The sequence below is a fragment of the Pan paniscus genome, chromosome 1 (assembly GCF_029289425.2).
Source record: "Pan paniscus chromosome 1, NHGRI_mPanPan1-v2.0_pri, whole genome shotgun sequence".
Taxonomy (NCBI): Eukaryota; Metazoa; Chordata; class Mammalia; order Primates; family Hominidae; genus Pan; species Pan paniscus.
The window spans coordinates 39,833,590-39,905,678 of NC_073249.2; the positions used below are offsets into that span (position 1 = coordinate 39,833,590).

The 72,089-nt window shown below is 43.3% G+C and overlaps 2 long non-coding RNA genes across 3 annotated transcripts; both read left to right on the plus strand.

Moving 5' to 3' along the window:
- Window positions 1-1,339: 1,339 nt before the first annotated feature.
- On the plus strand, window positions 1,340-33,130 carry LOC100979811 (uncharacterized). Its single transcript, XR_004667944.3, has 4 exons — window positions 1,340-1,671; window positions 27,367-27,488; window positions 28,008-28,098; window positions 33,033-33,130. It is a non-coding gene; the product is annotated as an uncharacterized LOC100979811 (long non-coding RNA).
- Window positions 33,131-35,615: 2,485 nt separating this feature from the next.
- Window positions 35,616-52,843, plus strand: LOC129394902 (uncharacterized). 2 transcript variants are annotated; one of them, XR_008622287.2, is made up of 3 exons: window positions 35,616-35,858; window positions 43,427-43,658; window positions 51,495-52,843. It is a non-coding gene; the product is annotated as an uncharacterized LOC129394902 (long non-coding RNA). The 2 variants fall into 2 exon arrangements; XR_008622286.2 differs by lacking the exon at window positions 35,616-35,858 and adding an exon at window positions 42,278-42,545.
- Window positions 52,844-72,089: the final 19,246 nt, after the last annotated feature.

Sequence of the window (72,089 nt, forward strand, 5' to 3'; positions counted from 1 at the left end):
GGGGATGTTTAAGAGATGCAAACCCCCAGGCTTCACCCCACGCAAGCTGAATCAGAGGCTGAGGATGGGGCCAGAGTCTGGGTTTTAACAACTCCCCCAGGTAATTCTGATCTAGCTCAGGATTCAGAACCACAGCTGTAACCGATCTTGAATGAAACAGGTGCCAGAAGCCTGAGGTGAGATCTCACTCTGTCAGCTTCCAGTTACACAGGGAGCTTGCCCCAGAGGCCACCAATGTTTGGGATGATCCATTCGGCTTTACTTCTTTCCTTTGGTAGAGATATTTAAACACTAAACACCTGAGAATATTTAACTACAAATATACTGATGTGGTTTGGCTGTGTCCGCACCCAAATCTCATTGTGAATTGTAGCTCCCATGATTCCATGTGTTGTGGGAGGGACCTGGTGGGAGATAATTGAATCATCAGGATAGTGTCCCCCATACTGTTCTCATGGTAGTGAATAAGTCTCATTAGAGCTGACGGTTTTATAAGGGGAAACCCCTTTTGCTTGACTCTCATTTTTTCTTTCTTAGCCACCACGTAAGACGTTCCTTTGCTCTTCCTTCATCTTCCACCATGATTGTGAGGCCTCCCCAGCCATGCTGAACTGTGAGTCAATTAAACCTCTTTCTTTTGTAAATTCCCCAGTCTTGAGTATGTCTTTATCAGCAGCGTGAAAACGGACTAATACATATACTAAGGCCCAAGCTACTTACCTGAAGTTAAGAAATCACCTGGAAATAGGTTCAGTTGTAGCCTTAAGAAGGTGAATGCTTTCTAGATCTTCCCAGTTATGTCTGAAACCATCAAGTTCATTGCGCTCTTTCTCATTCTTTGCTTGACAGCCCCTCTCTGAAGCAGAGAAGAAAGAGTCTGATGATCCCTATTTCACAGAGGAGGGAAGTGAGGCTCCAGGCGGTCAAGTTATTTATCCACAGCCTGGAGACATAGCTTTGCCCTGCATACAGCCCTAGTGCTGCACCTCACACAAGCAGTACTCAGTGAAGAGTTGTAGAAAAATGAAGATAAAAGACATTTGCTGGCCTCACACATTGCTTAATTGTCTGAGCTTGTCTGAGTCTCAGTCGGGTGCTCATTGCTGTGCCTGGGCGGGTGCCCCAAGAACTAAAGTTGAGGGTGGAGGCAAAGCTAAGGGTAGACACGGGAGGGACAAAGCAAAGGGCTGGGAAGGAACAATCTGATCCAGCCCTCTCTTAGCCCTTTGCAAGGCAGAGCCGTCCCAGAGAAGTGAGAGCCTGTAGTCAGCAGGGGGCAGTGTTGTTCTAACAAATACCTTAATAATGGCTGGTGAGAAGGCTGCCCGCGCATCTAAGCTTGGGCAACACTGATGGGATTGAATTGATCGAGGCCAGAGGATCTGGTCCCTTTGAAAAACAAAAGCAGCGAAAAAGATGGGCACCTATATACCCACTATCTATATTGGGCATTTTCTGTAAAATTCTTTCAATTTTTCTGTCTGGAAAATGTTATAATAAAATTTTGGAAGAAAAAAGAGGATGGAGCCCTCCTAGGCTGTGCCTGTCTCAGCCCTGCTGCTGCGGTTGGTGCACCCATCTGGGTCCAGACCCATAGCCACTGGGGGCAGTGGCATGAGTCTTCACGGAGCGTCTTATTCTTGATACTCATCGTATTCTCCCTGCCCAGAGGTATGCTCTGCCAGCTCTCTTCTTTGCTTGCTCCTTTTTCTCCTCTGCTATTTCTCCTTCTTCCCGTCCCCCTCATACTCTCTCCTCTACCTCCATATCTGACTGTGAGTCAGGTGGATGGCTCATGAGTCAGCAGGGCCAGTACTGGGGATGTGAGGGGTTAGGTGTGAAAGACACAGCAGATCCCGTCCCTTCGGAGTTTATAGTCGTGGAAAGACAGACCCACAGAGGCAGAACTTAGAGAAAGAAGACAGGAAAGCACTGAAATCATGTTCTCTGGGACATAGGATACATGCAGGTTTCAACCTTGATTCAACCTTGGCAAAGGCTCTCTAGTTGTTCAGGACTTCCCCATCATGAGCTTTCTGGAAGGCACCTCTTCCATGTCCAAACATGCTGCGGGGTTTCGCGAGATAGAGCCCATCCCTATACCCAAGAGACAAGCAGTGGATTTCTTGATTTGGCTGTGAGGGGGCAGCTCAGCTCAGCTCATCCAAGAGGTCTCACATAAGCCTTCTTGAGGTATTCTATAATCCATTCTTCCACCTACCTGAACCATTCCAAGGCTCTGTGACCCAAGGATGACCCAGATTTGAGTACAGCCTCCTAGTACCACCCCATCCAGAGGCGGAACTCAGCCAGGTTCTAAATCAGCCAGGCTCCATGACCCCAGATACTAGCTTAGCCTTCTGAGAAGGAAGCCATTTCCTGCTGCTCTGCTGCCAGGAGCCAGGATGCCCCCATCCGGAACTGGGTGTGGGGAGATGAGAGGCGCCATTAGCAGCCGTGGCTACACTGGCATTAGGAGATTAATGAGGCTTTTTGAATAACAAATGTAGCTTCAGCCAACTGTTGGCAATTAGTTAGAGCAAAGCCATGCTGTGCTCTGACTCTGTCAGCTGGGACCTCCAAAGGAGCATTACAGCAGGAAGGACTAGACCGGGAGGGAAAGAGTTGAAATTCCACCTTCCACATTCCAGGCCGGCCCTGTAGGTGTACAGTGACCCTGGGCTAAGTCTTCTCATAACCGTCTTTATCTGAGATCATGTTGAGAGACATGTAAGGCAATGAGGGGCCTTGAGAGATCATTTTGTCTACCAGCCTGCCTCCACTCAGGACCACACAGCAGTGCTTCTCGAGGTTTAATTTGTATATAGGTCTCCTTGGAACCTTGCTCCCAGGTGACTGCTGATGTTGCTGGTCCAGGAACTACTTTGAATAGCAAGACCCACGAGAGAGAGAGAGAGAGAGAGAGAGAGAGAGAGAGAGAGGACAGAGAGACAGAGAGAGGAGAGAGATAGAGATGTGGGCAGGGGAGCATGCTTTGGAGCCCAGAGCACATTTATTTCATTAAGTTGAGATTTTAGTCTTTATAATTCATTCATCATTTACTTCATCATTCATTCAACAGCATCTACTCTGCTAGGCAACTGAATTCACGTGTATTGGTACAGAGAGAAGGGTGAAAATAGTTTGGAGTAACCAGAGAGTCTCCTGGGACAGGAGGAGAAGCCTGGGGAAAGCAGAGTGCGTGCAGGACTGGGCCCCCAGGGTGGGCCTAGCTGCAGGCTAGCAGATGCTGCTGTACTCCTCCCTTCCAGGAAGGCCCTACCAAAGCTGCAGTGACTACAGGCCCAAAGCCAAGGCACGCAGGGGGCAGGGAGAAGTAATGCTCACATCATCTTCTCTTTAAGAAAGAAAATGCATCTTAAAAGCAGTAGGAGCTAATTTGCTCTTCTGTAATCAATCACCCAGTACAGGAAACAAAAACACAGGGAGATTCTAGGCAGGCAGGCAGGCAGGCAGGCAGGCAGGCAGGCAGGCAGGCAGGCGGACTCTGTAGAGAGGATGGTCTTCACTTCATGGGTTTAACAAAATAAATCTTAAGGACATGTGGCATGAACATGTGTATGTTTGGGTGTGAGGAGGTGTGTATGTGGAGGGCCATGTTTAAAGTGGTGCCAATCTTCTCCAGGCTTCCAAATAGTCTCGCCTCATCTTGCCTGTCTTTTGATCTATATGTGGGTAGCGGGGAATTATTTCAATTAAGGCTTCTCTGAGCTTTTACCTCTAGAAAAGGAAAATGGTCATGTGCGGTGGCTTACACCTGTAATCCCAGCACTTTGGGGGGCTGAGGCCGGTGGATCACTTAAGGTCAGGAGTTCAAGACCAGCCTGGCCAACATGGTGAAACCCCATTTCTACTAAAAACATAAAAATTAGATGGGTGTGCTGGTGCATGCTGTAGTCCCAGCTACTCGGGAGGCTGAGGCAGGAGAATTGCTTGAACCTGGGAGGTAGGGGCTGCAGTGAGCTGAGATTGTGCCACTGCACTCCAGCTTGGGCGACAGAGGGAGACTCTGTCTCAAAAAAAAAAAAAAAGGGAAAAACATCCAGATGTCACCCTGGAAACAAGGAGCTTAGATTTACCTCCACCTTTCAGCTCATCGCTGGCTACCTTCTGTTCCCTCCCGAGCCTTGGCTTCCCTGTCTGTAGAATGGGGAGATTCTCACTCTTCCCTCTGTCCCACACCACTGAGGTGAGGAAAACGACAGTGTTACTAAACCTGGTGAAAGGTAAGCTCCAGGGGAACCTAGTGCTTGGGCTATTTCCATCTGAGCCTTGGGGTTGGGATGAGAACAGCCCACGACAGTGTTAGACGGTGGCTGTGGAAACAGCACCCCTTGGGAATGCCATACGGTGTGGCACGCGTTTTCTAACTGTTCCATCCCCACTGCTCAAAGAAGTGCCCCAGCCAGGTCCCTTTCTCATTTGCTGTCTTTCCTTCCCTGTCTTTTCTTCCTTTTTTTCTCCCTCTCCCTCATACTGTTTCTTTTATCCCTGTATCTATTGTGACTATAGTTTCCAAATTAAAAATTGGGACATAGCCTGACAATACGTCAGAGTATTTGAGATATGGACATCCACAGGCATTCTGGGATGGGTGAGCTAAACACCCCTCTCCATGTGCTGCCTCCTCTGCCTGTGTCTGCTCTGGGCTCCAACTCCACGGTCACATGACAACATGTTGGGGTCAAGGTGATGCCAAATGCCCAGATGTTTAGAAATGTCCGGATGGTAGATTTAATATTTGCTGTTTTGTATATTCTGAGTGCCCTGTGCACACAATTCAGTAAAAACAAATACATGAATAAATTTTAAAAACCTCTGCAACCCAAGCAGTGAGTTGTTAAGCATCTTGTCTTCAAAACAAGTGATAGAGATTGGGTTTTTTTCCTTCCTCCTGGCATTATTTTGGTGGTATGCAATGCAGACTTCATATAAGCCATCTCTGACCAAACTCTCTGAATACCTTCCTAGGAAGAGACTCTTCTATGCAAAGAACCCCATTGTTTGGTTTCCTGAAGCCAAATGGTCTGTATAACAGTGAATGTGGTCCCTGGTTCAAATCCCTACCACATCATCCATCCGTCCATCCACCCACCCACCTGCTTTTTCTTCATTCCTTCCCTCCCTCCCTTTTTCCCTTGCTCCCTTTTTCCCTCCTTCTCTCCTTCCAAACTTATGTGTCCCCTACACACCCTGCACTGTGCTAGATACTGATCCTTGTCTGCTAGGACTCGGGGTTTATTGGGTAAGACAGACATGCACACAGCAGTTGTAGAACAGGTTCAAGTGCAATTCTTCCCCAGACCTGTCTCTGGATATTTTCACCTTCTCTTCCTGACTTCATGTCCCATGCCCCCACCAGCTTCCCTGCACCCCCTGTGTTTCCAGGGTGGGAGCTCAAAAAATATTAGAGAAGAGCCACTCCTTTGTAGCAGGGAGATTTCCTTCCCAAACACGTGTGGGTGTCTAGAAGAAAGAGAGATTTATACCCACAAGTTTGAATGGTGTCCTTTTCTCTCCTCTCTCTCTGGAACACCTAGTTCATGTTTCCCCACAGAACAGCAGGCCTCCTGCCATGGAAGGCAGCACCTCTCATCTAGGGTGGGGGATATTTCTTCCTGCAGAATGTCCTCCCCTTGCATCCCCACCCCCACGTGGGAGCAGATGGACAGGGGGACGGAGCCAGTTGTTTGTTTCAGTTCTGGCTGGTGTCGGCCTGGTGGGAGAGCGTAACCAAGAAGAGAGAAGGCTTGTGGCTTTGGGAGCTTAATTAAACATATTTACAAAGTCCAGGCCTGGTTAGCTAGTGAGGAACAATGAGACAGAGGATGGTATTGCATTATAAGATTAATAAACCAATTAAAGAAAGACTGCAGCGGCCTGGTGGCCCCACTGGGGCAGGAGGCGAATTTGACAGCTGCTCTTTTTTGATGATTGCCACAAATTTCGGAAGAAAAGACTGCCTGGGCTTCCCCCAGTCCAAGAGAGAATACCCCAGGCTGTTGTCCTGTCTAATTGCTCAGACTGCTAGTCAAGTTGTTTTCCAAGCCTGTAGGTTGGATGTCATGTTTAGCCAACTGGGGGAAAACAACAACAACAACAACAACAACAACAACAAAAACCCAGCAAAACAAAAGCTACTTCTTCTTCTCTAATCCTAAAAAAAAAAAAAAAAAGCCCACATATGAGACCATTTATTTTTTCTTGGAACGCACCATTCCCAGGAAGAGTGGGATAGGATAGGCAGGGGAATTTGGGGAGCTCCTGCAGGCAGTTCACAGAAGAGCCTCGCTGGGGAGGGCCTGCCTCCCGTTGGTCTGTCTCTTGCCCGTTCTATCAACGTTAGCATGCTGCTCCACAGCTCTGGTTCTCTTGTAATCAGATTACTGTTAGAATTTTTGCACATGTTACATTATGTTTAAATGACTGCCCCTTGCCATTGCCTGGGACATAATTAGTAAAAACAGGCCCTTATGCAAAGTCCAGTGAAGACCCTGACTTTATGAAGCAACAAAACAAGCGCCTCGACTCATTAACCATAGGCCATAGGCCTCTCTTTTCGTACGACCTCCCCTCCTCATTAACATTATTTTCTCAAGACCCCTAAAGGCATGCGCCTTTCCTAAACACTCCTGGGCCAGGGCCCAAAAGCTCCTGCTCAAAACCAGGAGAGAGGCTGTGAACACAGTTTCCCTACATGATGGGAAGTGTGAGTTAGAAGCCCGCACCTTCAGTGATAGCCAAAAGCATAAGACAGTGTGTCGGGGCTCCTTTCCCTTGCTTAGCTGTACCAGCCCTGGGAGCTCAGGGGCCCCAGTGTTCGTGGCATCAGCTGCCTAGGCTTGGTTTTCACAGCTGTCAGACTGCTCCTATCAAGAGCTGAAAGGATGCTAAGATGGCCATGCAAGTTTCGAAAAGGTTCTGGGTATTTCAGTTCCTTCATTTGAAAAAAAAGAAAAAGAAAAAAAAGGGGGATAGTAACACAGTAAAATCAATTCTGCCCACTTTATAACATTGGCAGAGAAACAAGGCGAATAATGTACTTGGAGAGTTCTAGGTAAACATGACTGTTGTTATCAGGCAGTGCCTTAATTCCTTCCTATCTGGAATAAAATAAGGAATGAATGACTCAGACTGACTTGGGTCTTACCAATTGTGATCGTGGCAACTTGTTGGGACTCTCAGACCCTCATTTTTAAATGGGAATGACAATGCTTGAGGTCGAAATGTGGCTTTTGGCATCATGATGAGGTTTTTGTCCCTTCCTAGCTGCTTAGTCTTGCAAGATTTATATTCTTATCTGAAAAATGAGATAATTCCCACCTCATAGGATTATTCTAGAAATTGATTAAATCACTTATGTAAAGTTTCTAGCTCTGTGTCTGGTACATAGTAAATGCTTAGTGTAATAATAACCACATGTAAAAATAATCTTTTTTTTTTTTTTTCTTTATTGAGACAGGGTCTTTCTCTGTTGCCCAGGCTGGAGTGCAGTGACAGGATCACAGCTCACTGCAGCCTCAACCTCCCGGGTTCAAGCAATCCTCCCACCTCAGCCTCCTGAGTAGCTGGGACTACAGTCACACACCACCACACCCAGCTAATTTTTGTATTGTTTGTAGAGATGGGGTTTCCTCATGTTGCCCAGGAGGGTCTTGAATTCTTGAGCTCAAATGATCTGCTTGCCTCTTCCTCCCAAAGTGCTGGGATTATAGGCGTGAGCCACCTGGCCCAGACAATAATCTCGATTTTTCTTGTTAATAAATGAGATTATCTAGACAGCATCCTGCACAGTATCTAGCACATGGCAGATATTCAATAAATAAAGTTTTCCACCTTCTCTCCTTCCTAAATAAATGAAACCAGTCCATATAATAAAAAACCTGGCCCAACTCAGTTTTCTTTTGAACAGAAAGGCTATTGCAGCATAGAATGGTTAGAGCCTGAGAAGGTCATATACCTTTAAAAACTGCTCCACAGGGTCACTGCTTTCTCCAGGAGAAAAGAAATGGACGTAAGAGGCCGGGCACCATGGCTCACGCCTGTAATCCCAACACTTTGGGAGGCTGAGGCGGGTGGATCATGAGGTCAGGAGATCGAGACCATCCTGGCCAACATGGTGAAACCCCATCTTTACTAAAAATACAAAAATTAGCCAGGCGTGGTGGCATGCGTCTGTAATCCCAGCTACTCAGGAGGCTGAGGAAGGAGAATCGCTTGAACCTGAGAGCCAGAGGTTGCAGTGAGCCGAGATCATGCCACTGCACTCCAGCCTGGGCAACAGAGTGAGACTCTGTCTGCAAAAGAAAAAAAAAAGAAATGGCCATAAGGAATGAAGTGGGAGGAACAAGGACAGAAAAATCACAACTCCACAGGAAGCACGGGGCTGGCCTCTCCTGGGCCTTCTCCCCATGTTCAAAGACAGTGCCTTTCAGTTTTCCTCACATGCCTCTGAAAGTACTCTGAAAGTCTATGTAGCTCCTCAAACATCTTTAAGCTAACATCTACACTTTTCTCCATTAAGTTTGGAATCATTCCAAAAGGTATAATTTCAGGGTATTATAAGTACTGACTCTTTAAAATGAAACCATTACTACTTGTTCAATGTATTCAATGGAATTGGAATATTATAGTGATCTATCATCGTCCTTTAAAAACTATGTGAACAAACTGTTCTCTATTATTTCAATTTGTTTTTTTTTTTTTTGAAGTTTTGTACAGGCAGGGTCTCCCAGTGTTGCTCAGGCTGGTCTTGAACTCCTGGTTTCAAGAAATCCTCCCACCTTGGCCTCCCAAAGTGCTGGGATTACAGGTGTGAGCTACCATGCCCAGCCTCAAACTGCTATTTAACATTGAGAAATTTTATTTCATTCTCTAATCTTCTTAAACTCACCTTTGTATTCTAACTCCCACAGAATTTTATTCTAATGTGATATGTTTTTATGCTTGACAGTCTTTTTGAAGTGTACAGTTCAGTAATGTTAAGTTCATTCATATTGTTATGTGTAATCAGAAATTTTACTATTAGTATGTTTCCATAAGTTTCCAAATGTCAAAATTACTTCTTCAATGAGTAATCATTATAATTCAGTGTACACATTGCCAAAAAACATAAATATAACATAAATTTTGTCACTGCTAACTTAAACATAGTAGAAATTTATTGGGACTACATCTCTTAATGAGATTAGTGAGATTCTCCAATTAGATAATAAATATTCCTTTTTGCTAGAATGATAAAGGATATAAATCCATTCTATTCTTTATTGAAAACTGGTTTCACTTTTATAAATGTGCACATTGATTAATTTTGCTTACACGTATAAGTTGATGGGAACAGATGTTTTATTATGGTAACTACATCAATTATTTGAAATCTTTTTGGGTTCAAATGCTCCAAATCACACAGTGACCTATCATCAAAAATTATTTTCTTTTTCAATTCTGTCAAAAGAGAAAAAGACTTCCTAAGGTATTTGTTGCCCATAATTAGAACCATTCCCTTTCTCAATTTCTGGGAATATCCAAAAATCCTTTTCCAAAATTTATTTAATGACTATTAATTACATCTTTTATTCATTTTTTTTTTAACTTAGCAGCAACTTGTCTCATTCAACTTATTAAGAAAAGACTGAGGCCAGGCACGGTGGCTCACAACCTGTAATCCCAGCACTTTGCGAGGCCGAGATGGGTGGATCACGAGGTCAGGAGACCGAGACCATCCTGGCCAACGTGGTGAAACCCCATCTCTACTAAAAATACAAAAAAAATTAGTGGGGTGTGGTGGCGCATGCCTGTAATCCCAGCTACTTGGGAGGCTGAGGCATGAGAATCACTTGAACCCAGAAGGCGGAAGTTGCAGTGAGCTGAGATCCACTGCACTCCAGCCTGGCAACAGAGCAAGACTCCGTCTCAAAAAAAAAAAAAAAAAAAAGAAAAGAAAAGATTGAAAAATTAAAATATTGTAAATTTCAATATACTTTTTTCAATGCATTTTAAGAAGCCAGATGCATTGTTTTATTGCATGCTTCAAGTGTCTTTTTGTCAAAACCATATAGCTCAGATTTAGCTCATTCAATTTATGAAAAATGCCTTATGCATAATCTCTTTAGCAAAGCCAGTCTTTCTTGTCAAACCAGTCTGCAAATCAGACTTACTTTCTGTAAAAAAAGTCTGACTTAAATTTTTAATTCAAATCAACATCATATATTTGAAGGAATATTATAAAAACTACTATAAGAGGGATTACTTATAATCTTGTAAAAAGATTACTAAAAAGCAGTTAAGATTAAAATCATGAAGGATATAATATAATTAATCTATTTTATGGTAAATTATAAAAGCAAGAATAAATCTCTATGCTGTTTCTCATTACTTAGTCACAATTAAATGTTATGTGAAGCCAAAAATGCAAGTTATTTATGAAACAAAAGAAAATACATAATGAAAGTGTCGCAAATATGCATGCATATGTGAACTGAGTTTTAGAGTTGGCTTTTGGGAATAATTAAATTAAAATCTTGTATAAAAAACAGAAATAACTCCTTTAATTTCATTAGACATCGAGATAAACTCTCCAACTGATTTAATGAAAAAGCAATGTATATGTTACTAAAGATGAATTGGTCCAGTAGCTAGCATTTAATTTTATTTTTTGATTAATAGAAGGTGTAGGAGAAACAAATTTTAAACATTTTATAAGATGAAATAGTCTCAGGATTGATTGTAACTGGAATACATATTACATTATTTGATAAAATAGATTTTAAGTACCTATTGAATAATGCACACTGCATTCAAAAGAAAGCGCATACAATTTCTCTCTGTGGTTTTATCTGGCTTAACTTGTGTTAGTAGCCCTGAATACATTTTATTTGTGTTTAAAAGAATTAACATTACAAACCTGTGCTGCTTTGGCTATTCAAAGAGCCTTTGCTCCCTTCCCTTTTCCTTCCCCTTTTCCTTCCCCTTTTCCTTCCCTTTTCCTTCCCTCCTTCCTTCTTTCCTTCTTCTTTTCTTTTTGGTCATCCTAGGGTTGGTACTGAGAATATTTGAAAAGAGTTGCTTATGTTTAATATGCGAGGAAAAAAGGACTTTTTTTAGCCTTTGTTATTCTTTATGATGTCTTTTCTTTGCTCTCCTGGGACCCTGTCAAAAGCAATGCATTCTTGGACAAGCCTTGAGGAATGCAGAGAAGAGGTCCTTACCCCAAATTGCCAACATTCCACTGCCGCTACTCTATAGGATGACTGATTAAAGACCACTTCTACAAGGGCCCATTACTGAGCTTGTAGCTTGCTCTTGACTAAAGCAGGGAAGGACTGAAGGCCCTAAGATGAGCTTTGTGCCTTAATTTATCAATAAGGAAACACACCCCTGAAAAATGTTTTTAATTGTCCTTTTTGTTTGGTGCCCTGAAAACTTTTCCATTCTGGAGAGTAAAGCACAGTAAAGTTGCGAATGGGTGAGGGAAACTCCTTTCTTTTGTAAAGTGAGAGAAAGGCAATTAAAAAGTGCAGGGATGGGGAGAGCAAAGGGTACTGATAGGACACTAGGAAATAGTAAATGCGGTTTGAGTATCTTAGTATCTCCTAGCAGTGGATCAAAATAGCCATATCTGAATACACCTCAGAAGGTCCTCATGGATGGAATTATTTCCACACACTCACACTTACAAGCTCACATGCACCAAACATTCCCAAACACACACCTTCACACCTACAAACACTGTTGTACACACGGATGTATACTCACAGGCTCACCTACGTACACACCGTCATCCATATACACTCACAAACTCTTTCATACACTTTCACACTCACACACCAAAACACACACATCCACACATGTATGCACACTCACCTTTTCTTCACTCACACACACCTACACTTATCCACATTGCAGAAGTTGGTAGAAGGCTCAGAGAGGTCTTTCATTTGCTCCAGGTCACACAGCACAACTGTGTACCCCAGTTTTAAGACTACTGCTCTAGGATATCATGTACAGCTCCCCTCACCCAGGCCAAAAGTCTTGCTTTCCTTCTAGGAGACTGGGAGAGATGTGATTTTTTTAATGGAGATGGTTCAGCCCCTTCTTTGTCGAGGAGGAGAAGGTGCCAGGTCCTGGCAGGTCAGCATGAAACCCTGGCTGCCCACTGCTGTGTCAGCAAAACTCTGCCTGCCCTGGGGATCAGCAGGGTTTTTCTCTGAGGCACCTCAGCCAGGGCAACTTGTCTGAATAGCACAAAAACCTAGAAATATACTTCATTGACGATCAGGTATGGCATTAGTCACTGGTTGGTGGCAAACAGAAATCACTGTTAATGTGCCCAGACACACTTTTACACCTTGTGATCCTGTTAGTCCAGTGGGGGGCAGTGTGGTCACCTAAGCAGTCACCTTGGGATATAGTGCCAGGCCTGCCCCAGTTGTGCTGTGTGACCTGGAGCAAATGAAGACCTCTCTGGGCCTCCCACTAACCTCTGCAATGTGTGTGAGTGTACCTATGGATGTGTGAGTGTGTGTGTAAATACGTGTGAGTGTGTGTGTAAATACGTGTGAGTGTGTGTGCAGAGGTGTGTACACATGAGCATGTTTCAGTGAGTGTGAGGCAGTGTGAGAGGGTTCGAGAGTGTATGGCATATGTGCGTGATGCTACTGTGCAAGTGTGTGAGTGTGAGAGTGTGTAATGAGCGTGAGCATTTGTGTGCAATGAGTGCAAGCGTGTGTGCATGTACACATAGATGGTGGAGAAAGAGAGGGTCAAGTAGAAGGGAATCTTTAAGGGAATATCCAAAGTATATTAGTATCTCCCAGTGACAGGTGAGGACACAGGAGACTATTTTTCTTCTTTCAACAGATACTGATTTGTTCTATACAACATATATAGTTTGCTGCTAGGCTCAGTGTTGAAGTTGAATGATAAAAAAGACAAATACAGTCCTTGCCCTCATGGAGCTGACAGTCTCAGATTCAGATAAGAACACAGGCTTTTGCAATTCAGTGTGAGAGTTGCAAGAGGGGCTGTAGGGAGTGCTATGGTCTGGATGTTTGTGTCCCCACAACATTCATATGCTGAAGCCCAAGGTGATGGTATTAGGGTAAAGGGCCTTTGGGGGAAGTAGCAGGTCATAAGGGTGGGGCCTCAGAAGGACACTCATAAGAGAGACCCTCACCGGTTCCACCAAGTGAGGATACACTGAGAAGTTTGCAGTCCACAGCTGGAAGAGAGTCCTCACCAGAACCTGACCATGCTGGCACCCCAGTCTTGAACTTGCCTCCAGAACAGTGGGAAATACATTTCTATTGCTTACAGGCTGCCCAGTCCTATGGTAATTTGTTATTGTGGCTTGAATGGACTAAGACAGAGAGCTACGGGAGCACAGAGGAGGAGCACCAGGACAGACAGGACGAGAGGCCGGGCCTTGCTGCTGAGACCTAAACCACAGGGTAGAGAGCTGGGTGGGGTAGAAGCAGCGGGGCTCTAGGCCTGTGTTTCCACTATGGTAGCCATTAGCCACATGCGACTGTCGAGCACTTGAAAACATGGCAAGTCCACACTGAGATGTGCTGTAAGTGTGGAATACACACCAGATTTCCTGGTGGAAAAAATGTAAACTATCTCATTAATCATTTTTATACTGATTCCATGTTGAAGTGATAACATTCTGGGTAGACTGAATTATAAAATATGGTTATTCATGATACCATCACTCCTTTCTTTCACTTTTTTTCACTGTGGCTACTAGAAAACTCACGATTGCCTATGTGGCTCCCATTCTATTTTTATTGGCTGGCACTGCTCTAAGCAACAAGAACGGTCTGCGCAGAGCTCAGAGGCAGGTGGGAGTTCGATGGATTTGGGGAATTGGAAGGGAGTTTTAATTGCTGAGCTTGGGGTTTAGGGAGGTCATGGGGCAGCCTTATGAAGAGTCCCAGTGAGCCCTTCACAGGAGCCTGACTGTATCCTGAAGGCAGCAGGAAGGATTTCAGGCAGGGTTGTGATCAGATCAGACTGATGTGCTTCAGAAACCCTATTCTTACTTTATTCATGGAAAAAGGGATGAGGAACGAGAGCAACACTGAAAATAGGGAAGATGAGTCAGAGGCTGCAGCAGGCAGGGGCCTGGTGGTGAGAGATGACCGTGGCCAGGGCTTGGTGTTCTCAGTGTGGATCGAGAGAAGTGAACCATCAAAATGAGTACTTTCATTACAGACACCTGGGATTTATTTCAGCAGGGAACTCTAGGAGAGTTAAAGTTTCCAGTGTCTGCATCTTATACTCATGGAATCCTCAAGCCACAGATGAATAGGGCAGGAAGGGAGTTTTCAAAGTGATTTGGACATTCCTCTTTAGGGGCTCTGATAGAGCAGGGCCCTTTAATCCCCAACCTGAAGAACTACCTAACAGGCAGGTGCTTTTCTTCCTGGGATGAAGAGAAGAGATTTTCTTCCCAAGAGAAGCTTGTCAAAGCAGCAGTAGCTTGAGGGTACCCCAGGATGTGGGCCACAACACCCATGGAGACTGTTTTGCATGTCATTTCTAACAATTGTCTCTGCAGGCTGCCATCCCAGAGAACATCTGAGCCAGTGATTTTAGGTTTTCTTTCTGCGGAAGCCAGCACTTTGGCAGATGCTTGTGGAATGATAGGGTGCCTGTCTGGGCTGGCTTCCTGGTGCTGTCCACTTTTCCAGCCCACAGCATAACAGCCTCTGGCATTTGATGCACCTGACTTAGAAAATCAGCCGTTACTTGCCAGCTGTTGTTAAAATGGTCTCCCAATTGCTTTTCCCATTGCTGATCTCGTCCACTTCCCCCAACATCTGATTCTTTATTTGTGATGCTAAATCTGATTACCTTCCTCCTCTGCCTCAAAATCTTCCAAGATGCACCGTGTACCATAGATCAAAGCCCAGCACTCCTCCACAGGGTATTCAAGGCTCTCTAAAATCTGGTCTTCTTCCTCTGTGACCTCATCTCCCATCATTCTTTCCAAGTCTCTCACCCTCTAATGATGCCCAGCCATCTGCTAGCCTCAGAACACACCACACCTTGACTCATGCTGTTTTCTGCCTGCTATCAGCTTTCTGTTTTCTCTCCCTAGTTCCAAGTCCCAGGTAAACCTACTACAGGTTGCACATCCCTAATCTGAAAATCCAAAATCCAAAATATTTCAAAATCTGAAATGTTTTGAGCACCGATATGGTGCCACATGTGGAAAATTCCACGCCTGACCTCGTGTGATGGGTCACAGTCAAAACACAACCAAAACTTTGTTTCATGAACAAAATTACTTAAGAATACTGTATAAAATTACCTTCAGGCTATGTGTATAAGATATATGTGAAATATAAATGAATTTCATGTTTAGACTTGAGTCCTATCCCCGAGATATCTCATTATGTATATGCAAATATTCCCAAATCTGAATAAATACAAAATCCAAAACACTTCTGGTCCCAAGCATTTTGGATAAGGGATAGTCAACTTGTACCTTCTCCTTGAAGCCTTCTGTACCATCTCTCTTTGTAAGGAATCCCAACCTCCACTGCCTTCCACATGTTACTCTGTTATAGGACTTGGTCTGGCCAGTCTTGTGTTATTTCTTGCTTATAGGTTTTCCTTCCCCATTATGCTGTGAGTTCCTGACAGCCAGGAACTCTGTCTGCTTTGCGTTTATAACCTAGAGATACACAATAAATACTGGCTGAGTGACAGAATAACTTCATGGAGCCCTTGGGGTTGACAGTGTCCTACTTTAGTCTTTCATAGGGACCTGCAATATTTATGGCAACCTGGGGCAGGAGGCAGCACTGGGACAAGGATGAGGTGAGTGAGGGGACCAGGGTGCAAAATATAAGAAGGCACCCCCTCTCTGGGTGCTGATCTGGGCTTGCCCGACCCTGAGGGTGGGCACCTCCTAGGTGTTCCTCCTGTTTTCCCCTCATCCCAGCCCTGGCAGGAGGGAGGGATGAGAGAAGTCTTGGGATCTGAAATGAGTCTTGCCACAGGGCATCTATAGGGACAGGCTAGGCTGTCAGTTGCTCCTCTTATTCTGACACATGGAGCTCTCTGAACAAGTGAGCTCAACCCATGTCTAAGGGGCCCAAAAGTTCCAGCATGAATCCAGAGCCTACTGGCATGAGGAGAGTGGCCACAGAGATGTGGCCCCACAGATGGGATGGCCTGGGGAATGGCCGACATTTGGAACACTCTGGAGACAGGCAGAAGGGTAGCCCTCACAGGCAGTCTCTCTAAGGGAACAAGGTACCAGCCTGTGGGCCGGAACGCAAAGCCAGAGAACACGAAGCCAGAGGACATCCCCAGAGGATAGTTACATTCTGGGGTTCAGTGTAGACATATGTATCTTAGGTTACTCATAGAATATAAGACATATGAATATAATATAAGACATAGAATATAAGAGAATATGTATCTTAGGTTACTCATAGAATATAAGACATATGTAGACATATGTATCTTAGGTTACTCATAGAATATAAGAGACAAATAAAAAGTTATAGCAGGAGGAAATGCTAAATATTGTCTACCTTGGTGGCTCTCAACCCTGGTTGCACAGTGGCTGTCAGCCTTGGTTCCCCACAATCACTGGGGAAATTAGAAAAATATCTATGCCTGAACCCTACCAAATTTAATAATCATCTTTGGAGATAATGCCCAGATAGTCATCTTTTTTTTCTTTTTTTTTTTTCTAAAAGCCCCTAGTTGGTCCTAATCTATAGCCAGAGTTGAAAGCCCCTGATCTAGACCAACTTCATCATCTTATAGGGCAATTATCTGTGAAATTATTGCTTGCATGTTTATTTCTCATATTAGATTGAAAACTTTATATGAACAGGAAAGGTATCTGTTAATCACTATATTCATCCCCAGGGCATGGCACAAGGCTGGCACAAAGTTGAATGAATAACTGAGTCAATGGATGAGTAAACCAAGGCCCAGAGAGGGGAAGGAACTTAGGCAATGTCATGCAGCAAATACACATGTGACAGAACCAGCATTAGAATCTTCGTCTTTTGACTCCTTGCTTGGTGTTCTTTCAGTTATCCCATGACTTCCATGGTTGGATGGTCACACCTTGGAACGCTTTACTCCAGAACTGGTAGATGTGCTTTTGTCTTCCTACAGGCCACATTGCCTGCTGTTGTAATTATTTGGGAGTCACAGGTTTGGAACTAGATCTTATTTTTTTTGAGCATCACCAGCTGACCCACCACAAGCGACTGATTTTAATAACTAAGGTGGGGAAGGGGTGGCTGGAAGGGAAGATGGGGAAATAAGCCCCACGCCGACTCAGGCTTTTGAAGTACCATACCTTCATTTTAGGGCTTCACTTGCCAGAGGCCACTTTGCTGTTCTTCAGCCTTCCCCTACTGTGCCCTATGTAAACTTGAATTTTCCATCTTCTCTAGCCAATTGCTCAATTTTAATTACCTGTCTGGTTGAAAAGTCCTGAAAACTAATTCACAGCAAGGTGTTAATGATTGATAAGCTTTGATGGAATACATCTTCCTGGGATCTTTGCATATCAACCAGGGACAGTGTCCTGACTCAAAATAAGGGACGTCTAATTGCAACATTTTGAGTAGAAGGGAACAGAACTGTGAGGGGCAAGTCAGGGTGTAAACAGGGTGGCCTTTCTGGAGAGACTATCCTCAAATCGATCAGAGGAAGGCAGCCAGGAGTTTATCTTTGAGTAAGGCATCTGAAAGGCACTATTGGGGGTCAAAGTCTCAAGTCTACCTGGGTTAGAGGTGTACTTTGAACACAGAATTCTCACCTATTACCAGTAGTGGTATGAGACCAGCAGCTTCCCTGGGATTCTGTAGGGGGCTTGGCCAATGGGCTCAGACCCCTAGTGGTCAAGGAGGAAGAAAACATATCGGTGCCTGAGGCGGAGCTCTTAATAAATGTTAACTCTCTTTCTTCTCTCAGCAGGGACTGCTCAGCCTGCAGCCCCAGAGGGAACAATTAGGTTGTTTATCCAACCCTCAGCCACTTTGCTATGTAATTGATTTTTCATTGAGTATATTTAGGAAATGGTTATTTACATGAATACAGGCACACCAGGGACATGGCAGCATCTGATCATGGGAAATGGGAGGGGACCGAGATCAAAGGGGTTGCTGGAGGAGGAATAGTAGGAGGGAGGGTGGGCTTTGGAGGCAGACATCCTAGGCTGAGATTCTGACTCTGCCGCTGACTGTGCAGATATGGGCAAATTATTAACCCTCTTGGCCCTGGTCTTTTTTTTAAGAGGGGGATAAAATGTACTTCCTAGTAGGGTTGCTACAAGGATTAAGCTAAATCATGCTTGCAAAACACTAAGAACCGAGCCTGCCGTATCATATACACTTAGTAGGCTGTTGTTATTATTACTACTACTATTATTGTCCATGCCTGGGAAGCTTTCCTATCCTCCACTTAGCCTGCTGCTTCCTGTGTCTCAGCAGTTAGCCTAAGTCTCGCCTCTTCCCCAAAGCCTTCCCTGACAGCCACAGTCCCATCTAGTTCCTGCCATTTTCCATAAACATTTATGAGATTTAATCTGTAGCATCATATTTTAAACCTCACTTGCAAGCCACAGTATTTTATCCTTTTCTTCCCCTTGTCTAACCCAAGTGTTAGCAAACTACAGCTCACGGACAAAATTCTGGTCTCTTGACTAAGTTTATATAGCCCATGGGCTAAGAATAGCTTTTACATTTTTAAATGGCAGAAAAAAATCCAAAGAAGAATATTTTGTGACACATGAAAACTATATCAATTCAAATTTCAGTATGCAGAAATATTTTATTGGAATGCAGCCACAACCACTCATTTACACGTTCCCTATGGCCGTTTGCGTGCTACAACAGCAGAGTTGAGTAGTTGGGACAGAGACCATATGACCCTCCAAGTAAAAAATATTTACTCTTTGGTCCTTTGCAGGTAAGTTTGCTGAGCCCTAGACCACAAGCTTCTCTCCAGCAGACAATGTGTGCCATTCTTGCTTGAATCCTCAATAGCACATGGCAGAAAGCTCAGGCGTATTGCAGGGGAGCAATAAAATCTATGCCTTGCTGATTGCAGCAACTCAGTTTTGCCAGAGAGGACAGACAAGGGGTCTCTTGTCTGTCCTCCCCCTGCTCCTGGTTTCAGGGTGTGGGTGGAAAGCTGTAGGGCAGGTGTTTGTGATGAGCTGTGTTCATGGTGGATTTGAAACCCTTAAAGGCAGAGAGACTAGCTCTTATTGCAGTGCTTAGAGAAGAAGATGGAAAGGAGAAGGAAATGAATATTAACAGGCACCAACATGCACCAGGCAAGGTGCTGTGTCTTTTGTATACTTTTCCTCATTTTTTATATATTCATGTATTCAATAAATATTTATCAAGTGCCTACCCTGGACCAGACCCTGTTCCAGGCACTAGGAATGCAGCAGTGAGCAAAGCAGACAAAAAATTTTCTGCCATCATTGAGTTTACTTTCTATTTAGAGGTGGAGTAGGCATTCTAAAACAATAAATAAGCACAATATATTAAAATATTTTAATATTAAGTATAATAGTATTGTATATTAGATGGAATTAAATAAATGCAAAGGAGAAAATAAGGCAAGGATGGGAGAGAACACTTGCCAGTTTTTTTGTTGGCAGGGAGGGCAGTGTTGGAATTTTAAATAGGGAGGTCAGAAGAGACCTCTCTGACAAGATGACTTGAGCAAAGACTAAGGTGTGAGCCATGTAGCTATTTGGGGAGAAGAATATTATAGGCAGGGGAAACAGCAAGTGAAAAGGCCCTGGGGCAGATGAGAACTTTGTGGGTCCAAGGAACAGCAAGAAGTGTAGTGTGGCTGGAGTGAGGAGACAGAGGAGAGGGCAATGGGAGAAGAAGGTAGAGAGGTAAGGAGGGAGGTGAGGGGGGAAGGAGACAATTTATGAAACGTGATATGCCTCACATATCACTGTACGAGCTTAGCTTGCACCCTGATAGGAAATCATGAAAGAGTTTTGAATGCAGGATTGAGCATATCTGATTTCCATTTTAAAACAATAGCTGTATGAGGTAGGTGTTTCTTGGTTTCATCCTACAGATAAGAAAATTGAAGTTCAGAAAGGCCTGGTGGCACATGATTATATGACCAGGGAGGGGCAGAGGTGGGATTTGAACCTAGGCTTCACCAGATTCTCTCTCCTACCCTCTCTGTCTCCCTGCCTGGCTGGCACAGAGTTGAGGCTCAATCATTGTTCATTAGGTACATTCAAAGTAACTTCTGAGGCTTGGACAGTGAACGAACTGCATGCCCCACATGCTGTCCCATCTGCTCAGCCCTCCTTGGTGCTGGGGACAGCTGGTAACTTGGTCTAGGGGCTGGCCGGCAGGTCCCTTCTGTTTTCCTTAACCTTGCACCAGCTATACAGAGGCCAAATGACAAACATTAATTAAAGTACGAGGGAACAACTTAATTAGCCCCTAATAGTCACATGCTGCCAATTAAACACCTCGATGGCTAGTTTACTCTGGAGCTTAATTAGGTGTTTCTCAATAAATCTAGCCGCGTGCCACCAACTGTCAGTTTAGGAGCCAAATCTTTTCTTGGATGTGTCCTCTCTTAGGAGGGAGAAGGATGGCCGGTTTGGGAGGAGAAGTGAAATCTGATATTGGAATATCTCAAGATTATTGCATGGTCCTGTTGCATATTTTACACTTGATGGAAATTACTGTGCAGGTAATATTTCACTTCCTGCCTATGCCACTGCTGCGCCTCTGGCAACAAGATCCTTTAGCTAAAGGGCCCTTAAGTGAGGAACACTGGAAAGTGCACTGCAGCTTTCCCCTCGTGTAGGTAATGTGGAATCCCACTCTTTGGTGCCAAACTGTCAACTGCCTAAGCACAGGCTATCCTCTTAATAACTGTGAAATTGAATTTGTTATGAATGAAGGGCTAGGGTTTAATAGCACCACAGGGGAGAAAGTTTGAGGCTACTGCAAGGTCAGTATGTGTAACTGACCCAAGAGACTGCTGAAGACATCAGCCTGTATCTGTTGATGGAGTAGCTACAACAAGGGAGATGATGCCCACTGGCACCTGGCACTATTCAGGGACATGAGCATTGAGTGTGGGGTGGCATTTTCCAAGAAATGTATACAAGCACAGACAGGGATGCTGACCAGCTTGGCAAGGGGACCTGGAAATCAAATCAGTTAAGGAATGGAGGAAGATATTGAGAGTGCTGAGTCTGGGGCCTAGGTATTTCTTGGGACCAGGAACTGGGTAAGGTAGGCATCATGGAATTGATGACAAGCTGCCATAAGCAGAGGGCATAAGCAAATTTCGTGTTGTCCCATAGGGCAGTACGAGTGTCCAGAGGTGAGTGTTACCATAACCCATGCTTTTAACTACTGTACTTTCTGGACAAAGAGTACAGGTTAGTAGGTTTATAGCCCTCCCCGTAGCTGGAGCCATTTCTTCCCAATTTGCAGGCTGTGAAAGCTTTTTTTTTTTTTTTTGAGATGGAGTCTTGCTCTGTTGCCTAGGCTGGAGTGCAGTGGCGTGATGTTGGCTCACTGCAACCTCCACCTTCTGGGTTCAAGCTATTCTCTGCCTCAGCCTCCCAAGTAGCTGGGATTACAGGCTCCTGAGGCTGTGGCAATTTTAAGACAGGACCCCAAAGGTCTTTGACTCTCTTCTCGCCAAGAGGTAGGGTCTCTGCCCCCTTTCCTTGAATCTGCGCTCTGTGACTACTTCACTATTAGAATATAGGGGAAGTAGCAATGTGCCAGTGTCCAGCCCTGGGCCTTAAGAAACTGGAAGCTGCCACTTCTCTCTTCTGGGATGCTCACTGTTGGAACCCAGCCACTGCACTGTGGGGAGGCAGACAAGTACATGGACAGCCATGTTAGATGTTTCAGCTGACAGCTCCAGCTGAGGCCCCAGCCAGAAGCCAGCATTAACTGCCAAACACATGAGCAAGACTTCTGATGATTCTCTGCATGGAGCAAAACGAGCTGTCCCCACCAAACCCTGCTCACGTTGCATGTTTGTGAACAAAATAAATGCTTGTTGTTTCCAGCCCTATATTTGGGATGGCTTGTTAGACACCCGGAACATAAGCCAAGGCAGGCTCCCAATCCTCAGAACCAGTCCTAACCTGAAGTGTCAGATATTTCTGTCTCTGCAGTAAGCCAGGTTAGCCTGACCTTGATTCATTGCCTGGTGTATAGTAGTGTCTCAGAGTATTTGTTTAGTGGATGAATGAATACATGTTCCCATCATGCAAACTGGACTGTTGCCTTAGTCCTAAGATGGGATCTTCCTTGAGTTACCCTAGTTAAGTGTTTTTTAAACCTTGATTTTAACAATGGTGTCCATTTTTCAAATACAATCTGAAGGTATTCAAAATATGTAAATGATCTAAGTGTGGAGTTCCTTTAGGTGAATTGAGGGGAGGGCTTTCAGCCCTATCAGCTCAGCCTCCCACTTACCACCTCACCAGGACCCCAAGGAACTTGGTTTCTGTGGCGCTCAGCTGGAGAACCCAATGCCCTTGTTTATATAATTCTTACCTTTTGCTTTTGGTCCTGCTCCTGAGTTATCTCTCAACCACTTTTCTCTTCTTTTTTCTCCCAGGGGTAGCCACCACAGGCCCACAGGCTAAAATTGAGCTGGAGTAAGTGGCAACAGAGAGTATTTATTGTCCCCTAAGAGCCCTGGTAAGCTTCTGAGAAATTAAGTGCTCATTTCCTAGCAGATAAAAGTGAGCATTTGGCCAGGCACAGTGGCTCATGCCTCTAATCCCAGCACTTTGGGAGGCTGAGGTGAGTGGATCGCTTGAGCCCAGGAGTTGGAGACCAGCCTGGGCGAAACCTTGTCTCTACCAAAAAAAAAAAAAAAAAAAAAAAATTAGCCAGGTGTGGTGGTGCATGCCTGCAGCCCCAACTACTTAGGAGGCTGAGGTGGGAGAACTGCTTGAACCCAGGAGGTCGAGGCTGCCATGAGCGAAGGTTGCACCACTGTTCTCCAGCCTGGGTGACAGAACAAGACCCTGTCAAAAGAAAGAAAGAAAGAGAGAGAGAAAGAGGGAAAGAGGGAAAGAGGGAAAGAGAGAAAGATGGAAAGAGAGAAAGAAGGAAAGAAAGAAGGGAAGAGAGAGAGAAAGAAAGAAAGAGAAAGAAAGAAAAAGCAAGCAAGCAAACAAGCCAGTCCCCAGCCCCTGAACCTTAGGGCCCCATGGGGCAATGGTGCTGGCCCTTCCTTTGGGAGGAGATTGAGCTGGCTGTGGTCTGCCTTGCTATGATGGGGGAAGGGCAGGGGGCTGCGAGAAGGGATTCTCCACTTTTGGGTGATGGAGCATTTAGCAAAGGGGATCAGGAGCACTTGCCTTTGGGCTGAAGCAGAGAGGTTCTAAGCTGTCACCTGGGGGCAGGCTGAGCGCTCAACAGACCTGGGTGGGAGGAACCTAGGTGTAAACATGGCCTTGGAAAGGAGAATGTGAGGCCTGAGGGGAGCAACAGTTCACTTTTTCTCCGTGACTGGACCCAGGAGGCTGGGCCCAGGAGTGGACTTGGGGTTGAGACTGGGGTGCAGGGTAGTGGAGGGGTGATAAGAAATGGGGTCAGAAGGTACAAGGACATCAGAGAGGGACCGATGAAGTGGGTCCGGTCTGGGAGGGCGGCCAGGGAAAGGACGGCTGGCAAAGAGTAGGGCAGGGTGTCAGAGAAAGGCAGCTGATCCAGAAGCTCACCCAGTTGGAAGTGCCTGAGAGTGGGAATACAGGAAAGAGAATGTGGGAGGAATCTGGGGAAGGGATCATCAAACTTGCTGAAGGCTCTGAGGGAGCCACTCAGTTTCCTCCTGAACTCCAGAGGGATCCTGTGGCCCAGGCCTAAGGGACCATTGCTTCTTTAGAGAGTCAGTGTGACGCAGTAGGAGAAACGCTGTCTAGGAGTCAGGGGTTCTGGCCTCTCGTCTGATTTGGCCACTGGCCAGTCATTTTGGTTTTCTGAGTCTTTCACTCCCTTGTCTGTAAAATGAGAAAGTTGATTGGTATTGATTTCCAGGTCCATTTGGGTTCTAGCAATTGCATGATTCACTTCAACCCAATAAACACAAGTGGGTCAGGCACAGCCCTGGGCCCTGGCGGTGCAGGTGGACCAGTTCCCCATGACTTCATGGAGCTCATGCTGTAGTGAGGAAAGTGGACATTTCTACAGGTAGCAGGGCTACCAAGTGAAAGTGGGAAGAAAAACATGATTTTATTACCAGGCCCGGGTCAAAAGTGAGGGGTAGGTAATAAGGAGGGGGTAGAAAACCTTCAAAATGGGAGCTGAAGGAAGAGCTGGTTGATTTGGAGGTGAGACAGGGAGGTCTGGGAGGGTGTGCTTAAGGGTTCAGAGCAGAGTCAAGTTGAGGTAAGAAAAGACAAGGGAAATGTTTGTTTGTCCTCGGCCCATTGTGGACCTTTGGCCTGCTCTGAACAATTGGCTTCCTGTGCTGGACAAAGGGGTGTAGGCAGGCCGCCCTAGTACCCTTTGTTGTGGACACATTGTAGGGATGTAGCTCAGCAGCAGAAGCTCTCCAATCCATCTCCTTCATTTGAAACATGTACTAATTTTTTCAAGTATTGATTTTCACTTTGGAAAAATTAAAGAATTGAAAACACAAATAATTCATAACGTTAGCAGCCAGTAACACAGTGCCCATCCTTAGTTCTCTCTCTATACACACACACACACACACACACACACACACACACACACACAGAGGCATGCAGGCACACACAGAAGATTAGATTAGGCTATTTTTCTCACTTGGCAATATATTTGAACATCTCTTCTTGTCGATAAATATGAATCGATATCATCATTTTTAATGGCTTCATAGTAATTTTATTGTGTGAACATAACATAAATTATTTAACAATTCCTATTGTTTGAACTTTAAATTTCTTTCCCTTTTTAAGTTTGCTATAAGTAATGCTTTGATGGAAATAGTATTATGCATAGATCTTTGCACCTTACCTTATTATTTCCTAGAATATAATGATTTTACAGCTTTTGATATATATTACCATATTATTCTCTAGAATTAGTTGTTCTCGCCTATTCCCAAAAGCAGTGAATAGATGTCCATTTCCCACCCCCCATGCTGACACCAGGCATTATAATTCTTTTTAATCTTAGCCATCTGAAAAGTAAAAAGGGCATATCATTGTTTTAAGTCATATTTCTTTTATTTCCACCGAGGCTGAAAATGGTTTACATTTTTTATTGTCATTTACATTTCTTCTTTCATGATTTGCTTTTACATATCATTCTGCTATTTTACCCCCCATGGTGCATATATTAGTTTCCTAGGGCGCCATAACAAATTACTATAAACTTGGTGGCTTAAAGCAACAGAAATATATTCTTTCATAGTTCTAGACACTAGATATCTGAAATCAAGGTGTTGGTAGGGCTACGTTCCCTCTGAAGACTCTTAAGAAAGAATTCTTCCTTGCCTCTTTCTAGCTTCTGGGGGTTGCTGGCATTCTTTGGTATTCCTTGGCTTACAGCTGCATTACTCAATTTCTGTCGCCTTCAGACGACTGTCTTCTCTCCATGCTTATCTGTGTGTCTCTAAATCTTCATCTCCTTATAAGGACACCAATGATTGGATTTAGGGCATACTCTAATGCAGTATTTCATCTTAAATTGACTGCATCTGCAAAGACCCTACTTCCAAATCAGGTTGTGTTCATTGGCCCTAGGGCATTAGGACTTGAACATATATTTTTAGGGGACACAATTCAGTCCCCTACAATGTGCTTGACTTTTTCTTATTAATTTGTAATAGCTTTATGCTTCACCTTTTAGATCCACTGACTCACACCTGCCTCTCTGCTTGTCCAGAGAGGTACAGAGAAGTAATGACTTGGACTTGAGGAAGGTAGGTTCTTTTGGTTAACCACAGTGTGGGTCATGAGTATTGTGGGTCTTAGGAGTTCCTGCATTAACCCTTTATTTCTGGAGAAGATAAGTGGTGATGGGAGGGAGAGAGGAGGGCATTGTTTCTGGTGCTCTATGAGTGGCTGTTGGCAGATCTACCACTAACAGGTCAGTTTGGTAGGTGGACAATGATTGGGATAGGAGAGAGACTGAGCCAGCAGTGATAGTCTCTGAATCATAAATTGGTAAATGAATGACCCCTGAGGCTGGGTAGGAGTCATCCAGCTCTATCAGGACTTTCTGGGTTTATTTGAGATTGTTTTGCTAATAGTGGTTTCTTAAAAGCATCATGCATTTTCTTTCCTGCTTCTTAAGCACTGAGACATTTCAATGGCAGCTTAACTCTGAACTTACAGGTTTCTCGCACTTGAATGGATCATGTTCATAGTAAGAAGCAGAACGATTGGAAGCTAAGAAGACTCTCTGCTGTCCTTGACCTCTGCAAGTTGCTTTCTTAGATGGGTAGCAGAATGAAGAAGAATTGGCTCAAATTTCCAGTTTGGTTAAGCTGAAGCAGTAGTCTAGTGGGGAGTTTCATTAGGGGCCCAGATCCAGATCCTTCTCTTCAGCACCGTTGCCTCTGAAGAACAGCTCGGCAGAGTGAAGAGCAATATGGGGTTCCTGAGAGTTCTAGGGTCTCTATAAGTGGGAAAGGCCTCGTTCCAAGGTGACAAGGGGCCAGTGTGTCAGGTAGTCTGCTCTCTAGTGGGCCTGGGGCAAGAACAAGTGTGGGCAGCTCAACCTGTATCTTTCACTTGGGTGGCAAGTGGCATCAGGGCTGGAGGAGAGAGTTGGGATGGAGGATGGTGTCCCATGTCTACCACTGCCAGCTCCTGCTCAGAAAAGAATGTCAGCATCAGATTCAAGTGACTTCCTGAAGCTGAAAGCCTACTATAACAAAAGCGTTGGAATAGAAAACTCCTAAATTTAGAAGAAAATATAGGCCTGGGTTTGAACCCCAGTTCGGCAATTTACTAGCTGAGTATCATGAGTTAATTTTCTTAATCTCTTTACATTTCAATTCTGTTTTGTAAAAGTAAGATAGTATTTTGGTAAACTGTTTATAGAATAAAATTAAGTAATGTATGAGGAAAAATGCATCATAGCGTCTTGCAGATAATAGGTACTAAATAAATAGTAGTTTATTTCTTTCTTCTAGTGTCTTTTTATTCTATATAATATGAATTGAGCAATACCACTGAATGTTTTTCTCCCAAATCATTCCTCCATCCAGCTAGTTGAAGTTCTATAATTCCACGTCTCATTTCTTTGTTAAGATATTCTCCCTTAAATATGCTTTTGAAAAGTTACTGCTGTTTTTGGCTGATCAGAAATCAATATATCTCTGACCTACTAGGCCCTTGTAGGACATGTGAATGCCAGTGCTCATGGAGAAAGGTGGAGGAAGAGAGCCAGAGCGCAGTTCACCTCTGGGAGAGCAGACCAGAGTGGCTTCCGTGGGCACATGCTGGATTGAAGGTGAGAGACACAGGAAGTGTGGCACACGGGAGAGCCTGGGCCACACTTCATCCTCCCTCAGCAAATGTCAGTCACAGGCTGTCTAATCTCCCTTCTATGAAAGTGGAGATGTGGGCATCCTGAGGACTTGGGTAGAGTGTGAAGGTAAGGCCATTACCCACCTACAGGTGAGGAATATGGGACTGAGAAAGTCATCTAGGTGAGCAGTTGCATTCCAAATCCAGGCAGGCTATGGAAACAAGGCTTCAGTTTGGAGAGGCTAGTCAGAAAGGGAGAATCTAAGTGAGGGACAGCATTCAGGAAAGCCAGAGGTTCAAAGCCAGGATAAGCCATGGGGCCTGGGCTCTGCCCTGAGATGGTGGCTGCAGAGATGTTTTCTAGAGTGCCTGCAGCCCTGGGCAGGAGCAAGGATGGTCGGATGGAGTGTAATAGGGTTTTTTTCCCTGCAATCCAAAACCTGCCAGGAGTCCCCCACTCCCTGATTGGTTCTAACCACTCTTCTTGTCTCTTACCTAATAGTGAGAAGACGTGACTACTAAAGTTGAGGCCCCAAGTCTCAGCTTCTTCCCCCTCCAAAGCATGAGTGGAGGATTCACTTAAGGCCACTTTGGTAAGTCTAGATCAACTCTACTCAAAACTACTTCATTCCTTTGGAATAAAATCTTGAGTTTAGACTTTCCCAATACTCCTCATGGTATTGCAGTGGCCAGGAACTGTATTCTGTACTCAGGGCAGCTGAGACACTCTGGCATCAAGACCTAGCTCCCAGGAGCATTGGCCCCTCAAAAATCAGTCTTTTGAAGGATAAGGCATTTTCATCACCAGGGGGAATGAAAGACCACAAGGACTCCCTTGATCTTCCTCCCAGGGGGTTCATAATTCCATAGGCTAAGACTCTGAATTATGTGTTTTGGGGGAACATTGTGCTCTGTGTGATTGAATGTGTGATTCATTTGACACTGAGAATAAAAACCAGGTTGAATAATAAGAAAATATAAGCCTCAGAAGATTTGAAGTAAAGCCTTGAAATCATTGTCGAATCATAAATTAACACCCATAACAAGAGTAAAAATTTACCCTGAATTTAGGACACTCTGTTTTTATTTTTTTCAACTGAGTTTAAATGCTTTCCATAAATCCCAGATATTTGGGGGCTGTAAAGATGATTAAACACCTAAAATGTAGTTCCCTTGGACATAAGAAGAAAAATATTAAGCACTTTCTTAAACAAAGTCCGTAAGTGAGGACTGAGTTATGGTTTCTTTGAATAGTGAGGCTATGCCTTCCCTACTGAGGTCAAAAGGAAATGAAGAGAAAGGAAATCAATTGGAAAATGACTCTCATGCTTGAATCATTATTTTCTTCTTCCATCAGGCACCTGCTATTGGTTTTTATAAGTAATAGTAAAGTGATTAAAAACATACTGAAACCTTGACACAGAATCTGGGGGAGGGGGCCTGAGCAAAAGAGTCCTTGCTCCTTCATAATCCTGCCTCCTTGGTATCCCTGTCCCTCATTTTCATCCATCTTTTGAGCATGACTCATGCCCTAATGCTGCCCTGATGCTAAAGCATTTATATGGTGATTTGTCTTTCAAGAGAGTTTGTGCCTAGCCTTGCAAACAAACTACCAGCCCATCTCACAAACACTGAACTATGCCATCCCCAGTGCCCAGAAAAAATGTACTGATGTTTCTCCCACTTGCTATAAATGAGTGCTTGCCTCTTGATATCTTTAGTCATAGTCAAGTGGTCAAGTCAATTAGCACTGAGCACCACTTCTCAGATCCTACCATTTGATGTGTGAGGTAGGGGAGTGGCAGGCTAGCCAGTGCACCCCCAGAGATTGGGGACATAGGCTGCTTATTCATAGGCTCTGCTATCTCCATTTTTTAAAGATAATAACTTACCCAAGGTACCAGGTTAGTAAATGGCAGATTTGAGCCCAGGTCTCTTTAAGAGAAGAGGAACATAAGAAGTTACAGAGAGGATAATGGGGACATCTAGATGAATTCTGAAGGCTCACCATCCCCCGGGTTTCTTGACACCCTTCTGGTGTGCACTTGCTTAAGTGAGCTGTATTTATTTGATGTATCCAAATGGATGGCCACCATATATATACTTAGCATGATTCTGGGCACTGTGGCGTTAGAAAGGGCCAGCCAGACTTCACTTCTACAGCCTCTGCCACTGCAAACTTGAGTGAAAGCAGAGCAAAGTTGGAGTGTTGAAATATTGGGAACCAGAGAACCTGCCACAGAGCTCAGCACAGGAGAGAGAGGGAGTCAATTCTCAAGCCTGGAGAAATCCCCTGGGGTGGTGAGGTGGAGCAGGAGGACCAGAGAAGCTGCTGAGGATTTGAGCAGAGTCAGCCTCTGAGACAGTTCTTTTGTGTCTGTCTCGAAGGCTCCACTCTGTAATTTTGATGATTTTCCTGTCCATAAGCTCAGTCTCTCTAATGCTGGTTACCTAATGAAAATCCCATTCTGGTGCCTTGGGACCCCTACTCTGCCTCTTCCTGGATCCACAAAACTGGTGGATTATGCCCTAGTCCATTACTTTGCGTCTAGCTGATAGTGGACATTCCTTGGATTGTGACTGCTTGTTGGTATTTACCAACAGCTACCTGGATTCCTTGTGCTCTGTCCTTTGCCCTTCCTTTCTCCTACCAGTGGGTCTTCCTCCAGCAACTGTGACCTGAGTCATGTTGGAGATGATGACAGCCTTTAATACTGTACCTCAGCTTCACCCTGGAGGGAGATGCCTGAAGACTCTGCCTCCACAGGCAGGTCAATGTCCTCAGCCCCCTCTCCCACTCCAATGTGACATCCTTGAGCAGATCCTTGATCTGTTTCTCTTTTCACCTCCATGATTCTTCAAGGAAAGTCTAAAATGAAGATTTAGTTCTAAGAGAGTCTGCAATATTGCTAGATAAGCAAGAAGTACAAGAAAAAATAAAAATAAAAAACAGCATTCCAAAGTAGGACACAGTCCAGTGCTAAGCTGTGTAATATGGCATGTGGTAGAAAATCTGAGAAGGGAAAGTAGCACAGGGCACTGGAATCAGGAACGGCTTCATGGAAGAGGTGAAACATGGGTTGGGCTTTGAGGATGGAGAGGTCAGTCTTCCATTTCCCCACTCTGGTTATAAGTGCTGTGTGCTCCCTCGGGAGAAGGGGGGTCCTTATGTATGTGGGCATCAAGGTCCCCAGTTTTTGGAGGATATGTGAGTGCCAGCAAAGGGGACCAGGAGGATAAGAAGGTCACACTCCCCTCTAGATGGTCATCAAGAGCTATTAGTTAGGAAAGCTGTTATTGACCAACAGATATTAAATCTTGGCTGCTTGTCCATATGGGTAATGATCATAATAGAATCTACTCTTCTGCCAAATGGATACAGATAAAATCTTGGAGAATAAAAAAAGACTTAGCTTTCTTGAGAGGGAACTCTCATTGAAATGGCATCTATGAAGAGCAGATGCCCTATTCTTAAGTAAGGCTGCAGGGAAGCTAAGGGTATGAGTGGAACACAGGATGGGGAGGTGGGAAATTAAGGCAGGAAGGGGACTGGAGTCAAGTCTGGTACTGAAGCAGTAATACAGGGCTTTTGAACCAGAGGTTTGTATAACAGATACGTGTGGAACTTTGGTGAATTGCATACGTCAGCTCCATTTTTATCCCAAGATTCTAATACAGGAGGTCTGGGTGAAGTGGAACCTCCAGCTGGAACATAAGAGGATGTGGTTGTACTTACTCACATCCCCTGCCCACCTGAACCCTGGGAAGTGCTGACTGAATGAATGACAACCACATTGACAAAGAACAGGACTTGGGAACCTGGTGGGGCAGTGATTCTCAAAGTGTGGTCTGTAAACCACCTGCATCTCAGTCACCTTGGACCTAATGAATGGAATCTCCAAGAGATGGAAACTAGGAATCTGCCTTTTCAACAAACACAACAGGACAGCAGATACTTAGACACTTACATACTAAGGTTTGAGAACCACAAGAGAAACAGTAAGTACAGAAGCCCACCAAGCTCATACAAGCAGTAAGTGTTAGAGCTGGGATTAAAACCCAGGTCTGACTGACTTTCCAGGATGTAAAGGAAATCCATCCTTTTGCTATTATGTCAAGCTGCCTCTAAGAGCAGGTAACAGGAGGAATTTCAGGCTGGCTGTGCTCAGGCAGGTGCGACTACAGGAAGATCAAATCTGGAGGTAGACAAAGAGGACCTCACCACAAAAACTGCTGGGCTGAGGCAAGACCCACACTTCAGAGGGATTGAATGGGGATGCTAATTAATACCTTTGTTCTTAAGAATCAGCAGGGTTCCAGGAAGAAGGGCAAGAACCCCGGAGCTGGGTCAGAGGTACAGGGTAGGAACCTAGTTCCTAGTTCCTAGAAATAAGAAATGTCTTAGGAATCAATGTGGATCCTCAGAGTGGATTCAGAAGCCAGAGATTCCTTAAGTTCTCTCTGGCTAGGGTCAGGACTGATCCCCAAATCTGGTAAGTACTCCTAGTGAGGTAGACATTCAGTCCTGGGTAGGAAGCTGTGCTATCCTATAGTTGTAAATACTGGTTGCCCATTATCAATTTGAAGGGTACTGAGAAGGCCTGTGTTTATACTCATAGGGCAAAAGCTCCCACCCAGGGTTCTAGTCTTTCTATTGCCTTTAACATAGTGATCTTAGAGAGATTCTCTTCTTCACATGCTGACCCTAGGGCTGAAACTCAGCCTCTAACTCCTGGTCTTATTCCTGGGACAAATATTTATTTATTTCTCTTGGCTCTTCTGCATCTGATCTCCTTCTGATATTTGGAGAATTCTTGACCCTGCAAGTCTCACTGAAATGTGGATCTGGACTCTGTTAACAAATATCAGAAACTCAATTTTCCAGTCTTCTGAAGCTAGGGTGGGGAAAATGATGTGGACTTAACAAGTTAGATAATCAGAGAGAGCAATCTGAACTTTATTTGGGAGTGAGTGTCCAAGGGCAGCAGAGGTAGGCTCAGCATCACAGCTGGTGGAGTTCTCATGGTGGTCATCACATTCTGGAGTCCAGCAGTGGCTGCGGAGGAGTCCTTGCTCTCGTTTCCGTGGAATGAACTTTGCTCTGTGTCTGGCTGCATAGCCCCTCTGCCTCCTGGCAATTCTGTAAATGACCCAACATCCTTCTAGTTAATTACTTTGCTACTAAACAAGTCAGAAATGTATTAAGTTTCCCTTAGGAAAACATAAGCCCCTCTAGGTTTTTCAATGGACAGAATTGGATATCAGGAATTGGATTGGTGGATGATGGGGAAGCTGAAAAGCCAAACAATGGTGAAGAAACCTAAAGATGAACAGTTGCAGAATGTTGTTAATTACAAAGGACTGGAGTCATAGTGGGAGGAGGAGGCTGAAGCTAACCAATGTGAGCTTCAATCATGCCTTGTCTAGTGGAGATGAAGCTTACCTGATGCAATGTAGTCAGAGGCATGGCCTGAGGCAAAGCAAGGAAGAAATAACTACCCTGACCTTCCTCCCTGTCTTTCCCCAGGCTGCCACCAGTGCACCATTGGCAGAACCATTGGCAGAGTCCAGCTGGCAAGAGGGCCTCGTCATCCCTGCAAGACATAGCAGAGCAAGGGAAAGGTGGGGAACCGATGGCAAATGACAAGCCCACAGTTAGTCTCTGCAGCTTTCAAATAAGAATATTGCTGGTCAGATGCTAAAAGAGGACATCACCACAAGAATATATTAGAGACAAAAAATTTACAGGCTGGGTATTTCTCAGGTCAAGTAATATTCTGTCTAGTAAGAGAACTATGGGTACATAGCGCAATCATAGATTTTACTTAGTTCTGCTTAACACTCGTGTCTGTTTTGGTTTGCTTATTTCACTGTATTTCATACCCTTGGGCTGTCTGGCCTTCTCTTTTAACCTAGAACCCTGAGGAGGGGAGGCGTGTCAGTAATAACCACCTCCCTCTGCAAACTTCCACATCTCCAGTCCTTTCCAGAATTCTTTTACCACCTTGACCTGAGGTTTTTATTCTGCCCACGGGTTAGGGTGCCATAGTTCATTGTGAGAATGATCTAAGGGAGTCTTAAGTCATCAGGTCATCAGGGAGGTGCTAGACACCTGGCAGAGGAGAGATCCAGAGTTAGAAGAGGCCCCAAACACCTGCAGCCCTGTGGGGGCGATGGGAAAGCCTGCCTTCAGGTGAAAGAATCCATCCCTTATAGTTTGTGACCCTGAGCACTCAGCCCCTACACTTCCTTTTTCTTGCTTTGCTCTTGCTTTGAATTAAAATTAGGAACTGAGCTTTTTTTCATCTTGATACCTTCAGTACTTAACGTAGACCACTGTAACCGTGGTGACAAAAAAAAAAAACACAAACTATGAATGAGTAAATAAGAGAAACAACGAATGAATAACAGCTGCTATGACAATTAAGGCATATGCTCCATTGTGTGGCCATGTGAGATAAATGTCTCCTAACTCACTGCTCTTTCTGTGGCTGTCCCTGGAGATGGGCATGCGCACCTCACTGCCTTTCCTGCTGTGGGAGGTGAGAGGACTGGGGAGCCCAGAAGCCCAGAAGATGCTCCTGCCAGTAGAGGGCTCTTCCTCTCACTGCTCCGAAGGGATGGCACAGCGGCTGAGCACGATGCTATGGTGGTGTCTGCCCACCTCTGTCCTTTCACCCACATCTCCCCCGTCACACTACTGGCCAGGTCAGGCTGGCATGGGAAATTTCCCTTAGGAGACCTGCAAGCTTATGGCTTTCTCTTTTTAAATGGTGGTTTCTATGATAGGGAAGGAGTGGGGACTATTATCCTAAAGCCAAACTCACTAAATTTTCAATATGGCAAAAGAAAATAAAGCAAGGGGAGACTTAGCACATCTTAGCTTATAAATTCTGGCTGTCCTATGTGACTTTCTGTTCTGAGTGAATGCGTGATTTTTCCAATGTCAAAGAGGGTTCTAGAGCCCCATAACTTGGAAATGGCTTGGTCTTGGTCTATATTGATGGATATCTTTCTACCTCCACCTATTTCTCCATGAAAACCTCCCCCTTACACACACACACACACACACACACACATACACACACACTGCACACTGGTGTTCTGCCAGCCCCAAGGCCTCCTTCCTACTGCTAATTTATGATTCCTCCTTCTTGGTGTCGGTTTTGGCTGATACTAAAGTGGCTAGTACCTCTTTGGAGATCTTTGGAAAACTCCAGTGAGTTGGAAAAGACCAGGACATGGAATCTGTAGAATAACGCTGGATGACATCTGGTTGGATGAAAAATGGGGACAGTCTGACCCCAAGCAGCTTGCCAGAAGCTAGGAACAGCTGCTTCTCAAGGGGGATGTGTCATCATCGCATCTCCTGAGTGGCCCATTTTCTGCTCTATAGGAGGTAAATAAACATAACACCACCTGAAAATTGGCCTTTTGAAAAAAAGGCTTTTTTTTGAAAAACCATCACGGAGGTTCTAACATTGAAAACTGGAAGCCCCTGGAGCCAGAGTCATGGGAGGAAGTAGGAATGTGAGGGCCAACGGACTAACTGGTCTCTCTTACTGGGGCCATCTATTAACCCCAAAGAGGATGTCTACTTCAGTTTCTACAGTAACAGCTTTAGGGCTGCCCAGTGGGCATCTAGTGGGAGAGAAGGTGCATATTTGGGGGAAATTCTTTAAACACCAAGCTGTTGTGTGTCTCCCACATGGTGTGTGCAGGGCTCTGTGTATCTGTGCTTCACTAGCATCCTTCTCTTTCTCTTCCTTTCTCATCTTTTCACTCTGTCTTTCCACTTCTGTCTCCTCTGGTCTCTGTCTCACTCTCTACTTTGTCTGTCTTCTGTCTCATAGTCTCCCTCTTCACCTAGTTTTCTTTCTCAGGTTTTCATTCTTCCTCCTCAGCTTGGCTCTCATTTTCTTATTGTGCTGGGTTGAATAGCGTCCCCCCAAAATTTGTGTCCTACCTGGAGCTTCAGAATGTGGTTCTATTTGGAAATTGGGTCATTGCGAGTGACTTATTTAATTGGTTATTTAATTATTCAATTGGTTATTTAATTAATGGCCATCTCAGTTAAGATGAGGTCATTCTGGTACAGGTGCACCATGAATCCAATATGATGGTATCCTCATAAGGAGAGGAGAAGAGACACAAAAACAGACACATCCTGGCAGATCACTGTGTGACTACGGAAACAGAGACTGAAGCAATGTGTCTACAAGCCAAGGAACACCATGAATTGCTGGCAATAACCCAAAACTACAAAGAGGCAAGGAAAGAATCTTCCCTAGCACCTTCAGAGAGAACATGACCCTGCTGACATCTTGATTTTGGATCTCTAGCTCCCAGAACGGTGAGATAATATGTTCTTTTAAGCCACCAATTTGTGGTACCCTAGGAAACAAATGAATTTATCACTAAGTTCATGCATACTTCTTCTCCCTATGCATAGCACGCCCCCCACACACCCCACCCCCCCCACTGCCTTTTTTCAGATTCAAACCATTGATCTCACCCATTGCATTTCTGGCATCAGGTGTCAGCTGGCTCATTTTCTTTGAGGCAAAGTTCATATCCACTGGATTCACACCTCAGTTGCCACATGGGCTGCTTCTCTGCTCAGAAATGTCAGGAGTTTTTAAATAGTTCATAAAAGGGACCCCCTTTTGACCTGACCCTCCCAGGTAAGTATGCTGTCTTTGAGGACCACAGAAAGGTTCAAGAATCTGGGTTTTCAGTCTCCACATGGCTCTGGGCAAGTCTCTTAACCTCCCTGAATTCTTTCAATGGCTTCATCAATTTAAAAAAAGGCAACTGCTTTAGTCTTTCCTGCCTCTGGAGAATGTTGTTAGTGTGAAAAGACCTTCAAAAGTACAACAAAGAATGCTGTGCACATTTATAGCCCTTTATTATTCAGACTTAGGAGGCTGGGATGAAATAAATATTTATGGAACCCAGAAGGTGACATGGAATTTTATGGATATTATTACGTTGGATCCTTAAAGCAACCTACCAAATAAGTGGTTCCCATTTTAAGTGAGGAGAAAATTGACTTGAAGCAAAGAAACATCACTTTCATAAGAAACAGTGAAGATTCTAATTAAACCCAGATTTCCTGACGTCCAATTTAGAGATTACTACATTACACTGTGACCCTCTCATTTGTTGATTTATTATTTTTTATGGCACACTTCCTTCCCATCTTGAAATATTTCTCTGACCCTTCAGAAGAAGCCACAGACTCAATAGAGTCTGGTCCCCTGTGTAAGGAGAGGTTTAATTTTCAAGTACAAATATTAACAACAGGCCCATAGAGGAAACATTTTGGAGGAACAATCGATGTTGGCAGACAGGAGCCTATCAGGAGGTAAAGGATTTGTAAAAGTGAAGTTTAAGGCAAACCTTTGAAGGGGAGATGAGAAATGCTGCCTTCAGAAAGGAGGAAGGGTCAAATTCAAGATCCACAGTGGGCTAGAGAGTGTGTGAATCTCGGCCTGAGCTCTGCAGCGGGGAGAGTTTGAAGATGTAGAATTCTGTCTGCATAGCATGCATTATGTCTTTATGTGATATGTATGCGTCAGAGAAGAGAATTTCTTTTCTGTCACAGGCATCGTCTAAAAATGCACACACTTGAGAAATCACCACTCTCTCTCCTTTCTCATTTCTCCACTTTCTGCACATCTTCCTACTTGCTGAGCCTTTCCTCTCATTCCAGAGGGACAGAAGCACCAGCACCTTCTTTAGGAGCTGTTTATCTGGCATCCGCCTCTCTGCTGAGAGAGCAGACCCCTCTTCTTCCCTTCTTTAAGCCCCAATTGTATCTTCCATCCTCCCACTCTGAGTGTGATTAGAGTGAAGAAAATCTCATAAAAAGGAAACTCAAACGTCAGGTAATTACAGCCCATAATTTGTTTATCTTTCAGAAGCCCATATTGGAGGAGCATTACTCACTCTGAGGATCCTGGCATAGGCAGATGCATCACTTGTATTGAAGTATATTATCTGCTGTGATATTTATGATGAAATGAGTTTGCCAGCCATCGTCTATCAGGTCACAAACTCTTACTCAGCCTTGAAAAATGGCTTTTAATACACTCTTGTTGCAAGATTGGGGTGGATGTACAATTTGTGACTTTCCTACCTCTGCTGTTCCCGGGAACAGGGTGTACAGGTCTGTGTACAGGGTGAACGGGGTGGGGAGCTGTGTTCCTTTGCCTTATTCACAACCCCCACCCTTGGTGCAGTGAGACCATGAGTTCCTTAAGGACAGTCCATGTCTTACTCATTTTGTGTCCTCTTTGTACAGGGTCTGGCACATGTTTGATGTCAACAAATGTATGTTGAAACAAAATGAATTGATTCACATGTGAGGAGATTTAGCTTCTGGGACCAAGACCCCATAAATTCCTGGAGGAAAAGTAAAAGACATACTTAACATCACCTGAGATCACTTATTAGCTCACTTATTCAATCATGCATTTGCACATTCGTACAACAAATGCTTATCAAAAACTATTGTGTGGAAGGCACAGTGCTAATTGCTAAGTGGGCTAAAAAGATAAAATAAAATATGGCTTCTGGTCAGGTGTGATGGCTTACACCTGTAATCCTAGCACTTTTGGGAGGCTGAGGTGGGAGGATCGCTTGAGCTCATGGGTTTGACACCAGCCTGGGCAACATGGCAAGACCTTGTCTCTACTAAATTGTTTTTTAATGAAAAATTAACCAGCTGTGGTGGTGCACCTATAGTCGCAGCTACTTGGGAGGCTGAGTTGGGAGGATCCCTTGAATCCAGGAGGTCAAGACTGTAGTGAGCTGTGATCATGCCACTGCACTCCATCCTGGATAACAGAACAAGACCCTGTCTCAAACAAACAAAAAACAAAACAAAAAAACATAACTTGTACCTTAAAGGAGCATATGATCTAGTACTAAGGGTAAGAGAGAAATGAATGGTACAGGGAAGAAAATGAGGCCATAAAAATGCTTTGAATTCTCTGAGGATGAACAGATTTCTTCTAGCTGGAGACATAGGCAGGAGTGGATATTTGAATAGAATTACAATGGATGGTACATTAATTGTTTTTTTGCAAATAAATTAAAGTGAGTCTAGCTTTTGTAACAAAAGGTGTTCACAGGCAGCAGACTCTACTATCTCACAGAACCCATGAAAAAACTCAACAAGTAAGTCTCAGGTAGGGGTGAGAAGCAAAGATCCTCAGGGACCCTGTGGTGGAATCTGTGGCCCTTCCCCAGAGAGTTCCCCTGTCAATGTAATTCACTGCCAAACATTCTTTGTTTCTCTGATGAAACATTCAGTTTCCAGGAGATCTAATGTGATTAATCAAGCAGAGTGTCAGGACTCCAGTCTGTAAACTCATTAGCTATAGCCAGGGGAACTGTCTCCAGAAACATGGCTGCTAAGACCCCTCTTTGTGCAGTGGAAGCAGTTCCCAAGAACAAGGGCTGAGCAGCCTCTCTGGCTGGGGGCACCTACATGTGGGTAAGATTTGGAGGTGTGTGGACATGATCACGAAGGACATTGCAGATGTGGGGAAGCACAGGGCTGAAAGCCTCCCACCAGGACTCTCTGCCTGGCTCCATCTGTTCTCCCCAGGCTCAGGCATGGTCATTTGTTCCCCCAGCTCTCTTCCTGATGGGCTCAGGTATGAGTTTGTGTGTGTGTTTGCACCTGGGAGCGTGTGTGTTTGCACCTGGGAGCATGTATGTGAATGCAAGTGTGAGCACTTGTGTTTGGTTACTTTTGAGTGTATGTGCAAGTCTGAGCACGTGTATGAGTACATCTGAGTATGTGCGTGTGCCAGTGTGTGTGTGTGTATGTCCGGTATGAGTGTAATATGTGCAGTGTGAGTGTGTGTGTGAGTGTGATTATGTCCTCTGTGTGTGTGTGAGAGTGTGATTATGTCTTCTGTGTGTGTGTGTGTGTGAGTATGATTATGTCCTCTGTGTGTGTGTGTGAGTGTGATTATGTCCTCTGTGTGTGTGTATTTGTGTGTTGAATGTGATTATGTGTGTGCTGTTCTGGGTTCTACTTTGGGCCGGGTAGCAGGGTGGGGAGAGGATGATACAACAGCACAGACTTTCTCACTGCCAGAATGGGTTTCTTCTTAGCATAGCTTTTATGGACTACTATGTAAAAAGAGTTTCTGGTTCTCCACCTGAGAAAATTACTAAAATTACTAAATGCTCTCTGGTGTTAATCTGCCTTCCATAGGTACTGGCCCAGACAATGGAGTAGAGCAGGGAATAGAAATATCCATTCTGCAACACAACAGTTTCTTCATGTTCAAGCCTAGTAATTTCTTTCCTGAAGGAGGAGTTCATTTCATCCTCTTGAACCTTGTCTGTTTGTTCCTTGCTGTGCTACTCCCCAGGATGAACACAGCCACCGCCCCCTCTCTTCTAAACCACCTCTTTTCCACACAGAATCATTCTGGTTCTGTCCATTTGTTGTGGGCTCCTTTCTCAGCTCCTAAATGCATGGGCTACTCGCTGGCAGGCTCTTTCTGTTCCTCTGCTTCATCTTGCTCACTCCTGTATGTGCCCACCAAAATCCCATGGAATCAACAACAGCTTTAAAAAGTGGGCTTTGTTTCCTTCTCTCTGCAGGGGATCAAACATAGGCACCTGCCTGTCCAAGGGGGTCTAAGTCACAGTAGAGAAGTGGTTTGCAAAGGCTGGTGGGATGGTGTGGCAGGCCTGTGGAGTTGAATAAAAATCCTGATGTCCTTCCTGGCATGAAGAATGGAGCTGCCAAGCTGCCCCCAGGAGAAGCGTGCTGCCTATGCATCTCACTGGACTTCTGTGTACAGAAGAAATATTCGTGGTTTGACCAAACGCTCGGGCTCCCCACGACTCCCGTTGTTATATGGGAAAGAACAAGGTCTGGCCCACCTCTCTAAACCTTTATAAAGGAGCCAGCTGGTGCCTGCCACTTTGTTGCCCACTGGAGAAGACTGGCTGCATGCATGTCATGCACCATATCCCAGCAGCAGAGGCCCTGATTTTTTTTTTTTTAGCAGCTGTAGTTCATTTGTAAATTATTAACCTCTCAAGAGCCAATATTTGCTCAGGGCCTTCCAGTCCATCTCAAGTGTCGATCCTGTGCTTGTGAGATTGCGAGGGAGGATGGTGCAGGGAGCTCAGTCTGACACGCTGTTGTTGGGGAGGAAAATGCTCTTTGTCTAGCAAGAGAGGAGGATCTGACTCAGCAGCAGTAGAACCTCAGGCCAGCCCTTTTCCCACCTGGGGCTGAGGAGACTCAGCCATGTGAGAGTCCACATAGAAGCAGGGGTCCTCAGTGCTCTCTAACCACATTGAGAGTCTACTCTGCCCCAAACCACTCCACTATGCCAGGCTGAGGCTTTTTAGGCCAATATATATCTAAGGATAAAATGAAGGGAGTTCTGGATGATGCATTAAGAACACTCCTGAGACATTAGGGCCTTGCTTTGGATTTGAAGAGGGGAACTTTACTTGTCACCCTGGGTGAAGTCAATTCCTCTGTGAATCTCCCCAATGAGACTGTGGGTACCTTAGGAGAAGAGACAGTGACTTATTCATCTCAGAATCCTCAGACTAGAATAAGGCCTGGGATTTATCAGGCATTCAGTAAATTCTTGCTGAATGAGCAATTAACTTGAGGTCTTCAGGGTTCCCGGGACCAAAGAGTTGGCCTTTATAAAAGCACATTTGTAATTCAATCTGTACAAGTAGTACAATTCAGTGTGGTATGTTACAAGTCAGTTATTGAATATTACACATTGCCACAATGATCTGTCAGTAATAAAGACACAGTCCAGAAAATATTCTCTCTCGTAGGTCACTACAGTTGACCAGTTGACTCCAATGATCTCATTAAATAGCTTGAGGTTGAAAATAACCTAGTGTTTCTCTTACCCAATACACTATTTGCTGATTGAACAACATAAAGTTTCCAAAAGTGGAAAGGGCATTATGAGGAAAGGTATTAAAATAAAGCTATCATCTTAACTTTTAATAAAACTGTGTACAATACTGAAGATACTTTATAGCAAGATGAAAAAATTAGAGTCCTTGGTGTTGTGCAGATGAATTCTAGTCCCAGCATTATTCCATAATATGTACCTTGGGCAAATTAACAACTCTGAGACTCAGTTTTCTCATCTTTAAAATGGGGATACTCTATCTACCTCTTAAAGTTATTGTGAGGACTGAATGAGTTAATACTTGGAGAGGACTCAGAGCAGGGCATAGTTAAGGACTCAGTAAGAGCTAACTTTACTAACATCACTACCATCACAAAGAATAAGTGAGAAAACGTACCTTGAGGATCTTGCATAGTACCTGGCATAAAATAGGCTCTTAAGAGATGAAAGCCAATTAGTACTAGTAATTAGAGTTTAAAATGATAAGATTTTAAGGCATGTAGAAAACAAGAATATCTTGTGTTTCTGGCAACCAAAGTTATTCTATTCCAGGCCATGGGGATCTCCTATTTCTCCAGAAATATGGAGGCTACAAGAGAGAACTAACATTTATTGGGCACTTACATTGTACTAGTTACTGTGCTAGGGGCTTTAAACACAGTTTTTCCATTTAAGCAAATAATCCTAATATTTTAGATAATTTACCTGAAACCCACCGAGATGACGTATTTCTCCAATGGTCACATTAGCTAATGACGGTAGGACTAAGATTTCAACCCAGATATGTTTGGACTCTATAGCCTGTGTGCTTTCCACTTTTCAGAAACTATCTTATAAACAAAACAGAGCAAAAACTTTCTGGGACTCTCTGGAGCCCTTGGCTGTTCTCTGGACCTTCCTTCGCTGTGTCTGGGGGCAGGCACATCTTGGCTTAGGCTGAGCTTTTCTATTTGCCAAAAGGGTCATCTCAGAGGGCACAGCCTGGAGTGCAGCTCAACAAACATATGTGTGACAGCCGAGTGCCACCACGTTAAGAACTGGACTTGCAAGATGGATAGGACCTGGTGGCAGCTGTCCTTGAGGAAGCCAGAGCCTGGAGAGACAGATCTCATGTAATTACTTAATCCCCATGAAATGGTGGGAGGTAAAGGGCAGGAATGTGCACAGGGGGCTGCAGGAGCACAGAGGAGGACACTAGGGGAGTCTGGACTTTGAAGGAAGATTTCCTGGAAGAGAAGATGCCAGAACTGAGTGTTGAAAGTTTAGTAAGAGCCAGCTGAAGAAAAGTGAGAGGAGGGTTCAGGAGAGGGGAGAGAAGGAGCAAAGACACAGAGATGAGAGATAGCATATAGTGTCATGGAACTCCAGGCCATTCAGATTTATCAAAGTGGAAAGTGCAATGCAGAAGTGAGTAGACAGAGATCAAGCAGAAGGGGCAGGCAAGGCCAGGGCTCAGAAGTCCTTATATGCATGTCTGGGAGTTTGAACCTTATCCTGAACATGCTGGCAGAGGAGTGATAGGTAGGAAGCTTGGAGTTGAGGTGAGCAAGGCTGGAGATAAGGGGTTATGGGTGGCTATTGTCCAGGGGAAAAGATGATGAAGGCAGTGATAATGGAAATGGGGCAGAATGCGGAGATGCAGGAAATGTTAGGAGGCTAAGCCTTCAGGATTTGCTGGTTAATTGGGTGTGGGAGAGAGGGAAAGAGAGGTTCAAGAATGATTTCCAAGAATTTTGCCTTAGACAACTAGGATTGATGGTGCAATTAACAGAATGTTAAGAGGAGAAGAAAGCTTACGAGAAATATAAAGCATCAATTGTTGTACTTATTGAATCTGGGGTGCTTGTAGGACACCTGAGTGAGATTGGAAGTGCAGGGGGCAGTGTACCCTGAGGCTAAAACTAACAGCCACATCCAAGCTCAGAAATTAGCAATGACTATGAATGTCTCTTCTTAACACTACCTGCCTCACTTTCTTACTCTCTATTTACAGGTTATAGCAGAGTACCAATATTCTGCAGAAAACCAAAACCTCACCTGCATTCCTACTCCTATCGTGATGTTCTGCCCCCCGGGACCCTTGTTTATGCTGGTCTCTCCTTTTGAAAGAACGTTACCCTTTTCTTCACCCAGCGAATTCTTACTCAGACTTCAAGACTCAGTTCAGAGTCTGGGGATGAATATTCTACAAATGGCCCCCAGGATTGTCATGGTCCTCACGGCAGGTACACAAGCTAGTTTTCTTATTGATACATAATAGATGTACATATTTTGGGGGTACATGTGATAATTTGATACATTCATATAATCAATTCTGAGCAATTGGGATATCCGTCACCTTAAATATTTATCTTTCCTTTTTGCTAGGAACATTCAAATTTTGAAACATTCTAGCTGTTTTTTTTTTTCTTTTTAAGACAGAGTCTCACTCTGTCACCCAGGCTGGACTCCCCTCTACCCAGGTGCAAGCAATCCTCCTGCCTCAGCCCTCCAAGTAGCTGCAACTACAGGCGTGCACCACCATGTGGACTAATTTTTGTATTTGTTAAAGAGATGGGTTTTTGCCATGTTGCCCAGGCTGATCTCAAACTCCTGGGCTCAAGCAATCTGCCTGCCTTGGTTTTCAAAAATGTTGGAATTACAGGCATAAGCCACCGCACCCGGCGCACATTCTAGCTATTTTGAAATGTACAATAGATTAATATTAATGATAGTCACCCTGCTGATCCATTGAACACCATATCTTATTTCTTCTATATAATTATATATTTGTATTCATTAATCAGCTTCTCTTCATTCCCCCTTCCCTCCACTCTCCCAGCCTCCAGCAACTACCAGTCTGCTCTTTATCTTTATGGCATCTACTTTTTAAGCTCCCACATATAAGTGAGAAGATGCAATATTTGTCTCTGTGCTTGGCTTATTTCACTTAACCTAATGACCTCCAGTTCCATGCACATTGCTACAAATGACAGGATTTCATTATTTTTTATGGCTGAATAATATTCTATTGTGTACATATACATTTTCTTTCTCTATTCATCTGTTGGACACTTAGGTTGATTCCATATTTAGGCTATTGTGAATAGTGCTACAATACACGTTAAGTGTGCAGATATCTCTTTGATATGTTGATTTCCTTTCTTTTGAATATATACCCAGTAGTGGAATTGCTGAATCATATATTAGTTCTAATTTTAGTATTTTGAGGAACTTCCATACTGTTTTCCACAATGGCTGTACTGATTTATGTACCAACAGTGACAAGCTAGTTTTAAAAAATAACCCAGAGTTACATTAGCAGATGCTTTGTGCATCATTTCTTCTTCAAATTCTTCTTCTGGGAACTGAAGTTTCTCACACTGCAAGCCCGAGTAGTGGCTGCAAATCAAGAAATTTCTCTTCTAATGGGGTTGTGCATGGAGTACCCCCATGCTACCTGGGCACTGGGGTTTCTCAGCCACTCCACTGAAATTTGCATTGGCTTATTGAAAGTCAATCACAAGTCAAAACAACAGACTCACATAGGAGAACACTGTTGTTTGGGCCCAGCAGCTCTGAAATCAATACCTTTAATGGTAGAACCTAAAACTAAAATAAATAGGAAGGAAGGAAGGAGAAAGAAAGAAAGAAGAAAGAAAGAGAAAGAAGAAAGAAAGAGAAAGGGAGAGAGAGAAAAAAGAAGGAAGAAAGAAAGGAAGGAAGGAAGGAAGGAAGAAAGAAGAAAGAAAGAAAGAAAGAATGAATAGAGGAGGAGGGAGAAAAAAGGCAAGAAAGAAAAACAAGGGAAGATTTGTTGACTTTCCAGTATGCACCAGACTGCATAAAAAGCTGTTGCTCTGTAGATTCATTCAACTTCCACTTATAAAGCACCTACTCTGTTCCAGACACACTAGGCACTGGGGATACAGAGATGAATATGCACTATGCTTACCATCTAGGGGGGCAGAAAAATACCTAATGAATGCACAACAGTATGAGTACTATGGACAAAAAGGGGAGAATAATTTTCTCTGGTGTGGGAGAAACGTGGGTTAGGGATGATATCATAGAGGCCTAGTAGGAGTTTCTAAGCAGAGATGGGGTGGAAAAATATCTTAAACAGAGATTAGCAGGAACAAAGGCATGGAGCATTCATGCCAATGTATTTGGGGATTATTGAGTACTTTGGCACAAAGTGGCTCCTATTTTCCAACGCTCAATAGACCAGTTCCCTGAATATTTACTTTCTTCATTTGCTTTTAATAATTAAGTACCAAGAAAGTGGCTTTGATTGTCAGCTTCACTCTCGGGGTTAATTAGATATTTCCAAATAACTTGCCAAATACTTGCTTTGATCCCAAGTTTGGCTCCTCCTTTCTTTCCCTTTCCCTAAACACTGATTTCTCTGGAGAGCTCTTGTTGGAGAATTGACTGGAGCTAATTATTCCAGATAATTAAGATCGCTAAGCAGAACAATTTAATTTTTTCTATTTCTTTCTTTCTTGTTTTTTTTTTTTTGAGAAATGTTAATGTCTGCATAACACACCATCAATAAAACTCCTTTTAAAAGGTTAAGCTGGCTGAGCGCAATATTGAATTGAGAATGACTAGGATCAAATGAAATCCAGTAAAGATATTTAGCAGAGTAATGAAGTTTATTCTGGAACAAATGGCTTTTCCTTATCAGAATTTGCTTTTATTTGATGCAGTGCTGAAATAGGGAAGAACGGAGTCAGGCCAAGCCAATTGCATTAAAAGAAGTTTTTCAGTGACTTTCCATTTACATTCTGTACCTGCCTTTCACTGTCCTCTGCCCCTTCTCCTCTCCCTCCTAAGCACAAGGGTCTTATAATATGCTCTGACTTCTCCCTTCCCTTTATCTCCTCTAAATGTAGGCTGCTCTAAACATGCAATTCTCTCAAGTGTCCTGTGAGTAACAAATAGGTGACACATAGATCAGAACCCATATAACAACTTTTGGAAGAAAGGTTGGAATATACAGTATTGAAAAAAGCAACTTGAATTAGTTGCCAACATTTAAACATTTGGAGACTCTAAATACGTGTCCAGATTTCCAACTTCTAAAAGCCTGGCATTCCTACCTAATAGTAATTGACTGAAATAGACCAGGAGCTGTCCCCTTTAGGTCAGGTCTGTGGACTCCAGCTTGCCAATACCCTACCCAGCCTTCTTCACTCATTATCTTACCTGCTCAGCCCCACAGAAAAGCAGCCCCTGATGGGAGCTACTCTTTCCACTTTCTCCCTCTTCTATTATACCCAAACTAGCATTTTCTCTTTTCTTGGATAGATTTAAATTTTGTGATGAGAAAACAATCTGATTTAAAAAATTCATTTACTGAGAGTAAATGACGGATAGTCTGTTTAATCCCACCAGGAGTGTTGCATTTTCAAATTATCTCACTTGAATCTCCAACTGTTAACATTTTGGGCAATGTGCCAAAAAAAAAGAAAAAGAGGTGAGGAATATAGGTAGTATAGGAGGAGTGTTGTTGGTTAGCCAGACTTCCCCGGCTTATCTCCAAGTACTTTGATGGTTATAGTGTCCTTTAATGGAGAACATGGGCTTTGTACTCAAACAGATCTGCGTTCACACGTGTACCATCACTTATATCTCTGATGACCTTCGCAGGGTTTCTGAGCCTGTTTCCACATCTGGAAAATATACTTGAAGGGGCTCTGCTGAGCTGGCATATGTAAAGTGTTTGTAACAGTAGTTGCCCAAGAAGTGTTGCTCTCTTCACTGCCACTTTACTTCCACATGGGTTCTGGGGATGGATATTCCGAGTGGTGTCTGGATGACTACAAGGTCATGCCTCACTTTTTAGTTAAAAGTATTTATATTCAAAGTAAGTGTCAGATAATATAGTCACTATTAAAAGAGCACATGCTTAAATTAGTTGATTTGGTGATGTACATAAGAACCATAGTCCTAGCTAGGTACTGGAGAAAACATAATTCACTCACTCATTCATTGTTTTATCAGTATATTCATTTATTCAACAAACTTTTATTGGGTGCTGTGTTCACCAGCTTTCACTAAGTTATGTTGTGATAAGTACAACCCCAAAACCCAGTGGCTTACAACCAAATACTTATTTCTTGTTCATATTGCATGCTCATTGCCAGTCAGCTGTCGTTCTACTCCTGTTCCAAGCAGTTTCCTGGCATCTGGGATCTAGGATGGAGGAGCAACCTTATCTGAGACATGCCATTCTCATGGCAGAGGGACGAAAGGGGCTAGTAAAATCATGGAATGCCTCTTGAAGTGTCTTTGTGGAACGGGAACACTGTCACTTTCATTCACATTTTATTGGCCAAGACAAGTACATAATTATGCTTGTCGTCAGTGGGCAAGGTACCCTTCCTTTAGGAAGGCACTGCAAGTCACAAGCAATGGGTAGGAAAGGTTAATAATCATGCAGGGGAGAGGGAAGACAGGTGTTCAGGAACATTATTATCTTAGTCTGTTTTATGTTGCCATAATAGAATACCTGACACTGGATACTTTATAAAGAAAAGAAGTTTATTTAGCTCACAGTTCTGCAGGCTGGGAAGTTCAAGGACATGGTGCTGGCTTCTGAAAAGGTCTTTCTTGTTGTGTCATAACATGGTGGAAGGTCGTGGGAAGTGGGCATGTATGAAGGAGCCTAATATGAAGGGCATCCATGCTTTATAACAATCCATTCTTGCAGGAACTAATCCATTCCCCCAAGAGCTAATCTAGTCTTATGAGAGTGAGAACTCACTCACTGTTTTAAGAATGGCATCAAGACCCATGAGGTGCAGCCCCTGTGACTTAAATACCTCTCATTAGACCCCATCTCCCAGTATGGCCACATTAGCGACTAAACTTCAATATGAGTTTTGGTGGGGACAAACCATGTCCAAACCATAACATTCCACCCCATAGCATTCCACCCCTGGCCAACTCCCATCCCCTGACCAAAACTCATGTCCTTCTTACAGGTAAAATACAATCATTCCCTCTTAGTGGTCCCAAAAGTCTTAATTTGTTCTAGCACCAGTGTAAAAGTCCAAAGATCAAAGTCTTATCTGAGCCTCAAGGCAAGCTCCTTTTAGTTCTGAGTTCATAAAATAAAAAATAAGTTATTTACTTCCAAGACACAATGGTGGAACAGGCATAGGGTAGATATTCCCATTACAAAATGGAGAAATACACCAAAAGATGAAAGACGTAACAGGTTCCAAGCAAAAATAAAACCCTTCGGGGTAAACATTAAATCTTAACCCTCTGGAATGATCTCCTTTGACTCCATGTCCCACATTCTGGGCACACTAGTGTGAGTGGTGAGCTCTCAAGGCCTTGCACAGCACTGTTCTCATGGCTTTGCTGGGCATATCCTACTTGGTTGCTCTCATGAGTTGGAGTCAAATGCCTGTGGCTTTTTTGAGCTGACGTTGCATGTTGCCAGTGGCTCTACAATTCTGGGGGTCCCAGTGGCAGCCCTGCCCTTGTATCTCCACTAGGCATTGCCCTGGTGGGGACTCGCTGTGGCAGCTCCAACTCTACATTTCCTCTTGTCATTGCCCTAGTAGAGGCTCTCTGCAGTGCTCTTCCCCTGTGACAAGTCTTTGCTTGGGCCCACAGGCTTTTCCATATATCCTTTGGAATCTTGGTGGAGGAAGACATACTTCATAGCTCTCACATTCTGCAGGCCTAAAGAGTTAACACCACATGATTCCAAGGCTTACTGCTTGCACCCTCTGGAGTGGCCACATGAGTCTCTTTTTCTCACCTGGGGTGACTTGAGCCATTGCAGTAGTATCCTGAGGGGAGCTAGCATCCCGAGGCAGCACAGGGCAGCAGTGTCCCAGACCTGTCCCCTGAAACCATTCTGTCTTCCTAGGCTTCTGGGTCTGTAATGGGAAGGGTGCCCTCAAAAACCTTAAACATGCCTTTGAACCCTTTTCCCCATTGTTTTGACTATAAGCACCTGATTCCCTTTTAGCCATGCTAATCTCTTTAGTAAGTGTTGCTCCACCAAACTCTTAATGCCTCTCTTGAAAAATGTTTTTTTTTATTCTCTGCCACATGGCCAGGCTGTGAATTTTCCAGATCTTTCTACTTTGCTTCCCTTTTTTCCTAGCAGTTCACTGTAAGCAGTTAGAAGTAAACATGCAACAGCCTGAGTGCTTTGCTGCTTAGAAATTCCTTCCACAGATATGCTATATTATTGCTCTTAAGTTTGGCCTTCCACAAAACCCTAGGGCATGGACAAAATATAGCCACGTTCTTTGCAACCATATAACAAGGCTGACCATTGCTCCAGTTTCCAGATCAACATCCTCATTTCCATCTGAGACCCCATCAGAATGGCCTTTATGGTCCATTTTCTATCAGCATTTTGGTCATGACTGCTCAACTGATCTCTAAGAAGTTCCAATCTTTCCCTCATCTTTTTGTCTTCTTCTGAGCCCTCACCAGAATCACACTTAATGTTTAATTCATAGCAATACAGGCTTTTGCTGGTCTGCTCCTGCAAACTTTTTCAACTCTTGCCTCTTAACCATTTCCAAGCTGCTTCTTTACTTTCAGGTTTCTTTATAGCGATATCCCACTCCTGGCACCAATTTTCTATCTTAGTCTGTTTTGTGCTGCTATAACAGAATACTTGAGACTGGGCAATTTATAAACAAAGAAGGTTTATTTATCCCATGGTTCTGCAGGCTGAGAAGTTCAGGGGCATGGCACTAGCTTCTGGTGAGGACTTTTGTGCTTTGTTATAACTTGGTGGAAGATCAAAGGGGAAGTAAACACAGGAAGGGGCCAAACATGAAGTGTGTTCTCACTTTATAACAACCACTCTTGTGAGAACTAATCCATTTCTGCTAGAACTAACCGTGTGTCTTGAGAAGAACTCACTACAGCAAAAACAGCACCAAGGCACCTGTGAGGGTGAAACTCCTATGACCCAAACACCTCCCATCAGGCCTCACCTCCAACACTGCCTCACTGGCAGTCAAACTTAATGAGTTTTGGTGAGGACAAACCACATGCAAACCATAGCAACTATCTAAGTGATGGGCATAAAGGGAAGAATAAGATGTGGACCTTTCCCTCAAATAACTCATAGCTTAAAGAAGAAGATGGATATGCTGATGATTATGGTGAAATAATTAATGGCCATAATAGCTCACAATGGGCATTGGGCTAAGTAATTTACATGTATTAAACAGTTTAATCTTCACACAACTCTGTGAAGTAGGAACTATTATTATCTCCATCCCATTTTATAAATGAGGAACAGAGACAACCAGCCATCAAGAAAGATCACAGCCAAGATCAGACAAGCAATAAGTAGCAGAGAATAGACTTGAATCTGGGTTATCTGGCTCAGAAATCTGTTTGCTTGGCCACAGCAAATAGTAGAGTGTCACAGAGTGCTCCAGATGCACAGGCTAGAGGTGGAGAAGTGGTGACAGGAGATGATCCTTAAGGGTAGAGGAGAATTTAGCAGGTGACAGAAAAGTCACTCCTGCTGGAGAGGCAGGAAGGAGCAGAGGCTGAGGTGTGAGCAGTGTCCGGAGTGACACCAGGAGCAATTTGGTGCTGGAAAAGCCTGAGGTACGAGGCTGTAGAGTGGTAGAGAGGCCAGCTCATGGGGGACTCACCTTAGGGAGCTACTTAGGGTGAATTTAGGAGTATGGGAGTGGACACAGAGAGAATAGTGTGAGGCCATTGTAATATGCTCCTCTGTCTCTTTCACCAAAGGGAATTTCTTATTAGGAAATCCATTTTTATATTTGCGTAATCATTTTTATTCCTGCATACATGTGCCTGTCTCTCTGGACAGTGGTGCTGGCTGTGGGGTTTGGGCTGGTGCACCCTGAGTTGATAAAAGAGATGACCAGTCTGGGCAGGCTGCAGTATTTTCTACTGGATTTCACAGGTCTGCAGAAACACTGAGCATTTTTGTTTTCCCTAAGAAACAGAATGTTGGCAGCTTTATTTTTCTCAAGGGTATAGCACTGAATGTTATTTATTGTTCTGACTCTGAATTTCGTGCTGTCTTTTTTTCTGTTTCCTGCTGACAGGTGATTTGCTCTTGAACAATTAACAGAGTGAAGGCTGTGTTCCATCTCCTCACAGTCTCCCGCTGGGCATCCTTGGGAGCACAGGAGGAGAAAGGCTTTCTTCTTGATCCTATTACTGCTGCCCAGCATCAAGAAGGATTAATTAACCCACCAGGTTTTGCTTCATTACGAGGAAAAAGGAAAAGCCAGTGACAGTGGAATTCAAATATTGAACAGGCAAAGGAATCAGTGCTCAAGCACCTTATGAACATTTCGAAGACTTAGCTGGGCGGTGTGGCGCAATGTAAAGTGGGGTGACTTGGTGCAGATTACACACCCCTGCAGCCCTGTTTCTTCATCCTCAGAGTTCACACTTCAATTCTACAAATTGATGGCCTACTCTGAGCTAAGCCCCGCCCACTCTGAACTAAGCCCCGCCTACTTTGATTCCCTACTCTGAGCTAAGGAACAGTCTTTCATCCCCATGAAAGCTTTCTGTCTAGAAGGAACTAAAGAGCATAATTATACTTATTTTCCAGTGCTGTTGTTAGAATTAATTAAATGTGGTATAGCATGTGAAAGTACTCTGTAACTAAACATTGTATAAATGTTAATTATTCTCATTTTCATATTTGATATTCAGGCATTCAAACAATTATTGAGCACTTATTAGGGCAAAGAACTATACTTGCAGCTAACAGTTACGTGAAAGAATTCGAAGACATTGTTTTTGATGTTTAGGAAGGTCCCATGTGGCAGAGCAATTAAGACGCACACATGAAATAATTAAACAACAAAGTTGGGCCTAAAGAAGTTTCATCTCACATGCTAATCATGGCTGGTTGGCTATGGCTATCTAGAGTATTATGCTGAAAATGATTCTGAAGCTCTTTCTGGGCTCAATTGAAAAGGATGTTCTGGTGGATTAGCAATGAATGCCATGGGCATAAGTTGGGCATGTAGTGGTACATGGACTAGTTGTTTATAGTGCCTAATACAAGGTAGCAAACATAATGATAAAAGTAACTGTTATTGAAATTCAGCCAAGATTGGTATCAGTGTAGGCTTGTATGACTGGCAAAGAATGTAGAGGAGCTAAAGATTAAGCTTGACCTTGAATTACGAGTAGGACTTCAGTGAAGATAGGAGGCTATTTCAGAATGCAGGGCATCTGGTAGGGAGTAGTGGATGGTGGAGAGTAAGGAACTCAGTACCTGATTCAAAGCCTGGGTCTCCCAGAAGTGAGCTGTGTGGCTTGGGCCACTTTATCTCCTGAGGTCTCAGAGTTTTCATATATAAAATTGTAGATCTTGTCTTGATGGTTTTGAACATTCTTTCTAATTCTGCACAACAGTCCATTTGTGGGTTAGATGAGCCTTTACCAAACTGTATTTCATGGAACAATGGTCCCAAGAGCTGTTCTGTGAAAAGTAAGTGTCATCATCAAATAATTTTGAGAAATTCTGAATCCTATATACTTGTTGATTCCTATTTCTTTCCTTCCATTCTTTCTTGAATCCACTCTGATTGGTCCTTAAAGTTGGAGTTTATTTTTATCATTATTGTTATTGTCGTGGTAGTAAAGATGGACAAAGGCAGATTCCACAAACATCTCAAAATAAAAGTCAGTAGGACTTGGTGATTAATTGCATATAGGCAATGCAGGAGAGGGTCTAAGCAAAGATGGCAAATATTTCAAACTAGAAAATGAATAGAATAAGCCAGGGAATTATTGATGGACAAAAGAAGTTGAACCAGGTTGGTGGACATGGAGCAGGGGTGCGGAGGGAGAATACCATCCTGCAGGCTAGGTACCTCATGGGTACAGGAAGAGATGCATCTAGGTTGCTCACAGCTATGGAAGATTATTGCAAAGCTGTAAGAAAAGCTGAAGGAGATCATCTCAGCAGCAGCAACAGCACAACGTTGGGGTCTATAGAGACCACCTTAGTTTGCCTAAGACTAAGAAATTTCTCAGGACACGAGCCTTTCAGTACCAAAACTAGGTAAGTTCTGTACCAAAAAAGTTAGTTGTATTATTAGGGGATCAATTTTCCTTATTCTAGAATGGACAGCTGGATTCATAATCAAAGGACAATGTGTTGTTGCCAGCAATTTCTGTTGAGCATTTTATGAACAGAGTTTCGATTAGCCCCTTAACAGATGACTGGTGTCTCCTGTGCCTAGCACATGTAGAAGCATCTTTAGCCCCTCCAACCCTCTCTGGTCTTCCTGGCTATGGCTGGGTAACATTTGGATCCACCTCTTAATGGAGTTTGCCATATGCAGTGGGAAAAACAGAGAGGACCGCTTTCATACCATATTCGTGTGATAGAATGAATAATTCTTTCATGGGTTCCTCCCCGAGTCCATCCAGTTCAGAGGAAAGATGATTAGGACTTTCCTCCAGCTGACTTTAAGGGAGGGTGGGATGTTTAGGTAGAGGAGTATTTACAAAATCAGGGGAAAGAGTTGCATTTGGGCTTAAAAAATTCCTGAATATTCTTTTTTAAAAGAAATGCCTGGTCAAATGCTGTAGGGAATTACTGAGGAAGAACTTGAAAGAGGGATGGAGAAGGAAGAGGAAAGATAGAAAAGAAAAGAGAGAGCAGGAGAGAAAAAGAGAGGAGAGAGAGAGAGAGAGAGGTTTGTCACAACCAGGTTTTCCCACCCCTACCTAGGGCATTAGAACCTTCCACTATTGCAGCTAAGAGAATAGAGCATGTGAACAGCTTGTACATTTACTTAAACACCAATGGTTTCAGCTTCTCATACTGCACTCTACTCAAAGGTACAGTAGATTCAGGGACCTGTCACTTAAGACAACTCTTTACCTTCCAACCAACCAAAGTGCATTTTGCAATGTCAATGCCATTTCACAGAGAGGGGCATTCATCAGGGGTGTCTGAAGCCCAGGCCAGCCTGAGAAGGAGGTGCCAAGGCTTGGGAGTTGAGGGACCCAGGTCCTAGCTTTCTCTCCACTGGGCTCCATTGTGTGATCATGGGCAACTGGCTTAACATCTCTGGACTTTGTTCTTCCAACCTTTAAAAGGAAGCAAGGACCCACTCTTTTTGTTGAAAGAAGCTGGAGAGAGTAACTGCTGAGCCCACGGAGAGGAGGGCAGATGCAGGGCTATTGTAGCCTGCTCTCATGAATATAAACACTCTAGAGTTTGGTCAACCCCAAAGGCCCTTTCTTCCTTATTGATTACTCAGGATTTCCAATCACCTGGGGCTCTCAAAAGTCAACAGGAGCCACTCAGCTAACCTCAGGGGTTTGATATAACCGGCAAGTGAAAGAGGCCAAAAAGGCCTCCCCAGACTTCAGCGAGTTGTCAGCCCTTAAGCCCTTGAGCCTGCAGCAGGGGATGAAATATCCTTTGGTTTTCAAATCCCATTGACCCAGGGCTTATCCATGAAGGCAGGCTGGAACCTGGAGCATAGGGCGAAGGCAGATGTGGCAGGTTGGCTCTAGGCAGAATCACTTGGTAGACCCGTCCTCGGCACCTGATTCTACATCTGGAAAAGTGAGTGATAACCGTTGGAGTAATAGTCCTCAGGAGTGCCTGTTAAAAGGGATCAAAGCTTTGTGCTAAAGGGGATCCTAGGAAGTATAAGAGAAATAGCTGAGAGCAGCCAAAAGGTACAGGATGTGGAATAGGGGCACGGAGGCAGCGCTGGTAACCAGCCCTGCACACACTCATTAAGGCCCAACCATGAGCTGTGACCAGAGAGTTGGGATATGCATTTGGAAGTTGAAGTCCAAGTTTACATCTTTCACTGTGAGACCTTAGTGGACCCATCTACCTGTTGATGGTGAACAGGTCCAAGACTGTAATGAGGTGTAAGTACCATTAGGTGGCGATACATGAATGCCTTTCCCATCTGGTTCTAAAAGAAGAGCACTATGGGTTTGTCTCCCAGCTCAGGCTTATAAGCAGCACATCCATGTTCCCTGCATCTGTAGATCAGCTTTAGCACCCACAGTGCCAGCTGCAAGTGGGGGTAGTGTGCGTGCGTTTTGAGCGCGTGCATGCACATATGCCAATTGTTGTGTATTTTCACCTCAATGTCGGTGACCAGCAAATGAGGCATCAGTGACACCCTGGCAGCAATTGACTACTTGGGCCACACTCTGTGAAAATGGATTGCCTCTGTTTTCTCTGCTTGATCTTCACTGGGGGAAAAGAGTTAAATTCGATTTCCAGGAGCTCTCCATGAGAGCCAACTTCAGCACAAGTTCCCATTTCCAGAGAGGCTGCTGAGTCTCTCATTTGTAAAGGCCTCCTCCCTTTGCCCTGAGCGGACTAGCCTTCCCCTACTTCCGCCTCTTTGCCTCTGTGTCACAGTTTTGTGGTCGATGACACCCTCTCCTTATCCTGCACCTCCTCCTGGTCTTGCTGACATGGCTCAACACTTTGTGCCTAAATACAGGACTTCTACCAGCCTCCTATGTCCCCGTGGAGGGCCCAGTGACAAAGGAAAAAAACCAGCCTTTCTCTGCTCATCTGGGTGCATAGGTCTCACCCTGAGGGAAGCTGGAAGTGGCAAGAAATTTTTGTTTATAAATAAAAACAAAGACAACTTGTTGTTCCAAAGGAAAATGCTTCCTGGTGAAAGAAACACTTAAAACCACTGAAGAATTAGTTTTGTTTTGTCCTTGGTGGCCACCCTGTCAGCAGGTTTCCTTGATCTTATGTTGGTGACAGAGTCTCAAACTGAATGCCAAGGGAAGGATTCCACACATATTCCTTGGATTTGTAGCTGAGGTACAGCCCTGGGCCTGGGGACATGGAGAAGACCCAGCCTGCAAAACTCAATCATGGCTCTGCAGATTTTACCCAGTTTGGAGATCTACTAGCTACCACACTCGACACACACACACACACACACACACACACACACTATGATGGATGTCATTCTTGTCTGCAACATGCTCTAGTGACTGGGCCCAAGTCAGGCACAGCTTCTTGTGTGAACTGAAACACCATTCTTTTCTTCCCTGTGTGAAAAAACAGAATACAAGGGTGAGTGATCTTATGAAAACACTACTGAATCTGTTCCATTTTACATATTCACAAAATTGAGGCCACTTAATGTAATAGATAAAAGTAATACAGAGACAACTACAATAGGAAACAAAAGGTGAGAAATGACAGAAGAAACAACACTCAGTGAATACTGGGACTCAAGAGCAGGAGCAATGGCAGCCACTTTGGAGTAGGAAGGTGAGCACTAGGAAGGGCCCCCCACCCCCCGCAATAAGCTTTGATGGATGGATGGAATTTTTTTCAAGGTATTCTTTTTTAAAAAACATCTTTATTGAGATATACTTCAAATACTGTAAAATTCACTCATTTAAAGCATACAATGCAATGGTTTTTAGTATATTCACAGAGGTACACAACCATTGTCACAATCTAAGTTTAGAACATTTTTGTCGCCTCCAACAGAAACACTGCAGTCATGAGCAGTCAGCCCCATTCACCCCTCACTCCCCAGCCCTAGGCAACCACTAGTCTACTTTCTGTCTCTATAGATGTGCCTATTCTAGGTATTTTATATTAATGGAATTATAGTTTTTTGTGGCTGTCTTCTTCAACTTAGCATAATGTTTTCAAGGTTTGTCCATGTTGTAAAAGGTGTCGGTACTTCATTTCTTTTCATGGCCGAAAAATATTCCATTGTATAGATATTCCCCATGTTTGTTTATTCATTCATCTATTAATGAACATTTGGGTTGTTTCCACTTTTTGCCTATTATGAGAAATGGTGCAGTTCTTTCATCTGCATGTTTTTATGTGGACATGTTTTCATTTCTCTTGGGTGTATACCTAGGAGTGGAATTGCTAGGTCATATATTATCCCTATGTCTAACTTTTTGAGGAATTGCCAAACTGTTTTTCAAAGTGGCTGCACCTTACCGCATTCCCACCAGCAATAAATAAGAGTTTCAATTTATCAGTGTCCTTGTTATAGTCTGTCTTTTTGATGATAGACATCCTGGAGGGTGTGAAGTGGTATCTCATTGTGGTTTTGATTTGCATTTCCCTGAAGACTAATGATGTTGAGCATCTTTTCATGTGCTTATTAGCTATTTGTATTTTTTTTTTTTTTGGTGTTGGGGGACATATGTCTATTCAAATCCTGGGCCCAGGTCAGGCACAGATGCTTTTAAATTGGGTTGTCTTTTTATTTTTGAGTGGATGGCTGAGTTTTTGAGAGGTGTAGGAGTGTAGGAGCAAAAGCTTAGATGTGGAAAAGGTGGGCACTTGTAAGGAGTAAGAAGTAAAACAGATTGGCTTCAGAGTGTAGCATTTTCATGAGAGATGTGACTCTGCATTTAACAGAAAAGGCTGCCAAACTTCTCTAATGATCTATCAGTTTGGGGTAACAATGAGATAAAATGAGATAAAGAACCCGTGTTTATACATAAGAGGAATTCATAAAAAGAAACTGATGCCATTGCTATTATTGGATGCCTAAAATGGACTGGTCACTGTTCTTGGAGTATTACGTATGATCTTATTTAATCCTCCTAACAACTCTATTAATTTATCCATTTTTCAGGTGGGGAAAGTAATCGTCAGTAAAGTTAAATACCTTGCCCCAGGTCAGCCAGCTAATAAATGACAAAAGCAAACTTCAGACCCACGCTTGTCAGTCTCTGAAGTGCTAGGGAGCTGCACATCACTGCTTGAGAGATAAAAACTAGAAAGTTTGGGGATCTTAGGCTTCGTACAAGACATTGGCTGTTTAGAAAAAGCATATGTTTCATTCAGAGTCACTGGAGAGTTAACGTCTTTGAGCAGGGGAGACTAGGAGCTATATTTTGGAAAGATAAAACTGGATGGTGAGTGTGTTAGGCCATTCTTGCATTGCTATAAAGAAATACTTGAGACTGGTTAATTTAAAAGAAAAGAGGTTTAATTGACTCACAGTTCTGCAGGCTGCACAGGAAGCATCTGCTTGGCTTCTAGTGCGGCCTTGGGCTGCTTACAATCATGGGAGGAGGTGAAGCAGGAACAGGCATCTCACATGGTGAGAGCCGGAGCAAGAAAGAGAGAGTGGGAGGTGCCAGACACTTTTAAACAATCGGATCTCACATGAACTCATCACCAAGGAGATGGCACTAAGCCATTCATGAGGGATCCACCCCCATGGTCCGAACACCTTCCACCAGGCCACACCTCCAATACTGGGGATGACATTTCAGCATGAGATTTGGTAGGGCACACATTCAAACCATATCAGTTGGAATAGAGGAGACTAGAAGCTGAGACACAGATTAGCAGGCTATTAAAATCATCCAGGTGAAGGATAAAGAGGCCAGAACTGAGCAGGTCACAGGTCACAGGGAGCCAGGAAGGAAGGCAGGTACGCAGTGTTGTGCTGGAGCCAGCTTGAGCCACCTCACAAGAACCGGTTATGAAATCTTCAGCCAATTTTTTTTTTTTTTTTGAAACGGAGTCTTGCTCTGTCACCCAGGCTGGAGTGCAGTGGCCCCATCTCCTCGGCTCACTGCAATCTCCGCCTCCCAGGTTCAAGCAATTCTTCTGCCTCAGCCTCCTGAGTAGCTGGGACTACAGGTGTGCAGCACCATGCCTGGCTAATTTTTGTATTTTTAGTAGAGACAGAGTTTCACCATATTGGCCAGGCCGGTCACAAACTCCTGACCTCGTGATCCACCCACCTCGGCCTCCCAAAGTGCTGAGATTACAGTCGTGAGCCACCACGCCCAGCCAGCCAATTGTTAAACATGGCCATTACTATAAATTAAGTTACAAAAACTTACAATTTAAAAATTTATATTAAAAACAAAGGTAATATATACTTAATAGCCAGCTCAAGTTCTATGCCTTTGCCCTTCATGCCATGTCTCCTTGCTGTCTGCTCCATTGTTGTGCAGGGTTGCTTGAGTTCCGGGGGCTCTGCTCCCAAGATGCTAATTTATGAAGCAATCCTTCATCTGGACATCATCTGTCAGGTGGGGAAGGAGGGCCTGTGATCCCGTCAGCCTGAGTAAAGGCAACACAGAAGAGCTCCATCAAACAAAGTGGGACGGATGGATGGCGGACTTCCCAGTGTCAGGGAAATATTGATTCAGGCAAATATATGATCTATCACACGAATATCCTGGAGGCTGTTGCAAATAGAGACACTGCAATATGGGGAGTGTTTTCCACATGATGAAGGATGGCTTTTTGGTGCTGCATCATTGCAATGAGAAGTGATGCGTGGGGCGCCAGCCTCACGCCTAGAGTCATGCATTATGGAAACACTTATGCCCTTTCATCCCCACAGGTAAGTGGAGAAATGTACAATTATGATCCTAATAAAATCAGAGAGGGAGAGAGATGACGGCAGCTTCTCCGGGGATCCAGAGTTGTCTAGGACCAGGCAGGGTGCAAGGCTGCTAATTGGACTTTCTGGGAGCTGCCCGCTGGGGGAGTTGTGGGTATGGAGTAACTGCCCACTCACTGCACCCTCTGTCTTGCCTCAGAGTAATGAACACACAGGAGCCCTTATCAGGCCTTGGTCATTATCATAATCAGAGATGGAATTATCTTTATCACAGGTGTCATAGATTTACACTAGCACTGCATTCTCTACTGCCCTCTGAATTGTCGTGTGAGCCTAATAACAATTTACTTTACCGATGCAGGAACTGCACTCTGGGAGCTTATGTGGCTCACTGAAGTTATTCTGCTGTGTGGCAAAAAAAGCCAAGACCAGAATCCAGGCTTCCCAAACAGTGTGGGGGTGATTTCCATGATATATCAGCTTTCAAAGCATACTACAGAGAAGGCTTAACTCAGAAAACTCTTCTACCCTATTTGGAAATCTCAAATGCTGCACTTCATCCAGACTAGCAATAAAGGAAGAGAGACTGTTGTTTGCCCACCTTCCTACTATGGGCTTGAGGAAGGCTGTACCTGGATTCTAGTGTCAGCTGTGTGGCTTCCCATTCTTTGTCTCCCAAATACTTAATGCTTTGTTGTTTATTTTTTATTTTATTACTATTATACTTTTAGGGTACATGTGCACAATGTGCAGGTTTGTTACTTATGTATACATGTGCCATATTGGTGTGCTGCACCCATTAACTCGTCATTTAGCATTAGGTATATCTCCTAATGCTATCCCTCCCCCCTCCCCCCACCCCACAACAGTCCCCAGTGTGTGATGTTCCCCTTCCTGTGTTCAAGTGTTCTCATTGTTCAATTCCCACCTATGAGTGAGAACATGTAGTGTTTGGTTTTTTGTCCTTGCGATAGTTTGCTGAGAATAATGGTTTCCAGTTTCATCCATGTCCCTACAAAGGACATGAACTCTTCATTTTTTATGGCTGCATAGTATTCCATGGTGGATATGTTTTTGTTTTTGTTTTTTGAGACAGGGTCTCAGTCTGTTGCCCAGGCTGGAGTGCAGTGGCACAATCATGACTCATTGCAGCCTTGAACTTCTGGGCTCAAGTGATCCTTCCACCTCAGCCTCTCCAGTAGCTGTGGCTACAGGTGTATGCCACTACACCCAGCTAATTAAAAAAATCTTTTTTGTAAAGACAGTGTCTCACCATGTTGCACAGGCTGGTTCTCTCACCTCAGCCCCACAAAGTGCTGGGATTACAGGTGTGAGCCCCAAATACTTAGTATTTCTAAGCCTCAGTTACCACATCTGTAAAATGGAGATTAATTCATTCAACATGTATTAATTGAGCATCTATTTTGTGTCAGGTACTATGATAGACACCGATAATAATAGTGCCTATCTCATAGGTATTTTGGCAAAAATTAAATGAAAAGAAGGCAAGTAAAGGGCTAAGCAAGGTGCCTGGCTAATGATAAACATTCAACTGGTGTTGGCAATTAACATGAATAAAGTTCCCCGATATGTCCCTATTTCTTCCTTTTGCAAATATTTATTTAAGGGCCTGATATAATCTAAGGGTTCAGGAATGAATAAAGCATAGTTCCTGCCATTGAGGAGTTCTGTCTTATAGCACAGGCTATCCTGGTTTGAATTCTGCCCTGGTTACTGGCTATAAATTTTTGAGCAAGTCCCATAATCTTTTTGAACTTCTCGAAATAGGGATAATAATACTCACTTAAAGGCTTTTATGAGGTGTTGAGATTATATATGTAAGTGTCTAACCCAGTAACTAGAACATGATTGGCATTCAATTAATGATGCTAATTATCATTATTGTATTCTCATTGTTATTGGATTATTATTAAGCAGATGCTTTCAATGCAATGTGAAGGTACTTGACTAGCACACAACTGTCATTCAATTAATAGTGCTGACTATCATTATCGTTAGATAAATAGATACTTTCAATGCAATGTGAATATACTCCAGGAAACAAAAGGCAAAGCACTCATAAAGGGGCAGGTTCACAGAGCTGGTTCTTGACAGATATATTGAAATTGTTCTGGAAAAAAAAGGAAGAAAGAAGCTTCTATAGCAGGGGAAATAAAATTTGCAAAGGCTAGAATGTTCAAGAGGAGGGGACCAGTTGTGCCTGGCTGGAGGAAAGGGAGAGTTGGGGAGGGTGCAGCAGGGTCAGGCAAGAAAGATGGAGCAAAGTTGTAGCAGGTCTTGTGAGACCCTAAAGAGTTTGTCTTGTAGAAATTGGCACTGAGGAGTTGTTGCAGGTTTATAAGAGCATATTCTGGGATAGGAGACAGAGACCAGGCTTTGATTACCTGTAGCATGCAGGCAATTTCTCTGGGGTCCTCTCACCCTACCTTATTCCTCCAGCTAAACACCCAGCCAGTAGCTCTGAAACTGTCCATACTGTTGGAGTGCTGAGCCTGAGGTGAGCATGTCCACCATACGCTGTCTTGCTGGGAGCGCTGCTGAACATCTGAATTCACCTCTAAATGCAGAAGGAAGAAAGATCTCCAGCCAGACTGTTTGACCTCCACTTAGCAGAGCTCAGTTTCTGAAGAGTCTGTATTCCAGAGACTTCAAGGCAGAGACAGCATCCCTGTGGTTGATACCAAGAGCTCGATATGGGTGAGTCTACCAACCAGTGTCCCTGGGGAGAAACAAGATAAAAGCAGACATGAGCAAAAACTCACAGGTCTATGGAGTGAGAAAAGTTTCAGATCCCTCACTGTTCTATTTCTTTCATCTCCTTTGTATGTTGGGGCATTTCCTGAGGGCTGGCTTTCTGTTTTACGTTAACGATGAGCTATTTTCCAGTTACCCCTTTGAGATTTTAGCGCTGTTATTAACTTGTCAACAGGTTTCCCCTCTATTTTAGTTACTCTTGCTCAGCAGCGTATGGTGGGACATGGGCACAAACGATATTTAAATTGTGTTTCCCATTGAGGAGTGGCTGTTTCATCTTTCCTGGTGACCTCTGAGTGGAAGTCATATTGTTGGTGTGGCATATATGTGAGCCCAATACTCTCCCTCATCATATACAGAAAACCCACCTTCTAGGGAAGGGAGCTCCTTTTCTTTGTGGCTTCTGGGAGTGTTTGAAGGATTTGTGAAATGTCTGACACCAAAGCAGGACTGTACTTATAGAGTGGGAAATCCAGGCCCAGACCTTAGTGGAACTTCTCTTTTCTCTCCTCTTAGGAGCTAACCCCCTTGGTAATATGTAAAATGGAGATGATGTTTACTAGATTAGCCCTCTCATATTGTCCTCAAACTTCAGAGCCCTGGGTGTTCCATGGAGACCCAGGGGCTAGTAGCCCAGCTGAGGCCTCCACTGGACCAAGGCCTCTTCTGACCTTTCCCTGATCATAGGAGACAAGGGAAGTCTGCTCTCTAGAATAATCCTACTGGGAAAGCCACTTAGACTTTAGTTAATGGTCACCCATTCAAGCAAATTTTTCCCATTTAAACACAAGCTTTCAGGATGCAATGCTTTAACCTAAAGAGTGTCTTTATGGTGGAGAAGAGCCCGTCAGGGCAGATGGCCTTTGGAAGGCTTGTTTTCCATTTCCTGTGTAGGCAGCTGCCTCTGTCTCTGCTGTGTCTGCCTAGTTAGCTTTTTTTTTTTTCCCTGGTTTTCCTGAGAGTTATCAGGAAATTACCTGGGTACTGGGGAATGATACATATCCCAAGATTGTATGACAGATATGGTTAAAGACGAGAGTGGTTCCTCACTTCCTGAATCCCTTTAGTCAGGACCTTGGAATTAGTATCCAGTTATACAGGGCCTGGTGCTGTCACCTCTTCTTTTGTGTAAGTTATGCTGACTCCCCAGCTAAGTCATAAGCTGCTTGAGGTCAGGGACCTGTACTTATATTTTGTGCATATAATGTTATAATAATAGATAATCTCTGTCCACAGTCATGTAGTCTTTATTTTTATAGTTATTTTAAAAAATTTAATAGTTTTAAAACCTTATGAAGATTTTACAGATGAGGAGAGAGAAAGGTTGAAATGCATTGGCTGGCATCCCATAGGTAGTAAGTGACAGAACTGGGATTTGAACCTTTGAACTGGGCTTTGAATCAGGCTTAACAAAGCCAGTGATCTTTCTACTGCATCATACCATACAGCATAAGCACCAGGTCTCTTGATTTCCAGTCTTGACCTCTAGGCTACATGATTACTAAAGTGAGTCCATACCACAGATTCTTGCTCCTGAACTTGGTAGCTTCATCTGTTTCCTCGTCATTCCTGATGGTGGTGAGATGGCAAAGGAGAGCATGTGAGGAGAGCTGGCAGCTGTGGCTGAGTCTCTGTGTGCAGGAGTTTAGGCTTGCAGTCTGCTGGCTTCAATTTACCTCCCTTAATTGATTTTCATTTTATTTTGATCAAATATATACATGCACACAGTAGCAATCTTTTTCAAAAGGAATCCCTCATTTGAACCACAAGATCACAGAATGTGTTTTGATTGGCATTTTCCCCCATTCTCCCGAGGATGGTAGAAAACTGGTGTCCTTCTAGATATGGGAGAGATTAATTCATTATATATAATGGATACCTTAGGACAATGGTGCTCAAAGTGTGGTGCTTGGAGCCCCAAATGTCTCTAAGACTCTTTTAGGACATCTGTGAGGTTAAACCATTATTCATACTAATGCTAAGACGTTTTTCCTTTTCACTGTGTTGACATTTGCACTGATTGTTTATAAATTGTGTTGTGTATAACTGCTGGCACCTTAGCATGAATCAAGCAATGCACCAAATTGTTCCTGATCATTGTATTTTTCATGGCCATATATTTGCTATGAATAAAAAAGCATTGGTTTTCCTTAAGAATTCCTTCATTAGGTTCTAAAAAGTATTTTATGTGACAAAATAAGAAATATTCATAAAGCATTTCTGCTGTATACCACACTACCATTAATGTCCTGAGGAAAAGCAGCCATGTGATTGTTTGAGTTGTGGGCTGAACTGACAGCCTTTTCTATTGAGCACCATTTTTACTTGAAAGAATGACTAATAGACAAACTATCACTATTCAGACTTCAGTTTTTGGCAGATATTTTCTAAAAATGGATGAAATGGACAAGTCAGTTCAAGGAAAACAACTGATAATAAAATGAGCTTTCAAATGAAAATTAAAATTTTGGAAAACTTTTATCTGCTGCTGTGAGCTGGAAAACTCTCCCATCCTTAAAATATTTTTTTCTGATTGGATGATATTAATGTCTGTGATTTTTTGACGTTGCATAATCAAAGGTGTCAATGTTTGGAAGACCTGCAATATGAACCAATATTTTCCAAGTAACCAGTGCATTCTGTTACAAAATCATGCATGGATAAAAGAACCAAAGTACAAGATAGACCAGTATATTTTAGTATAACAGAGTACATAAAGTTCATTGATATGACTTCAGATTCCACATCACAAGTAACCTTTGAAGAACTATTATTTATTGCATTTTTGTGTAGAATCAAAGAATAGCCACAATTATTGGAAAAGACTATTGAAATTCTTCTCATGTTGTGTGGCTGGATTTTCTTCATTTACTCCACCAATAACATATCTGAAAAGATTGAGTAAAGGAGATGTGAAGATAAGTTCAGAAGATGGTTGGCTAGAAGCCCATAGCGCTCATCCTGCTCACAAAGACAGCTAGAACAGTGAAGAAACAATACTATTTTAATAAAAATAACTGAGGGAGAGCCACAGAGTGTGTCCAAGGGGTAACAGAAACCCTGGAGAGCACAGAAACTCAGGATAGTCACATAGAGAATGAAAGGAAACACCAGGCCTCCACCACCCCATCCCCAACCGGATCAGCTGGGAATCAGGAGAAACTTCTCTCTAAGGCAAGGAGATAAAGAAGAGGATCCTAGCAACCCCATCCACACCTTCATACCTACAGGCCTCACCATTCTGGTTCACCTGCAGTCCTCAGGGGCACCACACCCATTTGAGGGATCCGTCTGGATTCCACATAGCTGTGCCTCAAAGAGAAGGAGCCAACGCTATGCCCCATCTCTTATGGTTTGCTACACCTTCTTGGGATTGGAACTATGGCTGGAGTGTGTCTTGCTCTTGGGGTGGGTAGCCCCTTAATTCCTGAGGCTAAGCCACCAACAAACCACTCCAGCCCAGTGGCACAACATCCCCAAGCCATGCTGTGAGCAAAGCTGTGACTTCCTTGTGGAACCAAGCAGAGATGAAGCTGCTCCACCTACCCCTGCCCTCATCCTCTCAGGCCATAGGTGAAGCAGCACCCAGCCTCCAGGAAAAACAGTACCTTGGCCACTCAGAGCAGTCATGCCTCCCTGGTGCCTAAGTTGAAGCAGCATCCTGTGTCCCAAGAAACAGCACCTTGGCTTTCCAGAGTGGTCATGTACTCCAGCTGAAGCAGCACCCTGCATCCCCCAGAAATGGTGCCTGGGCTTCCCAGAATAGTCATGCCCTCACAGACATGAACTGAAGCAGCATATTACCTTCTGGGGAATCAGTACCCTGGCCAAGCTGTGCAGCTGTGCATCCCAGGGCTGAGCTGATGTGGTACCTCACATCCCAGGGAAACAGAGCAGTGATTGAGCTGACACACCTCACCTTACAAGCCAAACAACTCTTAACACCCTGCTTCCCTGGAGCTGGACTAGCCTCCTTGAGGCTAAGCTGCTAAGATACTGCACTCTCTGGGGAGTGCAGTCATCATTGTGCTGTTTCCTGTCCCCGTCATCCTCATCCCAGCGCTCTAATAATAGCTGAGCTTCACCATCCTGGGGTACTTGTTGCTGCTGCACCTGGCTTCACAGAGTCTGGGATACTGCTGAAACCCACCACCACAGAGTCTAGAATTACCACTACACAGTACCTCATCTCTTGGGACCTGAGTTGCTACTGTGACCTATTAGCTCAAGTTCCTGAATTGCAGCTATACCCTGGTCCCTGGGCCCAAAGCTCCAGAGCACTCCCCCTTCCGGTGTTGTACCCTACCCCTCCTGGGGGAGAATCACAGTTACGATCTGGATCCCTGGGTCTGAGCTGCTAGGAGGTGCCTCAGAATCACAGATCCTGGCTTTGTGGGCAACCTATATCCCTGCCACAGGGAGCAAGCCTGCACTGGAAAACCCAGATGCCACAATAAGTTCATGAGACCCTCAGGCTAGGATCCCAGTCCCAAAGCCACTCTGGACACCTGCACCTGGAACCCAATGCTGCTGCAGCTGCTTGTAGAACCATGTCAGACCTGACACTAAAAAGGATCCCCTTGGCTAAGTCTTCCCATCGTGGGAAATATGACAATAAGAGGACCCCAAAAGCCCTTGACCCCAAGGATATTAATAACCTACACAATTGCTATGACTGCCATAAACTTCTACAGCCTGAGGCATCCACAGTTATTGCTTATGTTGAATGTAGCTGAAGAAGCTGCACAAAGACTACACCACTGAACCTATGCAAAAACAGTCGCCACATCTCTTCCAACCAGCACTGTAACGTTTAACTGCAGGTGCAAGTCTTTCTCTATAAAAGTGACACTAGAAAGTTTGGAAGAGACAGTTGTTCCACCAGATGCACAGACATCAATGCAGAGACAAAAGAAACACGAAAAAGTAAAGAACTGTTATACCACCAAAGGCACATAATAACTCTCTAGTAACAGATCCCAAGGAAAAGAAAATCAATGAATTGCCAGAAAAAGAATTGAAAATAACCATCTGAAGCTGAAGAATTCAGTGAATGAAATGAAGAGTACAATAGAGAGTTTCAGTAGCAGGCTTGATCGAGCAGGAGAAAAATTTCTGAACTCAAATATAGATCATTTGAAGTCACACTCTCAGAGAAAGAAAAAGAAATAAGAAAGAAAATGAATGAAGAAAGCTTACAAGACTTGTGGAACACTATTAAGTGAACAAATATTTGTATTATAGGTATTCTAGAAAAAGAAGTGAAGAAAAATGTAGAAAACCTAGTTAATAAAATGATAGCTGAAAACTTTGCAAGTCTGGGGAGAAATATGGACATCCAGATCCAGGAAGCTCAAAAGTCTCCAAATAGATTCAACCCAAAAAGGACCTCCATAAGACACATTATATTCAAATTGTCAGAAGTAAAAAAGAGAGATAATTGTAAAACTGCAAGAGAAAAGCATAAAATCATATATAGGGGAATCTCCATTACACTAACAACAGATTTCTCTGAAGAAACCTTACAGGTCAGTAGAGAATAGGATTATATATTCAAAGGGCTGAAATAAAAAATTGCCAGCCAAGAATACAAAGCCTAGTAAGGCTATCCTTCAGAAATGAGGAAGAAATAAAGACTTTCTCAAACAAGCAAAAAATGAGGAAATTCATCACTACTAGACAGTCTTAGAAGAAATGTTCAATCAAGGTAGTCCTATATCTGGAAACAAAAAGATGATAATCACTATCATGAAAACACATAAAATTATGAACTCATTGATAGACTAAATACACAATGGAGAATAAGAAATATGACCCAACTATATGCTGCCTTAAATAAACTCACTTCACCTATAGACACATATAGACTGAAAGTGAAGAGATGGAAAAATATATTTCATGCAGATGGAAATCAGAGGTGAGCAGGAGTAGCTGCTATACTTACATTACATAAAATAGACATTAAGTCAAAAACTAAAAACATACAAAGAAAGCAATTATATAATAATAAAAGAGCCAATTTAGCAAGAGTATATAACAGTTGTAAATATATATACACCTTAAGACTGGAACACTCAGATATATAAAGCAAATATGATTAGACCTAAATGGAGAGATAGACTCCAATTTAGGTTGGGGACTTCAACACTCCACCCACAGCATTGGACAGATCATGTACACAGACAATCAGCAAAGAAGCATTGAATTTAAACTGCACTTTAGACCAAATGGACCAAATAGACATTTTCAGAACTTTTAATCCAATAGCTACAGAATACTAATTTTTTTTCATCAGCACAGGGAATATTCTCTGGGATAGAGTACATGTTAGGCCACAAAACAAGCCTCAAAAGAGGTAAAATAATTGAAATTATATCAAATATCTTTTCTGATCACATGGAATAAAACTAAAAGTTAATACCAAGAACAACTTTGGAACCATATAAATAAACAAAAATTAAACAACATGCTCCTAAATGACAAATGGGTCAATTAATAAATTAAGAAGGAAATTAAATAATTTCTTGAAACAAATGAAAATAGATACACAATATACCCAAACTTATAGGATACAGCAAAAGTAGTCTTAAAAAGAAAATTTAATAGCAATAAATGGCTCTATTATAAAAGTAGACAGATTGCAAATAAACAACCTAATAAGGCATTTCAAGGGCCTAGACAACCGAGAAAAACCAAAATCCGAAATTAAAGGAGGAAGGAAATAATAAATATAGGAGCAGAAATCAACAATATGGAGTCTAAAAAATTTTAAAAGATCAAAGAAACAGTTGCTTTTTTGAAAAGATAAACAAAATTGACAAACCATTAGAAAGATTAACCAAGAAAAAAAAAGGTGAAAGATCCAAATGAATAAAGTCAAAAACTAAAAAGGAGACATTACAATTAACATTGCACAAATACAAAGAATCATAGACTACTATGAACAACTAATTGCCAATTAATTAGAAAACCTAGCAGAAATCGGTCGGGTGCAGTGACTCACGCTTGCAATCCCAGCACTTTGGGAGGCCGAGGCGGGCAGATCACGAGGTCAGGGGATCGAGACCATCCTGGCTAACACAGTGAAACCCCATCTCTACTAAAAAAAATACAAAAAATTAGCCAGGCATGGTGGCGGGTGCCTGTGTAGTCCCAGCTACTCGGGAGGCTGAGGCAGGAGAATGGCGTGAACCTGGGAGGCGCAGCTTGCAGTGAGCTGAGATCACGGCACTGCACTCCAGCTCCAGCCTGGGCAACAAAGTCAGACTCCATCTCAAAAAAAAAAAAAAAAAAAAACCTAGCAGAAGTTGATAAATTCGTGGACAACGTATCTTGCAACCTACCAAGATAGAACCAAGAAGAAATAGAAAATCTGAACAGACAAATTATGAGTAAAGAGATTAAATCTGTAATAAAATGTCTCCCATCAAAGAAAAGCCTAGGATCTAATCACTTCATTGCACAATTCTAGCGAACATTTAAGGAAGAACCAACACCAATTCTCCTCAAATTCTTCCAGAAAATTTCAGGGGAGAGAATTCTTCCGAATTTATTCTATGTAGCCTACATTACCCTGATTGCAAATCCCTGATGAACATAGGGGCAAAAATCCTCAACAAAATAATAGCAAATTCAGCAGCCCATAAAATGATCATTCACCATGATCAAGTGGGAATTATCCAAGGATGCAAAGATGGTTTAACATATGCATATTAATAAATGTGATACATCACATTAACAAAATGATAGACAAGAATTGTATGATCATCTGAATAGATGCAGAAACATCGTATGATAAAATTCACCATCCCCTGATGATAAAAAACTTTCAATAAGTTAGTATACAAGGAACATACCTCAACACAATAAAGCCTATCTATAACAAACCCACAGCCAACACTATAATGAATGGGGAAAAGTTGAAAGCTTTTCCTCTAAGATTTGGAACAAGACAAAGATGTTCACTTCCAATACTTTTATTCAAGATAGTACTGGAAATCCTAGCCAGACCAATTAGGCAAGAGAAAGAAATAAGCAGCATACAAATTGGAAAAGAGAAAGTCAAATTGTCCATTTGCAGAAAACATGGTGTCATATATAGAAAATCCACAAGTTCCACCAGAAATCTCTTAGAAGTGATAAAGAAATTTAGTGAAGTTTCAAGATACAAAATAAACTGCCATAGTTTGGTTTGACTCCTCCAAATCTCATGTTGAAATTTGATCCCCAGTGTTGGAGATGAGGCCTCTTGGGAGGTATTTGGGTATGAGGGGAATCCCTCATGAATGGTTTGGTGCTGTCCTTGTGGTAATGAGTTCTCACTCTACTAGTTTCCATGAAAGCTGGTTGTTAAAAGAACCTGGCACCTGCTGCCTGCTCTCTTGCTTCCTCCTTCATCATGTGATCTCTACACATCAGCTCTCCTTCCCCTTTCACCATGAATGGAAGCAGCTTGAGGCCCTCACAAGATGCAGATGCCAGTGCCGTGCTTCTTGTACAGCCTGCAGATTCATAAGCCAAAGAAACTTCTTTTCTTTATAAATAACTTATCTTCAGGCATTCCTTTATAGCAACACATGATGGACTAAGACATCACTATACAAAAATCAGTAGCATTTCTATACCCCAACAATGAAGTAGCAGAAAAAGAAATCAAGAAAGCAATCTCATTTACAATATCTACAAAAAACATAACTAGGAATAAATTTAACCAAAGGGTAAAATATCTCTACAAGAAAAACTATAAAGCAGTTCTGGAAGAAATTTAAGAAAACACACAAAAAAGGAACGATTTCCATGTTCTTATCGATTTCCATGTTTCTTATCCCAGTTAGAACGGCTATTACCATCAAAAAGACAAAAAAAAGTACAGCTGAAGATGCAGAGAAAAGGGAACTCTCATACACTGTTGGTGGAAATGTAAATTAGTACAGCTATTATGGACAACAGTATGTAGTTTCCTCAAAAAACTACAAATAGAACTATCTTATGATCCAGCAACCCCACTGGTGCATAAATATCCTAAGAAAAGGGAATCAGTATGTCAAAAAGATATCTGCACCCCCATGTTTATTGCAGCACTATTCATAACAGCCAAGATGTAGAATCAACCTAAGTGTTCATTATCAATGGGAGAAAGAAGAAAAGATGTAGTATATATGCACAATAGATTATTATCAACCATAAAAAAGAATGAGATCCTGTCATTTGTGGCAACATAGATGAGCCTGGAGGACAGTATGTTAAATGAAATAAGCCAGAGACAGAAACACAAATATTGCATGTTCTGACTGATACATGAGTGTTAAATAAAATTGATTTAATGGAGGTAGAGAGTGGCATGGTGGATACCAGAGATTGGAAAGGGTAGAATGGAGAGGGAGATGAAAAAAGGTTGGTTAACGGGTACAAAAATATAATTAGATAAAAGGAATAAGTTCTAGTGTTTGATAGCATAGGAGGATGACAATAGTTAACAGTAACTATACTGTTGTATACTTCAAAATAGCTAGAAATGAAGATTTGGAATGTTTCCAG